The 72,089-nt window shown below is 44.0% G+C and overlaps 1 protein-coding gene and 1 long non-coding RNA gene across 2 annotated transcripts in view; one reads left to right on the top strand and one right to left on the bottom strand.

The window, feature by feature from the left end:
* ALK (ALK receptor tyrosine kinase) overlaps positions 1 to 6,643 on the bottom strand; it is a 405,981-nt gene extending 399,338 nt beyond the window's left edge. The window contains exon 1 of the mRNA XM_069955319.1: positions 6,614 to 6,643. The gene's annotated coding sequence lies outside the window, so the exon portion shown is untranslated. The remainder of the gene's footprint in view (positions 1 to 6,613) is intronic.
* An 11,823-nt stretch (positions 6,644 to 18,466) lies between these two features.
* Positions 18,467 to 44,763, top strand: LOC138774446 (uncharacterized). Its single transcript, XR_011360315.1, has 3 exons — positions 18,467 to 18,502; positions 23,695 to 23,744; positions 44,541 to 44,763. It is a non-coding gene; the product is annotated as an uncharacterized lncRNA (long non-coding RNA).
* The last annotated feature ends 27,326 nt before the right edge of the window (positions 44,764 to 72,089 follow it).

Here is a 72,089-nt window from a genome sequence, read left to right as displayed (position 1 = left end):
CAGCCGGCCTCCCGAAGATTGCATTGACAGAAGACGGGGGTCGACACGCGTCAGGTATGTATATAGCACCACACTTCCGGGTACACATGCGGGGGTGGGGGGACACGGGAAGGGGGCGATTCACAGACATAACATACATTACAAAGTTGTATAACTTTGTAATGTGTGTTATTCTGTGAATAATTGCCGAGCGCCGCACTACCCGTTTAACGATCCAGCTCATGTGCAGAGTTCAGACAAGTGATGATTAAGAGAAATCCTGCCTGGGGCATTTCTAATAGTGAAGAGGGTGGGGAGGAGGCATGGACAGGTGGTGCAAACCTAGGACACAGACAATCTAGGCCACGCCAATTTGACACAGGGCTGCAAGTTTAAAAGTTGCTTTTTAGATCAATACCTGCATCACCTGCCGAACGGACCGCAAGACAGATCTTGGATTAAAAGCAGATATCTGAAGGTACAAGTGGTTTTAGAGGGGGGGGCATATTGTGGGTACCGAGTCGCTTTAAGAGCTGCTGATTTCTTGGTCTTTGGTTTAAATGAGGCCATCAGTTCTAAGGGAGTTAATATCTAAGGGGCCCGCTCACGACATAATAACAGTGAGGTATTAACCCCTTATCACCGACCGTTCTTGGACGTGTTTCATTCTCACATCTGCTCAGGTCTAGGCATCTCTCCTCTCAGCCCAGTGTGTATTGATGGATAACACACATTATTTTACACCCAGCGATTTTACTAGCGCACGTACTTCAAGGTGTGAGGACAATGTCATGAGAGCTATCTGTCCAGCTGACTTTCCTGTGAAGAGGTTCTCAGGCATCAGATCACTTGTAGAAGTTCTTGAATGCTCTCAGATAGCCGCGATGCCGATCAATAATCCGTACGTGTCGGTTGAGCATCTGCTGGAGTTGGCTCCGGTGCCAGGCTCTGCTCTCTCGGGTGTTAAGTCACAACGCATTAAGGACGGGACTGCAAAGTCAATCAATGGCTTTTAGATTGCCAGCCGCCGCATGTTTATTGCTGAGCCCGGGAGGCATGCTTTACATATCGTAAGCTGCTATGATACTAGATATAGGAAATGCATCTCAATTGTTACATGGTCAAAAATTTTGATAAAATTAATTTGTAACAGGACATGACTGCCGCGGCCACTATCTCTCTTGGCTCCTAAACAAGCTACGCATGCCAAATAACATTTATCCAAGCCAACAGCTATAACTATAAAGACTTTGTTGTCTTTATTCCTTTGCTATAGTTCAATTAAAGGAAAAGTCTGGCCAAAATGAAAAATCCAGTGCAGGCAGGGGGTGAGGGCACATAATAATCTATACTTACCAGTTCATATGCCCCTGCAGCACTGTGTTACCAGCTCCATCATGACCTGACGGGAATAGCCCGCTCAGCCAGTCAGTGACTGCAGCAGTGTCACGCCCCAGTTACTGATTGGCTGAGCGGGCATTCCTGAGCAGGTTGTGATGTGGCAGGAGCGGGATCTGGGCGGTTAAGCTCCACCAGGATATCATGTGACTCATGTGAGTTATATACAGTATCAATTAAGATCTGAGAGCAGAGTGAATACATCCCACTCCCATCATTGCCTTACATAATAGTTTTGCTATACACGTATAGTGGTACAGGCGCCACAGTCAAGTCAATGAGAGATTTGTAATTCTGCCTAGAGGTTTCCTTTAAGTACAGACTATTCTAGCTCATCCTTGAGTTACGTCCATTGTTACTGTGCGACATATACTGTCTGTACGTTAGTAACATGTTTATGAGCTTTTGCGCGGCATGACATAGGTAAATGTGGTGCTCCCCGCACACGCGCTACAATTGTACAGTGATGAATTCTCTAATAAACCTTAGTTGCTGCCACCTGGAAACATGTTATGAGCGATGGCTTCATTACCGCACAATAAATGTCTCCAGAAAACTGGGGACCTGGAAAACAAATAAGAGCAATAAATGATCTCCCATTACGGCGGGTTAACGCCATATTCTCCAGCTTCAATGTCCCCTTAGGAGAGGGATTCATAGTATGACATAGTATACGTTCGGCAGTCATACGGTTACTCAGACCATTACCGCCCCGCGCTCCTACAATTAGACGTCAGTAATGAAACACGTATCCAAAACATCAAGGACAACAAACACAAGGTGCACAAGAATATCCAATGAGTTTACGTTGTAGACTGAAGAGAAAATCTAACACCTGGTGGCTCCAGACTGCGAAGACTAGACTTGCCTGGGCAGATATCTCATTTCCCGTCCTGCTAGATAATTTGCATATAAATGACATCACAGGATTGGCTCATTAAAGAAAACGAGGAAATTTATAAAAGTTTAAAACAAAGATTCAACCGATTTTACTGGTACTGTTCCAATACTATGGTAAATACTAATAGAAAAGTAAAATTCTTGCCAACTAAGGGACATTTAGAGAGTTCTGCTTATTTCTATTGCTCTTTTATTAAAGGGATTGTCTACTATTCCATGTTAAGGTCCATTGCATTCATAGTTGTATATCCAGGGGTGGGATCCAGCCAGGTTTCATTCTCTAAAGTCATAGCTGGTTTTCTGAACAGGGGAATGAAGCAGTGCCCTGATCCTATCCCATTGTCACTGTTGTTAGTGGGCATTGCTCGTTTTTATCTACTGCCCACCTATGTGCCATTTTAGATTTTTCTCCCTCTAAGACAGGGCTTACATTACGATTGTGCCTTCTAAAGCTTGGATACATCAGTAGCCTGTCCAAACTATGTGCTGACATATCTGTGAACTGCCATGGACCCCACTGACATCTATGGGCCAATTGTATTCATGTAATGACTATGTTTGGATCATTTACCACGTGTATACAACTTTTTATCCTTACTCAGAAGCAGAGTTTGAGAACTTGAAAATGTGGTTAATACTTAACTATGATAGGGCCATAGATGTACATGGGATCTGTGTACATCAACACTTGATTTCACAGGGTGCCGCTGTTTCTATGCCTTTGGACAGCACAAATGTGGTGTAAATACATCCAAAGAATATTGTACCCAAGGCAACCGCCCTGTGATCCCCCCTACATTACACCACCGCCCCTTCCACCATGAACCCTAAAAGCAATGACCTGACCAGCCTTGCACTTTAATATCTGTAATAGGGCCTCCACCTGCCATGTACAGAGGGGTCTTGGGGCCACTTAATTTACTTGGGCCCCTTAGTACAACGGTAGCTACACCCCTACTGCACTGATGGTTTGTTTAAGACTGGCTAAAGCCCCAATTACACGGGGTGACTGAGAGGAGCAAACGAGCGCTGTTAGCACTCGCTTGCTCCTCATTCCCCGCTCGCTGTTGCAGCTGTTACACGATCGGCAGTGGGAAGCTGTGCCCGGGGGGAGGGGGGGGGGGGTCCCCCGGTGATCGATAGATTGTTCGGGCAGCCCATAGAAGATAGCAGTGGTCTGTTGCCACTCCTATTCCACAGAGCGACAGCAGCAGACCGCTGCTATATTAGTCATTTGTCTTTCAACATGTTGACAGACAAACGCCTGCAACAATTAGCCGACATTGTTCATGCCTTCTATTACACAAGACGATTATCAGCCATAACGCCCGATATTGGCTGAATACGGCCGATAATCATTTCGTTTAATAGGGCCTTTAGGGTTAAAAAAAACACATTCACCATCCTGGAGAACAATCGCTCTACTCAAGCTGGCCTTACGTTTCAGATAGGTGTCGTCTATCTCTCCCAAACACACGGATGCTGGCTGAGCATACATGCATTCTACGGCTATGTTCACACGTTGTATGAGACCGGACCGGCCGGTCTCTGGCCGGATCATCTCGGCCGGTACTTAAGTACCGGCCGAGTGATCTTTCCGGCCGCGGAGCTCCGATTAGGGCGCATCAGCGTGCGCCCGCATCAGAGCTTCCCATAGCACACAGTGAAGCAAGCGACGGAGCCGCACGCTTCACTGTGTGCACTGACAGGGCTTTCTGCGGCCGGAATTCACTGAATTCCGGCCGCAGAAAACTGACCTGTCAGTTTTGTTTCAGCGCCGCATGGGATCCCGGCCAGAGCGTGTACGATGTGTGTACGCTCTGGCCGGGATCCCATTCAACACAAAGCTGTGTCACACACCGCAAAACTATGGCTGTAGTTCTGCGGCGAGAACTACGGCCATAGTTTTACGTAGTGTGAACATAGCCTAAATGGGGAGAAGGGAGAAATCTGGTAGACTTATCTCCCCAAGAACAAAAGGGTGGGTTAAAAAAGTCAGTAGACCCCCCTAAACTTTTGTCTCTGTTTTGATATGATCTGTTCTCCATTTCTTTCCTTTTTCCGGCCAGGTTCACAGTCTATAAACTAATCAATGTTTTTATTTTCTCTTTTGACCTGTTAACTTTTATTGTAGCCTGAAACTTGCTCATTTGACGTCTTATTTGCACCGGTAATGATCCAGAGACATAAACCCGCAATGTTTACATGTCCTCTTATTACCGCCACTTACGCAATCCCAAGTGGGCTCTGCCGTTCCGATAACGTCACGTCACTGGGGAACTTTACTGCTGTCAAAGCCAATTTGCAGGGGCTCGACTATGTCAAGTGTAATTCACTGCATTAAACAGAAGAAATTCCTGAGAGCCTCTGAAGGAACAGAAATCTTATCAGAACAATTTCTGGAGGCAATTAAGTGTGTACACAGTAAACATTGATGTGCTGAGGCGTCTGATGATCAGAGCTCGATAATAGCCAAGATGTGTACAGATAGTACGAGCCACTGTGCCGCCCTGTCCTCAGGTTATGATGAAGGAACAGATAGGAAGTTGGGCTCACAGAACTGAATAATAACTGTTAATAAGAGTGATAATGGCATCATGAGGATATAGACAACATAGAGGACTACAATATCCTGCGTAATGTATATTCTTTACCTGACCTGAAGGACTTTCTTCTTTAAGGGGAAGTATCACCCCTCAGCAAATTTGTGCCTTTACTGACCTCTAGTTGAGCCAAATTACATTTTTTTTTCTGGTGAAAGCCAACCTCTGGTGGAAGCTGATTGGAACAGTTCTAGATTAGTGCCACCAGTGTTTGGAAGATGTTCAATAAAAGTTATCCATTACTCTGCAAGAACTTTTAATTCCGGGTGTCTTGGTTTACCCTGCTCTCACAACATCAGGGGCTCCACCTACCACCAGCCCGGACACAGTTACTAAGAAGCAGGGTCAAGACTTTATACCTCCCCTGGACCCCCATTGTTGACAAGGAGCTGTGGGTTTATATGGGCCATCAAGTTGGCTACATTACTCTACTACGTGACATACAATGACCCAGCTAGCCAGAAGAAACATCACTGTAGGTTCATTACATCCTCCCCTTAAATATAACATCCGGATTGGAAATTTCCAAACGGTCTTCATTAAAATGAAAAAAAAAAAAAGGGTAAATAAATATCTGGCCTTGCTGCCCTGGATACATTTTGCCAATATAAGGCTGAAAAAGGAACAAATACTTTGTAAGAGTTGAGCTGCACTGTTTCAGGAATTAAGAATCTATGGATTTTAAATGTTGGGAGCGTGTCAAAAACTACAGGTAGAGATCGACCAAGAAAGGGATAGGGAGGACATAGACGGCCCTAAACTTGACCCTGCCCACTGTCGCTGCTTACTTGCCTCAGACAGCTCTAGGTCACTGCGGGCAACTGGACGGCGGTCCCTATCCTGCAGTAACATGGACAAGACAAACTAACATACAAGGGATAAGAAACAGACCTGGGTCAAAACCCAATAGGCAGTAAGGTACAAAATCAGGATCCAAGTGCATAGTCACATAACAGAGCCAGGGTCAGGAAAAACCAAAGTAGCAGACAAAAAGAAATCTGGCACACTTCCAAGGAAGACTAATAGCTGGCAAAGGGTTAACAGACTGAAGACGTATACATAGGTGGTCAGCGGTCCGTTCAGAATGTAATTGGAGCAAAGATCCAGAATCCAAAAAGAGTGAGTGGAGAAACCAGATGCCAATCACCTCAGAAAAACAGAGTATAACTGTGAAGTGGCCAGAAAGAACTCAGAAGAGGAGAGACAGGTGTAGCAAATGAATCAATCAGCTATGCAGAAAGAGTATGACAGTGTTCAGACAGAGCTCAGACAAATAAAAATAATACACAAAATAAGCACAAACTCATGCCCAAAAGCCCAGTCTCTGTCTTACCTTATGAACCTAAGGTCCCAAAAGGTACAGTCGTAAAACACCATTTTATGTCTTACAGAACTGTAAGAGCAAGAACAGGATTCTTTGAAGTCAAAGACCCCTTTTCAACTTCTTTCTTGTACCCCTTATTTGATAGCCTCTATAACAACTCTTGTTTTTAACCTGGCACCAGTAACATCTAAAATTATTTTAGCTCAATATCCAATATACTGATCCAACACATTCTCATTCAGTCAAATTGTCAAGAAAATGTTACATCTCAGATATCCAAAGTCATTGAGAGAAGATGCCTCATGTGAGAGGTGGACAACATGGTGGAACGCTAAAAAACATTTTCAATATTATAAACTAAAGTTTTCCTAAAATATATGAAGTCTGTCAATAAAAAAGTATTTCCTACCCCTTGTTGAGTTCTCAGAATAATCTCCGGGTGGACCAGCCAAGATTTTGTGCCTGGATAACTCCTCCGCATTGGTGACTCTCCACGTGTTGTTATTCTGAGCAGGAGACTGTTCCAGGTCACAGTGGGATTCGAAATTACAGTTGAAATCTAAGACATAAAAATGTAAAAAAAAACTAGTAAATTACACACATCTGCTACCACCTAGGTGTAGAATGAGTGAACGCATGAAGAATATTTTCAGAAACGAGTATTTTATTGATAACCTGGAGCCTCTCGATATAACTAAAAGTTCTTTATAAACACATTATGAAAAGTTTCTACAACTCACCTGTGGATTCCAAGGTTCTTCCTTACTGAACATCATTAACAGGCAGAGAAAGTAAGAGAGAGATGGAGATCTCCTACAATTATACTTATCTGTTCTTCTCTACATGCTACCAATGTCAGCGTTCATGAATTATTGTGATGTTATTGGAAATTTATGGGTGGTTTTCATCTGAACCACTAAAATGAAATCTTTAAAAGGAAATGTAGGCACTTCTTGAAGAAACCAAACATACACTCATTTGTTATCATTTATACTGTTTCCTACATACAAAATTACAGCTAATAAAACACTGCCTCTGTACACAAATAAAAAACTACTATAATACTGCCTCATATGTACGAGAATATAACTACTATAATACTGCTCCTATATACAAGAATATAACTGCTATAATACTGCCCCCTATGTACAAGAATACAACTGCTATAATACTGCCCCTATGTACAAGAATATAACTACTATAATACTGCTCCTATGTACAAGAATATAACTGCTATAATACTGCTCCTATATACAAGAATATAACTACTATAATACTGCCCCTATATACAAGAATATAACTACTATAATACTGCTCCTATATACAGGAATATAACTACTATAATACTGCCCCTATGTACAAGAATATAACTACTATAATACTGCTCCTATGTACAAGAATATAACTGCTATAATACTTCTCCTATATACAAGAATATAACTACTATAATACTGCCTCCTATATACAAGAATATAACTACCATAATATAGTTACATAGTTACATAGTTACATAGTTAATACGGTTGAAAAAAGACACATGTCCATCAAGTTCAACCAAGGAATACTGCTCCTATATACAAGAATATAACTACCATAATACTGCTCCTATATACAAGAATATAACTGCTATGGACAAGAATATCTGTCTGTACAGGTAGGAGATTATTATAACTGAACACGATTGCTCTTTGTCTTTCTTGTCATCTATTATTTCTTTTTGCTATTGTTTTGGGATTTACATTAGGATAAATAGTATGGACAAGGAAATAAAATTCAGTAAAGATCTATATATAATCTATTTTGTGTAATAACATTTAGAATTATGGGTCACTCTGGTCAGGGTCATGGCCCCTCGGTCAGCCGCTCGCAGCGTTAGAGTTGTACATTGTACTGGAATCCATTAGGCTCAGTGTTCTATTCCCAGTGATACTTGGAGGCTTTTAACCCCTGCATCTATGTACGATCACTGGTGCCTGAAATCATGTCCGGTCCTAAATACAGAACACCCGTCTGCTGCGCTGATTAATGATTCATATCTGTCTTGTGTTATTAAGCCTCCAGAGTTTCGGTTTTAATTATACTGATTATATAATGAATTTAGAAATAATTGCAGGGAGTTTGCTAGAAGTTATCCATTACCCGATAATGGCTGTTTGCAAAGGACATCGTATCAGGGAATTGGTTTACAGTTTACTTCAGGAGTTCTAGAAAGTTCTAGGGGAAATTGAAAAGCTAATTGAATTTCTTGTCAACTACTGCTATATCCCCCAGTCCTCTAGATGGCGCACAAGGAAATGGTTCCATGGGTAAGGAGAGCCTGAAATCTGTACATTCAATGGCTCAGGCCTTGCTGCTGAATTCTGATTTAAAGGGGATCTGTCAGCAATTTCGACATGCCTGTTTTAATAACTATAGGCCTTCCCCCTAAATTTTGAAGAATTTTTGCAGTCTGTTTGTGCTGCCCCTCTTAATCCTCTTCGAAACTTATTAAAAAAAAAATGAACACCTGTTACAATAAGAGTAAGCTCCATTCCTAGTTCTTCCCTTAAAAGGGTTATCAAGCGAAAATCTTTTTCTTTCAAATCAAATGATATCAGAAAGTTATATAGATTTGTAATTTACTTGTATTAAAAAATCTCAAGTCTTCCCATACTTATTAGCTGATATATGTCCAGCAGGAAGTGGTGTTTTATATTAAGTCTGACACAGTCCTCTCTGCTGACATCTCTGGCCGAGACAGGAACTCTGTCTTGGTTTTTTATGCATCCCCATAGAAAACCTCTCCTGCTCTGGAAAGTTCCGTTCTCGGCCAGAGATGTCAGCAGAGAGCACTGTGTCAGACTGAAAATAAAACACCACTTCCTGCAGGACATATAGCAGCTAATAAGTATGGGAAGGCTTGAGATTTTTTATTAGAAGTAAATTACAAATCTATATAACTTTCTGATATCAGTTGACTTGAAAGAAAAAGATTTTTGCTGGACAACCCCTTTAATCTATTCCTTTCCTGGTTCTATTGTAGCTTATAGTACAATTAAAACTGTGAATAATGTATAAATAAATTTGTGTGTATATTAAAAACTCTCCTTTTCCCCCCTCCCCCTTTAGCTGTCACTATCTGTAAGGCAGGACGGAAAAAGAAAGAGAGAGGGACAAAGAGGGGCGCTTATGGTGCAGTAATCAAAGGCTCTGGGAAATAAAATTCATATAGAAGGGCAACTAACCTTTAGGTGTTGTGCGAGCGATAGGCACAACACTTGTTCTTTTTACAAAGTTATCCTTTCCACAACTTTATTCTGCAGGTCAGTATAATTACATTGATATTAAAGTGATTGTTTTAACTATGCTCTACAAAAGTAATAAACTTTTTATCCATTTTACAGGTACAAGGATAGGGTTACGGCAGGGTGTAGTGGGTACTTTTAGATTGCTGGTCTATGGGTCTTCACCATCTTGGTGGGGCTGACAAGGTTTTACAGGGAGTGTACCCCTCTCTGTTTGACCACCTCTAATAGGTGGTCAGCTAGGATCTAAAGTGATTTATTCTTTCCAGTCTGACACAGTGCTCTCTGCTGCCACCTCTGTCCATGTCAGGAACTGTCTAGAGCAGGAGAAATTTTCTATGGGGATTTGCTTCTTTGCAGTGCCACCAAAGGAGAAATGAAATATTGCACAGTACTCATAGAAATCAATGTGCTGTCCATGGAATGTAGAGACATTGTTGGGTCCTCCAGATCCAGAGAGCCTCTTTCTAGCATACACAGATGAGTACAGTATATGTGATAACATCTATAACTGCCCTTTAAACATCAGTAATTGAAAATACACCAGTAATTATAGTGAGGACAATATGAGGGATTGATCGGTATTATTGTGGTGCATGATTTTGTGACATGTAGTGTAGATCATTACCAAACTTAGTATATTTTACCACTCCTCTTAGCCTTGCCTATTTTTCTAGATATTTTTCTTGCTGACTCTTTCCTATTGGTTGTAACTTTCGGATAATAAGAATTCAATGTCATTGAATGTTCAGAGCATTATTTTTAGGGCAACCTGACAAATACAACCATCCCCATCACCCAGAGGAAGACGACATATCCGCGGCCATAATGTGGGAGATTATGTTTAGTCGTATTTCTCAGCACTTGTCGGAACTTCTCCTCCTCTCCGGAGCCCCCCGGAGGACATTAAGCCGTCATCCTTCATGGACCCGCCGTAGATTTTGGATTTCATCTTTTACCATTTTAATTCATTATTTTTAATACTGTACATTTCTTTCTTTAGAAATCCAATCTGAAGGAATGAGCTTGTAAAATCGTCCCCGCTAACCGGTCGACATTCTGTGCAAATCACTAATGCTCCGATCAGGACATTATACCTCATTACCGGTGCCGGAGTTATATGGCACATACGTTCCCAGAACGCAGATAGGAGCCCCATAAACTTATTATATGAGCAGTAGAACTGGTTAGGAGGAATTCCCAGCAAAATTTTTTTTAAAGATTGGTAGTGGCATACATAGGAGAGAGAGTAGGAGAAAACAAAGATAAAAACGGAGGCCACCATGCAATGCTATTTCTATGGTTTGACCCAGTTAAGTTACTCTAAGGGAAGAATTGCCTCCCTCCCCTTAAAGGGGTTATTCGGTGTAGGCACATTTTTTACATCTTGCTGCTATATAATAAAACAGGACAAACATTATATGTTCGATGTTGCAGGTGTCCCCCACTGTCTGTAGCCGCCGTTACTTCCAAAAGGAGTTATTCTTGGGGGTGACAGCCAGCTCAGCCAATCACTAACTGATACGGGACAGCGCCACAGCCAGTGATTGGCCAAGCAGGCTGTCACTCCGCAGCAGGGGTCACCAGTGACATCATACAGGACACCAGGGGAGCGCGGAGAGGTAAGCATATAATGTTTGTTATGTTTTCTTATATGGCAGCAAGATATAAATAATGTGGGAACTTCCGATAACCCGTTTGAAGTAGATTAGACCACAAAACCATTCTAACGCTCTTGACCTGGAAACTGGCTGTCGCAGCCAAGTGGTATAGGTGGTCCATTTTATGTCAATTTAGCCTGTCTCCAAGGACTTTCTAAAATTGCACCTCCCCTGCATCTGGCTGGTTCAACTAGGACTCCGCAAAGAGGATTTTTTGAAAGTCCTTGTGGAGACTTTAGGAAATAGAAGAGTTGTCTGTCAAAAAAAAGTCAAACAGGGCAGAGTCACTGGTTTAGGTAACATGAAAGAGAGTCGATAATTGTGCAGCAAGAGCTATATATATATTTTTATACATATATGAGGTTAGCAATGAAGAACCTGGCATGTTCATAAATTACATGGAAGAAAATAGATTTTAATAGAATTGTGTAATGCCTGGTCTCTCCTGTGGAGGCGCTTGCTTACAGAGCCTATTAGACGACTTAATAATTGTGCAGCAAGGGCTGTATACATATGGTTAGCGATGTCTGTGAAGCCGTTGCCTTTAGTGTAAAATAATAACTTATATACATACTTATTAGAGATGAGCGAGTAGTGAAATATTCAACTTTCGAGAATTTGAATCGAATAGGCACCGATATTCGACTATTCGAACGAGTATTCGATCCCATTATAGTCTATGGGAAAAAAAATTTGCGGCAATTTATGGCAATGTTCACACATTTCGTTCGTATTTCTTGCGCAGTGTTACATACATGATTCCAATCTGCGTCGGCAGAGCGTCATGTTATTTACGTGTATCACGCGTAATGCTGTACGAACGTTACTGGAACAGTGTGTATGACGTGCCTTTTTCTGGGCTACTGGGACAATATGTATCACGTGCCTGTTACTGGGCTACTGAAACAGTATATATCAAGTGCCCTTAGTGGCCTACTGGAACAATATGTATAACGTGCCCTTAGTGGTGTTACACAGGGACACTATAAGTCACTTGTACACACAGGGTACTGGAATGAATACACCTGCTGATGCTGCGGTTATATCATCTATTTCTTAGAGAAGTGCTTTTGATTCAGAGATTACTTTTTCGCTTGATCTTAGCCCTGAAAAAGGTTGAAAGCTCATCTGCAGTCGAGAGGCGGGAGCCAAGTATTTAAGATTCGAGGTCATGTGGTTCAGCTATCCAATGAGGGTCCCTCACGGCCTCCCAGCATGGACATTGGATTAAAAAAAAAGCGGGCTTTCGAATGTTTCCCGCGTATTCGCCTCACTACTCGATTAAATTCGAATCTTTCGAATACTGCAATATTTGATCGAATACCTACTTGATCGAATCGTATTCGCTCATCTCTAATACTTATATAATAACCTTATAACCGGCCCAATGTTCCAGCAGTGGTTGGGGGCAGAGGGCAGGAGGTACAAGAACACTGGGGAAAGGGGACAGGTATGTATACAGTTTACTATTATTTTTACATATTCATCAGCATCGCTATTGATGCCGATGATTTATAGGCAGGATCAAAAGATTGTTTTCATTGACTGATCATTGTCTTTTGTACACGTAGCAATAATTTGGCAGATTATCGCTCCATGTAATAGGGCCCTTGCTGATGAATTTCTGCACCGACTAAAGGTGATGATCCCAGTTAAGTATAGGGGATCTTAATTACAAAAAGGACTGTACAAAGTGATGAACCTCCTACACCATTCGGTAATGCTCTTTCCTGGCCCCCGGCATTAGCGAGACCCTTAAATTCCTCCCACCACATCCGAGGCCAGAGAGGAGTAGAGCTGCGTATGTTTGGTTGTATTTAGTTGCAATGTATTTATCATGGCTGGAACTCTTCGCCCTCCAGCCAAGCAAAATTAACTCTCTGCGTTTTATGGAGTGCTCGGAGATTGCTCTCGCTGTGGAAGACATAATGTTTGATTTAAAAACTCAAAGATGAAGGCAGAGTTTTCGGGTGATAATGAGTCGGGCTGGATTATTATGAGGATGTATGGGAGCGGGGGATGGAGACATTAGCCGGATAACATGTTGCGTTTATTACTTTATATCTACAAAGTAATTTCTGAGTAAATGCATCTTATCGCCTCAATGTCCTCTCCATATTTACTTACTCTGTGACTTCTAAATATCTCCACAATCTGGATATCATATAACTGGTTCTCCCCTCTTACAATAAAGAAACTAGCAGAGATCAGTTGTACTGTAATATTTACTGCAGTGCAGTAAAGTGCGGCACTGGCTTAAAGGGGTATACAGCCGACTGTATACCCCTTAGTTTCTATGAAGGGTGACTGTATAACACTAAGGGGGAGATTTATGAAAGGATGTAAATATACACCTGGTGTAAACTGCCCACAGCAACCAATCACATCTCATTTTATTTTTTACCAGATCTGAAAGGTGAACTGTGATTGGTTGCTATGGGCAGTTTACACCAGGTGTATATTTACATCCTTTCATAAATCTCCCCCATAGTGTCTATTGATGGTGACAACCTACAACCCTAAGTATCTATGGAGGGTGATTGTACAACCCTAAGTATCTATGGAGGGCAACTGTACAACCCTACGTATCTATGGAGGGTGATTGTACAACCCTACGTATCTATGGAGGAAGACTGTACAACCCTAAGCATCTATGGAGGGTGACCTTATAACCCTAAGTATGTATGGAGGGTGACTGTACAACCCTAAGTATCTATGGAGGGCAACTGTTGAGCCCTAAGCATCTATGGAGGGCAACTGTACAACCCTACATATCATTGGAGGGTGACTGTACAACCCTAAGTATGTATGGAGGGTGCCTGTATAACCCTAAGTATCTATGGAGGGTGACTGTAAACCCTAAGTATCTATGGAGGGCAACTGTACAACCCTAAGTATCTATGGAGGGCAACTGTTGAGCCCTAAGCATCTATGGAGGGCAACTGTACAACCCTACATATCTATGGAGGGCGACTGTACAACCCTAAGTATCTATGGAGGGTGAGTGGACAACCTTAAAATTTATGGAGGGTGACTTTACATACCTAGTATCTACGGAGGGTGAGTGATTGTACAACCCTGACTATCGATGGAGGGTGACTGTACAATCCTAAGTATCTACATAGGGTGAGTGTACAACCAAAAACATTTATTGAGGGTGACTGTACAACTTTAACTATCTAAGAAGGGCGATTGTACAACCCTAAGCATCTATGGAGGGGGACAGTACATCCCTAAGCATCTATGGAGGGGGACAGTACATCCCTAAGCATCTATGTAGGGTGACAGTACAATCCTAAGTATCTATGGAGGGTGACTGTACAATCCTAAGTATCTATGGAGAGCGAATGTACAACCTTAAACATTTATGGAGGGTGATTGTACAACCCTAGGCATCTATGGAGGGCGACTGTACAATACTAAGCATGTATAGATGGCAATTATATAACTTTCAACCAGAGGAGAATATGCCACCCTCAGCATCAGATCAGCTATGACCAAGTCTATAAACTACAAATTCTCATCCCGTCGTCGTTTTTCTTGACATAAAACGAAAATGATTTATCCATCAATTTGGTTTTATAGGTAAACACCTCAGGATGTGATTATCAGCTTCAGTGAGAAAAACTTTCATTACTCCAGATACTCCGAACAAGTTCATCAACATTTTTACTACATTATCGCTTCCTGCGTTCCGTGCATTATTAAGGCGCGCACATCACTTCATCACAAGTAGACAGGCTGGAGGCACCAGATTCTGGTCCAGCATCTTAAACATTTAGCACAATAGATGAGAGTCCCAAATTCAGCTACAATAAGGCATGAGACAAGCACAGTAGAGCTCCTGGACACGCCTATATGTCTCCATGGTTACAGACTACAAACAAACCCATGTAGTCTGATGCCATATACTGTACAGCGGAATTCCCCAGCCCCATGTTTCCTAACCACCCAAAAAACTGCCTCCAAATATACAGAAATAACATGCACTACAGTATACATACATAACACACAGCAAAGAAACATATAAGAAAAAGAAACAATGCAGAGAGATCTATATGTATTAATGTCATCCAATAAAATGTTGATGGATCAGATCATTAACAGTAATTGAGATAAATCACTGGGCTATAAATCCTTCCTCTCACTATTCATCAAGATAGAATAAAAATCTGTTTTCGATGATAAGTGATGGGGGGGGGGGGTGATATATTGTCTGAGATTCATCATATCTACTATGACATAAGGGATGAATTAATAAATATGCAAATCCACAGAACATACACCATGATATACGATATAGTAGCAACATGGTCACTACAGTACATGTGGCCTCTGTCTCCCGCTCTATGTTCTCCCGAGAGCGGACACCATCCAGTACACTACACGGAAAGCTGTCCTCACTGTATCCACATATAATCCTGTAGTCCCACCATAATGATTCCCTCCAATCATGGGATTTGTATTGAGGATATATGTGTGTGCCATCTAAAAACTGATATCCCATATTGGTCTTGTTGGGCGTCCATAAACAATCATGGTCAGGTTGTGATCAGATCCAATATTTGGGATCATTATGATCATGTGACATCTATGGTACCATCCAAGTCTGATTATTGTGATTATTACACATAATCCCCCCCACCCCTCCACCCCAATATAGAATACAGTAAGAACCTCTTACCATGCTTGGGTCTGGCCCCATTGTATGAAAACACTTCCTTCATAATCCAGGAAATATTCCAGGTGTAGAAGTTGAGAGGATTGCTGGACGAGCTCTTCACATAGTGAAATCCTGAAACAGACGACAAGCGTGTCAGTGGAACATCTCCATATTATTATATAAAAATAGTGACAATTCTGCAACTTCAAATCTGAGATCTCCCAGCATTCATTGCTGGATCAGATTTTGTTTTGGTGATTTTTCAACTGCCACTAACTAACCATAGACGGCCCAGGAGGACCCCCAGGGCTGTGTGTTAGGTGGGTAAGAGTTGTTTATTATTTTTTCAGAATTATAAAAATAGTTATGAATGTCCGGAGTGTCCCTTTAAGACAAACAAGTTGATTTCTGTTGTGCTTTGGTCACTATGCCAATAGTTGATCTTTGTCATATATTTTATAGTCACTAGAAAGGGCAGTGGATCGATCCCAGTATTGCATAATGGACTACCCTTCTATCCTATAACATGATGTTTATTGCTGAAACTCACTGCAATGTCTCTTTGTGGCCTTTAGTAATTGTGATAACAGTGAGGAGAGGTCAGGGAGCTGTAGAGAGACAGGAAGGTAAGAAGGAGTAATAATACCCTGCAGGTGCCACTGACCAGACACTGTATAAACCACTGGCCACCAGGGACAGACACTGTATATACCACTGACCACCAGGGACTGGACATTGTATATTCCACTGACCACCAGGGACTGGACACTGTATATACCACTGACCACCAGGGACTGGACATTGTATACACCACTGACCACCAGGGACAGCCACTGTATACACCACTGACCACCAGGGACTGGACATTTTATATTCCACTGACCACCAGGGACTGGACACTGTATATACCACTGACCACCAGGGACTGGACATTGTATACACAATTGACCACCAGGGACTGGATACTGTATCACCAGGGACTGGATATTATATACCACTGATCGCCAGGCACTGGATATTGTATATACCACCGACCACCAAGGATTGGATATTGTATACAGAACTGACCACCTGGGACTGGATATTGTATACAGCACTGACCATCAGGGACTGGAATATATATATATATATATATATATATATATATATATATATATATATATATATATCAAATCCACATAGAACCCCCCCCCCCCCCAGTGTCAGACTGGAAAGAATACACCACTTCCTGCAGTACATACAGCAGCTGATAAGTACTGGAAGATTTAAGATTTTTTTTTAAATACAAGTTAATTACAAATCTATTTACCTTTTTTATACCAGTTGATTGGAATTTTTTTGGTTTTGCCACAGTACCCAATTAAACAGTATTAAATGTGCTGCTAAGCTCCCCGTATTGGTAGCTGGTATATTATGTATCTGTGTATATCATGCATCTTTAGAGCTTTGTGTAAAATAAACCTAAACCTAAGCTGTAAAGATAAAAAAAATCATCGGCAGAAGACGTTGAAGCTATTTATATATAGAAAGAAAGAAAGAAAGAAAGAAAGAAAGAAGTTTTATCTCCTCTATGGATCTGACTGTTGTATGCAGCATTATTATTATATGCCTAGTGGGCAATTCTAGGGTAAAATATTATAACTGCACCTCTCTAGTATATACAGTACTTATGGGCTCCTCCAGAGAGGGTCTGCATCCTACTCAATAAATATCATGGTTTATGGCCTATTTAATGGAGAATAAACCCTTCCTATAATTGGGCCGTATTTCTCCTCTAAGGCGAGCCGAGGTGCGTCCGGTGCCTGCGTCTGCTCCTCCCGGTGCCCCCAGAGCTTTGCTATACCATCTGCCTCACCACGGATTACTGAGATGTAAGGTTTATGGCCCCCATTGGCTCCAATGACCACAAATCAGTTTTACGACGCATTAATTGATTGTCAGAAAGTAATAATCCCGTTTTACGGGGGCTGCATTACTTACCACACAAATTATTGACACTTTATTACATTCATAAAGTCCTGGGGGGGAACCTTAAATCATGGTCTAAATATAGTAATGGGAGGTGAGGACTGGACTATACGTGACCACCCGGCTGAGCCACTGCTGCCTGACACTGAGGTGATGAACTGTGAGATATATAGGGCGGTCAATAAGAAAGCCTTTTACTGCCGCTGATCTCGGTGTGAGATCCTAGGCCCGGCATGATAAAAGTGTGAACCCATTAGCACTGTTCACACAGCATTTAAGTGTTCTCTGTATATCAGTCCTATGGATGATGTTCACAGCTTAACAAGTGATGACAGGAAGAAAATAAAATCTCCTTGTACTGAGAGACAGCGCTGAGGCTGCTCTTTACTTTTCTGAGACTTTGGGAGGAGATTTATCAAACATGGTGTAAAGTGAAACTGGCTCACCTGCCCATACCCCCAACCGTTTGGGGTTGTGTCCCACTACGACCCCAGCCTGCCCACAGTTCTCCCTGTCCCCCGCACTGGTCGCTGCTGCAGCCAGTAGCTGTCACAGTGACACTGACAGAGTAGGAGATACTGACTTCCTGCTCCGTTAACACAGTCGTGGCCGAAGGCGTCATTCTGCCTCCGGCCACAAGAGGCCACTCTCTCTTCCCCATAGCTCTGGTGCTCAGAGCAGAGAGAGGAGACAACAATATAGGACAGCTATACTGTAAGCAAGTGAGTATATTGATTTTATTTATTACATAGGGGACAGTAGCTGACTACCAAGGGGCTATAGCTACATGGAGAAGAATTCTAACGGGGCTCTGGCTACACATGGGGCTTCCTAACAGGGGTCTATGGCTACATGGGGCTTCCTAACAGGGGTCTATGGCTACATGGGGCCTAACAGGGGTCTATGGCTACACATGGGGCTTCCTAACAGGGGTCTATGGCTACTTGGGGGGCTTCCTAACAGGGGGCTATGGCTACATGGGGGGCTTCCTAACAGGGGGCTATGGCTACATGGGGGCTTCCTAACAGGGGGCTATGGCTACATGGGGGGGCTTCCTAACAGGGGTCTATGGCTACATGGGGGGCTTCCTAACAGGGGGCTATGGCTACATGGGGGGCTTCCTAGCAGGGGGCTATGGCTACACGAGGGGCTTCCTAACAGGGGGCTATGGCTACATGGGGGGCTTCCTAACAGGGGGCTATGGCTACATGGGGGGCTTCCTAACAAGGGGCTATGGCTGTATGGGGGGCTTCCTAACATGTGGTCTATGGCTACATTGGGGAACATCCTAACAGGGGACTATGGCTGTATAGGGGAGCATCCTAACAGGGAGCTATGGCTACATGGGGAGCATCCTAACAGGGGGCTATGGCTACATGGGGGAGCATACTAACAGGGGGCTATGGCTGTATGGGGGAGCATCCTAACAGGGGGCTATGCCTACATGGGGGAGCATCCTAACAGGGGGCTATGGCTACATGGGGGAGCATCCTAACAGGGGGCTATAGCTACATGAGGGAGCATTCTAACAGGGGGCTATAGCTACATGAGGGAGAATCCTAACAGGGGGCTATAGCTTCATGGGGGAGCATCCTAACAGGGGGCTATGGCTACATGGGGGGCTACCTACCAGGGGGGGAAAGCTACATGGGGAAGGGCGGCTTGGGGTTTCATAACAGGGGTCTATGGCTACATTGGGGGGGGGGCTTCCTAACAGGGAGCTATTGCTACATGGGGGAGCATCCTAAAAGGGGGCTATGGCTACATGGGGGGGCTTCCTAACAGGGGGCTATGGCTACATGGGGGAGCATCCTAACAGGGGGCTATGGCTACATGGGGGGGCTTACTAACAGGGGTCAATGGCTACATGGGGGGCTTCCTAACAGGGGTCTATGGCTACATGGGGGGCTTCCAAACAGGGGGCTATGGCTACATGGGTGAGCATCCTAACAGGGGGCTATGACTACATGGGTGAGCAGCATCCTAACAGCGGGCTATGGCTACATGGGGGAGCATCCTAACAGGGGACTATGGCTACAAGGGGGGACTCCTAACAGGGGGCTATGTCTACAAGGGGAAACTCCTAACAGGGGGCTATGGCTACATGGAGAGGGGGTGCTCCTACAAATGATGCCATGTCACATTGCCGTGAATGTCCCTCTTTCCTCACAGCAAAATTTGGGAGGTATGCAGTTGCCCCTGGCAACCAATCAGATTTCACCTCTCATTCCTCACAGATTCTTTGGAAAATGAAAGGTGGAATCTGATTGGTTGCTAGGGACAACTGAGCCAGTTTCACTTTACACCATGTTGGATAAATCTTCCTTTTTGTTTTTTAGACCTCTACAATGATCACTTATTATGTGTCCTTATGGCATCATATTATATCATTATTCTGTTTGATCTAATATGGTCCCAGGACCCCTATTATTGCTGTAATAGAAATCGTTATACAGTGTCCCACTGTGTGAATTTTTAGCACTACACGGTTGTTGGACAGATAACTCCTCAAATTCCACTTTATTGCTGTTGACATTAATGGCGTAGTTGACCAATTTTTTTTTCTTTCAAATTAACTGGTGCAAGAAAGTGCCAGAGATTTGTAATTTACTTCTATTAAAAATATCAAGTCTACCAGTACTCATCAGCTGCTTTAAGTCTTGCAGGAAGTGGTATTCATTCCACTCTGGAGAGCAGGAGAGGTTTTCTATGGGGATTTGCTACTGCTGTGGACAGTTCCTGTCATGGACAGAGGTGGCAGCAGAGAGCACTGTGTCAGACTGGAGAGAATATACCACTTCCTGCAGGACATACAGCAGCTGATAAGTACTGGAAGACTTTTGAAAGGAAAAAAAAATTGTGAACAACCCCTTTAACATAGTCTATGCCTGCTTATTATGCGATGCATATGGTGTATTCTGCCACCTAGCGGTCTTCAATAGCATGGCCAGATCATGAGTCTAGCATTAGTTAGAGATTTCACAGAGGGATAGGAAGCCCTAGAAGCTTCTGAAAACCCGCTACAGCCCTATAGGAACAGGGAAAACCTGTAGGAACCTCTTGAGACCATTGTTGTGGAACCACAAGGCCCAGCTCGCCTGCAGTGCCCCACACCGTAAAGTATGTTCCTGTGGGGCTGTCTAGACAAGCATACGGCCCTTGCATGGAGGTGTAATATGGCCGTGTGCCTCATATATTTTCTCCCAGGCTATTGTTACCTGTTCTTAGCCATTCTGATCCATTTAATTCCATCATACATTTCATTTAATTCTACTGTAAGTTTTGTGCCTTTCTCTCCTGATTATGTGGTGACCACCCCCGGTGTGGAGGAGGTACGGCCGGTCACTTGCCAGATGGTTAGGTGTGACGCCGGTTCTATGGTGGTTGGCCGAGATATAGCCTTGCCCAGTGATGGTAATCTGTTGTGACGCCAGTGCCAGTTGGGCACACAGGTATGGTGGCACACCTGCTTTTATTTCAATGGGCTGGCTATACCTTGTTCCCCTGGGCTGCGCGGTTGTGGGGTCCCTTGGGTACTTATCACTGTGGTCCGGAGTGGAGTAGTGACCCACCCGGACTATTGGTACTGCCACCCACAGAAAGGGGAGATGACCCAAGGAGTGTGTGTGTTGTGTCGGTGCTTGACGAGGAATCACAGAGTCTCTTTAGCATAATATAATCTTGTTTACTCTGAAGATACTTGATGCAGGCAGTAGATAATACACATGTGCCTTGATACAATACTTTACAATTCATAAGATACTTAATGCTTTAGGATCCAGATCTATACTCAGAGTAGAAAGAGTGGTACAGTCGTGCTGACTGAGTTGCATGATGTGAAGTAGAAGAGAAGATCATAAGAGTAGAGAGGAGGATGTAGAGAGAGTCCCAACCCAAAGTAGTACTGTGCTCTGCCGGAACTTCAGAGGTGGAAATAGAAGAATACTTGAGAAGAGAGACAGAATACTTGTGCCTGTGTTTTGACTCTTTAGTCTTTGCACCACCTATTGCCCCCCAGTGTCGAGTGACCCGTCCTAGAGGGTGACACAAGCCTCAGACCTTGTTACCTGGGATGAGTGGAATGTTGAGGGTTCCCTGCTTACACCCGTGCTGCAAGATACAGTTAATAAGCTTCTAGCAACTTTACTCTATCCGGATCAGTTCATTTACTTTCTATGGATACTGTCCTGCACTGTGTCTCTCCTTGTCCACAGCGTGGGTTAGGATGATCCCTGACTTGTCCTCTCTAGTGAAGGCTTAACACTGCATAGTGTTGAGTGGAGTTAATAGAGAAGAAACAATGTCTAGGTACATGTGTTCTGTGTCTAGACCACAACTTAGACTGGGGACCTGGCACGGGCCAGGGCTTAACTGGACCCCTGTAGAGAGCGTTCTGGCTTGTGTCCTTCCTCTACAGAATCTAAAGACAAAAAGACCCTACACTTCCTTCCCTTCTGACTTCCCTTCCACAGCGCATGTGAGGTGTGCTGTGAGTGAGTGAGGAGTGAGTATGTGAAAGTAAAGAGAGATGATAGGTGAGAAGAAGGAAGAACTCTCATTGGCGTACAGATAATAATATTTATTTGTATAACGCATCAGATTCCGCAGTGCTTATTTAAATATATAAATACATTACAGGTTATATATTACATTATACAATGAATAAATTAAAATACAGAATTAGAGACCTGCTCTTTAGAGCTTACAGGCTAGGATGACTGGGAGTAACACGAGAGGCAACAAGTGCTTTATTTGTCAATGTTCCAGTCATTGTACATAGAATCTCTAAGTGCCTGTAGGTGACTGGGCAAGCCATTTTCTGAAATCAGATAACAAGGACAGTGTAAATAGCACCAAAGAGGTTATAGAGAGGATGGAGAAGGGATAGCAGAGGGAGACGAGATTACGAAATGATATAAGCACGCCTGAAGAGATGAGTCTTCAGGGCACGCTTGAAACTGGGGATGTTGGAAATAGGTCTGAGGTCTTTGGGTAGGGAGTTCCAGAGAACTGGTGCAGCACGAGAGAAGTCTTGGAGGTGGGAATGAGAGGTTCTCTGATTATAGAAGAGGTTAGTGTAAGGTCATTAGCAGAACGCAGAGCATGGGAAGGATGCTAGGTGGAGATGAGGGAGGAGATGTATGGAGGGACAGAGTTGTGGAGAGCTTTATGGGTGAGGGTGAGGAGTTTGAACTGTGTTCTATATTAAATCGGTAACTAGTGCAGTGACTGGCACAGAGGGGGAGACATCAGTATAGCGGCTGGAGAGGAAGATGAGCCTGGCTGCTGTGTTCAGGATAGACTGGAGAGGGGAGAGCTTAGAGAAAGGAAGACCGATGTGACACACAAACAAACAATAACCCTTTGAGTACTACAGCTGTGCAATAACCGAGCATACACACTTGCAATAACGAAATCTTGTGGAGAAACTCTGGTACTACTACATTACCACTTACACTTGAAAGGACAGTTTTTTATGAAGAGTGTAACCAATAGCAACACCCGTGGTGGGACACCACATTTGCTATTTCCCCCTGTTGTTGTCAAATGTAATATAAAAATAAGTCATTTTGATATAGAACATTTGCCAATTTTGGGAAAGAATTTACCTTCCCCCACACCACCACAGTGTGCAGCCAGACTCTTCACAGCCACTTACTTGCATATTGTCCTGGAAACTATACGCCGATTACTACGCATTGTGCTCGGCAGTGTCGGTAATTTACTTCTCTCTATGGGGCCGATATAAGAGGCATCAGTAACTAAAACATGACAATATTTGGTCCCACATCCCTCACAGCCTATGGATTGTATGTTCAGCTGCCGGAGGAATGGATTAGTTAGAGAATGTGTCTTATTTCCTTGTCTGTAATGGATGAAATCATTTATAGAGTTTTTTATAAACTTTTTGCAGAGATGACCCACACAGCAATAACAGTATCACAAGTCACACAGTGCCGACAGGTAGGTAGATAAGTATGAGATACATTGATAGATACACAGATATAGATATTTGATGTATTTTCATTCTCTCTATTTCTCCTTGGTCGTAATTCACATTAATGACCCATGGCGTTCGGCAGTCTTATCTGCATTAGTCTAGGTCACTTTATCTCTAGACAATAACGAGCCGCTCTCTGCTTTATTAAGATGTTATCCATATGCAGATGAGGGCAGCGATGAGCCTTAATTTGCATGTCATTAGCTCAGGGAATGGAGTGTAGAATCATTTCTTGCAGTCATTCGGCTCCTGCCTGGTGCTGACCTCATCTCAATATCTGTTAATGGCATAACCCAGGCCTACCCATCCACAGCGCCTGCACAATCACTACATCAGTGTCCAGGTCTGCGGTGATACGGCTGAGGAGGGGCATAACTCACTCTGTAAATGGCACACTGCAGCCTTCTGGGTATTTACCCATGAACCCTGATGGCAATCGCTATGGCGGACACAGGACGCTAAGATTGTCATCCCACCTGCCCAGAGCGGCCTTGAGTCTCTATACAGCTACTGGTCTGGAGTCTCTATATAGGGGGATTCTATTCTGAGGTCTTTATGAAGGGGGTTTACAGTGGCCTGATCTGGAGTCTCTGTACAGGGGACCTGTTCAGGGGGTCTGTATACAGGGGGTTTAAACATAAGGGGTATGTATACTGCGGGTTCCAACCCCTCTGTACGCAGGCCTTATTTCCTACAGCACCAGAAATATACAGGGGCTGGATCCTTTCTGGATAAGTTAGGCTGAGAAGCGGGAGCGGGGGGAGGGGAGGGGGGAGAAGTACTTCACAGCCTCTCCAGAGAATGAAGACGTAAGATTTCCTGAGATTTTATAGTTAATGATGTTGATTAATTTAGTGTGTCCCATTATAATATAATATGATGTAATTGACTGGTTCCAGGATGTAAGAGCTGAAAAGTGCTAATTCTTCCTCATAACTATAGCTATAAAAATCACAAGTATCTGAATTCCTCATAACGGCATAAGGAGTAATATCTGGACAGTCCCCCATGTGTATAATATTACAGCTTATCATGAGGGGAGCACTTCTATCCATAATACTGATTGCTACTTATAGTATTTCAGTCTTTCCTTCCATTTATCCTTTTCTCCTTTCCTTCATTGCTTACTTTCTTCCTGCTGTCACTTCCTTCCTTCCTCTGTCCTCTCCTCCTTCCTCCTTTATTTCCTCCCTTCCTTCTCGCCTCCCTCCCTTCTTTTCTTACTCTACTTTTTCTCTCCTCAGCCCTCCATTCCTTCTCTCCTTCCTCTCTTCTTTCCCTCCTTCACTCCTTCCTTCTCTCCACACTCCCTTTCTTCTCTCTTCCCTTCCTTTCCTTCTTTCTTTTCTGCCTCCCTTCCTTCCTTTCACTCTCCCTTCCTTTTACCTTCTCGTCCCACCCTCCATCCTTTCTTCTCACCACAATCCCTCTCTTTCTTCTCTACTTCTTTCCTTTCCTTCTCTCTCCCTTCCTTCTTTTCTTCTTGTCCCCCTCCTTCCTTTCTTCTCACCACACTGCCTCTTTTCCTTCTCTCCTCCCTCCCTCCCTTCCTTCTCTCCTCCCTCCCTTCCTTCTCTCCTCCCTCCCTCCCTCCGTTCCTTCTCTCCTCCCTCCCTCCCTCCCTTCTCTCCTCCCTCCCTCCCTTCCCTCCTTCCCTCCTCTCTCCCTTCCTTCTCTCCTCCATCCCTTCCTTATCTCCTCCCTCCCTTCTCTCCTCCCTCCCTCCCTCCCTTCCTTCTCTCCTCCCTCCCTCCCTTCCTTCTCTCCTCCCTCCCTTCCCTCCTCTCTCCCTTCCTTCTCTCCTACCTCATCTCTTCCTTCTTTCCTCCCTCCCTTCCTTCTCATCTCCCTCCCTCCCTTCCTTCTCTCCTCCCTCCCTCCCTCCCTCCCTCCCTTCCTCCCTCCCTCCCTCCCTTCTCTCCTCCCTCCCTTCCCTCCTCTCTCCCTTCCTTCTATCCTACCTCATCTCTTCCTTCTTTCCTCCCTCCCTTCCTTCTCTCCTCCCTCCCTCCCTTCCTTCTCTCCTCCCTCCCTCCCTTCTCTCCTCCCTCCCTTCTCTCCTCCCTCCCTTCCCTCCTTTCCTCCTCTCTCCCTTCCTTCTCTCCTCCCTCCTATCCTTCTCTCCTCCCTCCCTCCCTTCTCTCCTCCCTCCCTCCCTTCTCTCCTTCCTCCCTCCCTCCCTTCCTTCGCACCTCCCTCCCTTCCCTCCTTCCCTCCTTCCCTCCCTTCCCTCCTCTCTCCCTTCCTTCTCTCCTACCTCATCTCTTCCTTCTTTCCTCCCTCCCTTCCTTCTCTCCTCCCTCCCTCCCTTCCTTCTCTCCTCCCTCCCTTCCTTCTCTTCTCCCTCCCTCCCTTCTCTCCTCCCTCCCTCCCTTCTCTCCTCCCTCCCTTCCCTCCTTCCCTCCCTTCCCTCCTCTCTCCCTTCCTTCTCTCCTACCTCATCTCTTCCTTCTTTCCTCCCTCCCTTCCTTCTCTCCTCCCTCCCTTCCTTCTCTCCTCCCTCCCTTCCCTCCTCTCTCCCTTCCTTCTCTCCTACCTCATCTCTTCCTTCTTTCCTCCCTCCCTTCCTTATCTCCTCCCTCCCTCCCTACCTTCCTTCTCTCCTCCCTCCATTCCCTCCTTTCCTCCCTTCCCTCCTCTCTCCCTTCCTTCTCTCCTACCTCATCTCTTCCTTCTTTCCTCCCTCCCTCCCTTCTCTCCTCCCTCCCTTCTCTCCTCCCTCCCTTTCTTCTCTCCTCCCTCCCTTCTCTCCTCCCTCCCTCCCTTCCTTCTCTCCTCCCTCCATTCCCTCCTCCCCTCCCTTCCCTCCTCTCTCCCTTCCTTCTCTCCTACCTCATCTCTTCCTTCTTTCCTCCCTCCCTTCTCTCCTCCCTCCCTCCCTTTCTTCTCTCCTTCCTCCCTTCTTTCCTCCCTCCCTCCCTTCCTTCTCTCCTCCCTCCCTCCCTTCTCTCCTCCCTCACCCCTTCCTCCCTCCCTCTCTTCCTTCACTGCTTCCTTCTTTCCTCCCTCCCTTTCTTCAAAAATGTCTTTCATTCAAAACTCCTTACCAGGGGCATAGCTAGGACTTCAGCCTAAGGGGGGGTGAGTGAGTCTCAGTGGGCCCCCAACTAATTGTTACCTATAGTGAACTGCAGCGGATGGCAATGCTCTCCGAATAATAAAGGGTATATTCTGCTATATTACTTATAATGAATAGGAAATGAGAACAGTGTAAAAGACTTTCTACAGTTCACATATAAAACTGTGTAAAAATTAAAGGGGTTATCTAGAAATGGAAAAAAATACAGTAGCTGTCTAGAAAAAAAAAAAAGAGCTGCGACACTCCAAAATGTACTTGTTTCAGACCACTGTTTCAAAATAGACCATGTTAAATGGTCTGAAATGTCACACCTATCTATAACTTTACCATCCATCCATCCTTCTATCTTTTTATCACATATTTATCTGTCTAATATCTATCAGACAGCATGAGGACTACACCATATCTGATGGGCCTAGCATGGGTCACATACACTAGCTAAATACTACAGCAAATTTTAGGATGTATTATAATACTTTTATATATATATATATATATATATATATATATATATATATATATATATAATGTTAACATAAGACAAATATATAAACAATACTTCAAGACTATAACTACTACCATCATCACAACATAATGACTAATACCACTATACCAGGGGTGTCAAACTCCCAGCTCCAGCTGTTTTAAAACTACAATTTTGATCAAGCTTGGACAGACAAAGCTTTAGCCGTTCAGGCATGATGGTAACTGTAGTTTTGCAACAGCTGGGATGGAGGGCTGCAGTTTATCACCTGTGCTCTATACAGCCATTGAATAAAGTCCATTATATAAACAAAATATTACTAATAATACCACATATATAAAATAAATAATACTTTCATACTATGACCACTACCCTCACCATACGGTGACTGGATAATACCATTATACTGTGACTGAATAAAATCCACTATATAAAGACCAATATTCTTCCTAATCACTGACCATATAGAGGTAGAGCCAGCTGTATACAGATTCTGCATATCCTATAAGTGATTATAGTGCAGTTACATCCAGTGACTCAAAGGACATCGTGAAGACTTCTCCTGAAGATGTCTTGACACTGCCAGACAAATATTTTGGGCTCCTCGCTAAAGCACCATCTCTGTGTATTGCTCCTCACTGTTGCCCACTTTATGCCCCCATGTAGTATTTAGACCTAGGCTTAGCCCTCATATATTACGCAGGCTCCCCCTTTGTCGTCATATAGTAAAAAGGCCACCATCTATACCCTCATATAGTAGATTACCCCCCCCCCCGCACCTCTATACAGAAGATAGACCCCCTGTGCCCCCCATATAGTAACCATGCCCCTCTTTGCCCTTATAGTAGTTCAGCCTTTTCTGCCTTTTCTCCATATAGTAGTTAGGCCTTCTGTGCCCCAATATAGTAATTATGTGCCTCTTTTTACATGTAGTAGTAGTTAGGGCTCTCTGTTCTCCCATATAGAAGTTGGTGTCCCCTCTGTGCATCTATATAGTATTACCCCACCCCCAAAAAGTAGTATCCTCCATTTAGGCATCCCCCTCCAGCACCATCTCCCATATAGGTAATCCCCCAGTATGTATTCCCCATGCAGACACCCCCCTCCTCCAGCAGTAAAGTCCCACAGAGTGGCATTGTCCCTGCGCGGCTGCAACATTGTAGTCTTCTGGAGTCACCTCTCCCTGCTCTGCGAGCTCTTGAGTGATGTCACTTGTGTGCAGCAGCTCTAAGCGCGGGAGTTGCCCTCTCTTTGATTGGAAGGGGGGGGGCAGTCAATGCTCTCTTCAATTACCCAGCCGCACTTAATTGTACGTGCTTTTTAGGAAAGTATACAGTTAAATAGTCAGGCACAGCACCCAGGAGCCAAGTGGGCCCCCTAGGTACAGGGGGCCTGCACTTACTGGGAGCTGACCAGAGGCCCATTAAAGCCAATAGAAATTTGTTAAAGGGGTTGGCCACTTTATAGTAAAATAGGTCAGTACAAAGTATTAGTAAGTGTACTCAATGTATATACTGACAGCAGCTCCCTGTGTACCTCATAGAGCTAAAATCAGACTCCCCTTCACCAGACTGGGCTGCCCTGCTCTGTTTTGTTTCAGTCCATAAAATGGCCGACATGGAGGAGCATGTGACCATGCCCTGTCCACTGTGTCCTCCATAGACATATACAGGCTCAGTGGTGGACACTGGGGGGCGGGGAATGGTCACATGCTCCTCCATGTAAGCCATAGGTCTCCAAATTGCGGGCCTCCAGCTGTTGCAAAACCACAATTCCCATCATGCCTGGACAGCTAAAACTTTGGATTTGGCTGTCTTCCTTCGTGCCTTTCCTTCCTTTAATGTTCATTTCCTTTTGTCCTTATTTACATGATTTTCTCTCTTTCTTCCTTTAATACTACTCACTCTTTTTTTTCCTACTTCTTTCTTAGTTTTTTTCCTCATTCTTCTCTCACCCTTTCCTATATTCCACTATTTCCTATTTTTTTTTTTCTTTCTTTCTTTACTTCCTCTCTTTCTTTCCTTTCTTCCTTCCATCCAAAACTGAATACATCCACTATATAAAGTTGAGTGAAGAGATAATGGTCAGATTTCACTCATTTCACATATTTCAGCCTCTAATACGGAGGAACTACAGCTCTTTAGTGGGATTTCTCCTCTCCTTTGTGTTCACTGTTCCCATCAGAGGCCACATCAAGTTTTCCCAGTACAGACTGGAATAAGAAATGTTTTATGTTTCTATGATAACACTGAACTGTCAGAGAACAGCAGGAGGTAGGAATCTCTGTTGTGGGAAAAGTTCACCCTGGTCTTGTAGTGGTAAAAGGAAACTTCCTGCGGGTAATGGTCCGTCAACCTTCAAGTCCATGTATATAAATCATATTGGTGAGTGAAGAGCCTGTGGCGTCCACTACATGGAAGGAACTGATACAGATCATGTATCAACCCGAGCCGCCATATGAAAACCGATCATGTTATTCTGTGTGAGTTATGTCTCCATCATGCAGCTGGACTGGAACATGTAGGATTGATGATGGAAGCCATTCAAGGCCATTTTGTCATGTACTGTGTAGAGAACCGTAGAAGAGGCTTCTCAAGTCTGAGACAGAGAATTGTGTGATATTGGTGTACAACATCAGAACAATTGGGTCACACTAAGAATCTTCTTATGCTGATTGTCCCCTTTATAAGATCCCAATCTTGTCATGGGTTGGACCTCCAATGGCCATTAGAAGCACAGCAATTTGTGCGAGTTTAGATTCCACCATTCTGCAGACAGTACTGCCGTACATGTTTCTTTACAGAGATCTGGATCCCTAGGACTGGGCCATGTTTCTCCACAAGGATTTGGGTCTATCTGACCGACCATGTTTCTCTACAGAGATCTAGTCCCATCTGACTGGCCATGCTTCTCCACGTAGATCTGGATCTATCTGACCAGGCCATATTTCTCTATAGAGATCTGGATCCATCTGACTGGCCATATTTCTCTATAGAGATCTGGATCCATATGACTGGCCATGTTATTCACACAGAGATCTGGATCCCTCTGACTGGCCATGTTTCTCCACATAGATCTGGATCTATCTGACCAGCCATTTTTCCCTATAGAGATCTGGATCCATCTGGGCGCCCATACTGTATATCTCCACTGAGATCTAGATTCATTTGACTAGGTCACGTTTCTTTATAGAGATCTGCATCAACATGACTGCCATGTTTCTCCACAGAGATCTCGATAATCTGACTGGGCCATTCAGACCTGGCTCCATATATATATTGGTCCTTAAGTGCGAAAGTCCAATGTCAGCCCTGTCAGGCCTAATCCTCACAGAGCATATTGGCTCCTCCAGCCCACAATACCTGACATCAGCTTGAGTTTTGCTGGTGACTCCTGCCTTGGCTCCTCATTTTCAGGTAATCCAAGTAATATATATGTTTTTGTGTTCTCGCTCGCCGTCGGTTTGCAGGATGTCACTTTCCAGCTGATGGGGTCAATGTCTGCTCTGAGCCCACGGCTAACAGCTTCCCGGGTTGACTGCGTCCCCTCCTGCCAGAGGTTATTTCCTCATTGTATTTACTGTCCACACATGACTCCTAATCCTGAAACCCCGACCTGCCCCATGACCCTCATCCGCCTGCTCTCGCTCTGACATTTGTATACGACTGGTGGGGCTTAGACTCGTCTCCTGAAGCACAGCCACCTGGCCTCACCCCATGTGTGATGGACGCATACTGCTCAGCTACACAGGAAGACGGAGGACTGTATCAGCTGCACAACAGGAAACCTCCATAGAATATGCAAGAATTATCATTTGTCCTATCATATTGTCCTAGTATTATCATTGCCAATACTAATCAACTCCCATGATTCTTCATCACTATCATCATCATCACTTCTTACCAATGTCATTATTATTATCCTTTATTATCATTACTATCTATCATCGTCAGAACTATAATAATTCACTATCATTTATCATTATCACTCTTTATCATCACCTTTATAATTCATCATGATCATCAATACTCCCCATGATCTTCATCATCGATCATCATTTATTCCTTCTCATCATCATTGTCAATTAGTGTCATCATCACTATCATCATTCGTTATCATCATCATCACCACCACCACAACTATTATCACTCATTATTGTTTATGGACATCATCATCATTATTCATCATCATCATATACTAAGCTACTATCAATGTTGTCATCATCACCACAAATATTATCAGAAATGTCATCGTTATTATGTTCCTCATACTCATCATTATCATCAAATATAACATTATTGCTGTAGTCTCCCAGCACAGGTGTGCCACTAAGTTTTTATTGCACCTAGGTAAAGTAACTCATTCCAGGTTCCCACCGTGGCATATGGTTTAATGTATTCTGCGATTTCCCCACAAGATGTCACTACTATGTTTTTTGTATGCCCAATGTTATGCACAGCTAAAGGAATGCACTGGGTTAATTGTTTGTCACATGTTATTCTTGTGTCCAATCACAGGTGCAGGCTTGTTTCAATCATTTTTCTACCTATCCTCTTTCTTCCCTCTTTGCACTACACAGCCCCACCAATCACAAGGAGGTTTAGTTGCCCCCATTAATAAAGGTTAGTTCCTGGTGGGAGGGTCTTTAGGTAAGTTCAGTGGAGAGCGCAACACAGAGACACTTCCTGCTGCAGTGAAGTCAGGGCCTGGTTCCAGCCAGGACCCTTGTCAGGGACTAAAGAGACTCGAACAGATCTCCTTATCCAAGCAACGTCAGCTAGCATGCAGTGCTAGACCATTCAGGGGCAAAGGAAGTCCTCTAAAGATAACCTTGTCCATGCCAGGGATACTCTCAACAAGATACAGGGCAGTATACCTGAGTATGGTACTGACCCCAGCAGGATAAAGCCTACTTGCCTATGTATCCTGCTGTAAGCACGGCTCTTCTGAAAAGTTTCGGAAAGTCGGCTTTATCCAGCGCATGGACCTGGGACGTCGTACTAACCTAATAGGACGGGTACTCCGACACTGTAGGGCATAAGGTGGTCAGATCAAGTCAGAGATCTATACGTGAATGAAAGTATCTTCTTCTTTCAACTACGCTATCCCAGCAGAGTACACAGCTACCTTGGACAGGACCCTCAAGACGCTCCTCTACTCTCACCTCTACAGTTACTACATCTACCTCTTGTCTGCACCTGCAGTTACCAAAGCTTTATTTTGGTGTATTGCACTGAAGAACTTAAGTAAACGGACGTTATTCTGGTTTAGCTACTGGACTCATTCTGCACCTATACACCAGGTTACACTTGGGTTAGCCAAACCTGCGGAAGCAGTGCCTGTCTGACCCGGGGTGGGTACCAACACCACTCCAGGCTACCGTGACAGGTGTCCAAGTGACCCTACACCCACCTAGCAGCCACAACACCGCCACAGTTACCCCAGCCAACAGCACCCCTACTGCTTCACCGCATTACCAAAATATTACCAGGAACATTATCATCATCCTTATCACACTGCATTCAGCATTCCACATTCCCTTGTGACCCTACAATACCCGACATTCCTATACTACACAGCCAAACCTTTGCTGACTGTTCACACACAGACTCAGCAGGAGACACAGGAAACTAGGAAGTGAAGCAATCCTGGAGCTGAATTCTAAATGCAGCTCTGGATGTAAATGGAGTTTGATACATTGTGTAACTTATGAAGCAAATGTAACCAGTTACAATTTGTGTTATAGCTGAGTAACTTGGAGCTTAATTCTGTATTGTAGACATTTCTGTAAACCAGAGCTCTAATTTTATACACAGTGAGTAAGAAGCAAGAGTTGACAGGATCTACTGAACAGCCCCCCACCCCCCACCCCCTGGGTCTGAGGTGTTAATTATTTTAATTTTCAGCTTTATATTGAGATCTGGTTGAGAATACATCAACCAGAACGCTTGGCCCTCCGACACCTTGTTGACTACTGTAAACTACATTTCCCAGAATTCCCTATGTATGTATCCAACTCTTATAACACTGTAGCACTGCAGAACACATCCACTCATTGTCCGTTATTAAGGACAAAGCCAATTATTATGCAATGTCATGTGATGGCTAGATTTCTGTAATTGTACTTTGTGAAGGCGCTCCTTATTTTTCCATAGAATATACTGTATTTTTTTCATATTATACTATTTTTTTAATGCTCCTATAATTTTTTTTTTATTTTCCACATAGGGAGCTCTATGGGGGCAGTATCATTTTTTGCTTACAATTGCTGTGTTCTGACTCCTATAACTTTTTTTTCCACCTAGGGAGTCTATGGGGGTAGTATCATTTTTTTGCGCTGAGATCCGACATTTTTATCAGTATCATTTTAATGCAGATGGGATCTTTTTGATCACTTTTTATTGTTTTTTTTGGGATATGATGGGATGGTAGCCTAAGTGGTTAAGACAGGTTCCAAATATTCCGGTTCCTTTTCTGTACTAGCCTCCAGTAGGTGCTCTTTCTAGCATATTGGGGGTTGTAGTTTTGCAGCAGCTAGAGTATCAAAGATTTGAGATTTATCGCATGATGTCACCGATATAACATGTCATCGTACCCGGCTGTTCAATCTCCCCTCAACTAAATCCAGTCATATAAGAGACCATTTTCCTGGAGGAAGCATGAAGAGTCCATTATTACCTCATTGGTGACCTGGGGTTAGTTGGCGAATTGGTGGGAAGACGCGGACATGGCGTTAAATACACACACACCACAATAGCTGCCATGTTCTGCTCTTTCCCTCATGGGGATAAATAGGAGTAATTTACTGTCCCCATCTCCAGTGATTGCAGATAATCGAGTCCAATGCTGCCGCTCAGCTAAGCCTGGCGCAGGGGCCCTCAGTGTTGGCGCAGCAGGTGGACTAATATTTTTCCTCCATCACATCGAGCCAACAAGCCATTACTATGGATTAGATTAATAATCAGCTATCATATCAGTCGCCATTAAATATAGGCCACCGGGCCCTTATATTCACTAAGCTTTCCATTTACTCCTCCACATATCTCATAGATACATGGGGACTGTATTCATGTCTATACCAAACATGTCATAGATACATGGGGCTGTATACTTGTCTATAGCACATATGTTATAGATACATGGGGCTCCAGCTACAGCTCCACAAGAATGGAACATCAACTGGACCTGCAGATCTAGAAGAAGAGAATATCCACTGAGCCCTGAACTAGCAGCTCCACAAGCAGGGAACATCCATTAAGATCTGACCTGCAGTTCAACAAGAAGGGAACAGCTCCACAAGCAGGGACACCCACTGAACTCTGACCTGCAGCTTCACAAGCGGGAAACATCTACTCAGCTCTGAACCTGCAGCATCACAAGCAGGAAACACCCACTGAGCCCTGACCTGTAGCTCCACAAGCACGTCTTGAAAATATAGAAAACAAAACAGAAACTGTCCAACAACAAAAAGCATCTTGAACCTCTTAAAATAAATCTGCCCCTGTTCTATCTCCTATCTATCTTTTTTTATATCTATCTTTCTATCTATCTGTATATCTAAGGGAAAGATTACCACCACAACACAAGAAAAGTTGCAATCAGAGTGCAGTGCTGTCTCCTGTCTATACGTGTTCCTGGAATAAACACTCCGGTTCGGTTGCAGCTTTCTATGTAATCTTTCCCTCGAATGGACCATTGACCCCCTGAACAAGGTTCTATTCCCACTTGCACCCAGAATTGGACACATACATGTAATAAAACCTTTTTAAAGTCTCAAAAAAGTAAAAAAAAAAAAACAACAAAAAACAAAACAGTCACTTCTCCACTACATAGAAACTTCCATTGTATATCATCGCTACGGAACACATAATCATCAGTTTTCTGCATTATGTGTCAATACACTGGCTCCATTGATTTCACTTTTGCTATCTTTGGGCCGTTGTGTTTGGGACGCGTTGTTATAGTTGTGATCCCCCTTTTAGATGTGACAGATGAATAATACCTTTGTTATTTGTGCACCGCGTGCAGTTAACATGAAGCATTTTCAGTATTCTGCCCATTATCCGACCCCTGGTATCTCAGCTGTTGAGTAATGGCCGCGCCGAGATGTTGTCATACTGTAATTAATGCGTCACAATGAAACAATTACTGGAAGAACAGGCCATTTCGGATAAGTGCATAGGTCTGCCTCATTTAATTAGGCAATGGAAAATCAAGCAAGATTGCCTTCAGCCCAATCAATAACAATAAAACCCATCGTCTGTGGAAGGTTTAAGGATTTCGCTCTAGTTCAGCTCTTTAGAATAGGTTTCGGTTTATTGTCCATGTAGAGCAAAATGTTCTGCCCAAAATTGGAATAAAGAAGTAAATGAGGAGATAGATCGATGATGAATAGATAAAGTTTTACTAAACACAAACATATCACATAGGGGGAGATTTATCAAAGGGTGTAAAATTTAGACTGGTGCAAACTGCCCACAGCAACCAATCACAGCTCCTCTTTCCTTTCACCAGAGCTGGAAGCTGAGCTGTGATTGGCTGCTGTGGCCAGTTTGCACCAGTCTAAATTTTACACCCTTTGATAAATCCCCCATAGAGTATTAATGGTCCCATGTAGAAGTGGGGAGATACATCAGAGTAAACACTGAACATACAGTATACTCTATATCCCTTCACTGCCATAACTGTAAACCATTTCCACAACTATAATATAAGGAACAGCTTTGTACAGGGACAATGACTCAGGAGTGAAAAACACAAAACTTCTCATCAAGTTATCACCCCTCTTACCAACCCCACCTTGTTACTGTTATTTCTTGTACAGCCTAGGGGGAAGAGCACAGGAACTTTTCTTCATGTTATCACCCCATTACCTTCATAGCCTGTTACGGTCATCTCTCTCCATGTACAGGGCAGAGTAACTCTATGGTGATGGATACAGGAACTTCTCATTAAAGGGGTTATCCAGCGCTACAAAAACATGGCCACCTTCCCCCCTCTCTTGTCTCCAGATTGGGTGTGGTTTCAAACTCAGTTCCATTGAAGTAAATGGAGCTTAATTGCAAACCGCACCTGAACTGGAGACAAGAGAGGGGGAAAAGTGGCCGTGTTTTTGTAGCGCTGAATAACCCCTTTAAGTTATCACCCCTCTTACCAATCACACCCTGTTACTGTCTCTCCACCTGTACAGCCTAGAGAAAACGACACAGGAACTTTTCTTCATGTTATTGTGGTGTCCCACCACAGGTGTTTCCAGTATGGGCACCTGTCGCAAAAGTCCGGTACTACAAAGTAAAGTGGTAATGAAGGTGCCTTCTCAGGTTTCTACTTCTACTTAAGATGCAGTGCTTAACACTAAAGAGAGGACAAGTCAGAGAACGCCTCAACCCACACCGTGAACATCTCTAAAAGTGCATGACAGTATACTAGACAGAGAAACTGATCCGGATAGAGCAAAGCAGCCAAGGGCCTACGTACTCTATCTTGCAGCACAGGTGACACCGGAAAACTTTGGACACTTTACTCAACTCAGGTAACCAGGACTGGGGCTTGTGTCACCCTCGTAAAACGGGTACCCTGACACTGCAGGACATAAGGTGGTTATAGTGACAAAGGTTAAAACACTGGCACAAGTATTCTTCTTCTTTCAAGTATTTCTTCTTCAAGTATCTCTTCTACTAAAGTTTCGGCAGAGCACACTACTAAACTGGGTTGGGGCTTTCCTGACAAAACCCTCTACTCTCCTGACAAACTGCTCTCTACTCTTCTGAACTCTACTCTGCACTCAGTACTAAGCACTTTGGCAACTCAGTACAGATCCAGTGAAAGAAAGTCTGTATCAGCCATGTATTATTCTACTATCCTGTATTATCAGAGACTTGTCAGTAAAGATCAGTTTAATTATTCAACTGGGATTCAGTAATAATTGCACACTACACTAGAGTACCCTTGGGTCACATTCCCCTTTATGTGGGTGGCGGTACCGACAGTCCGGGTGGGTCATATCTCCACTCCAGACCACCGTTATATGAGCCCAAGTGACCTATCACAACCCGGCAGGTCACCGACCATTGTGGAGCAATATAGCCAGCCACACACTAAAGCAGGTATACCATCACACCTATGTGCTGAACTAGCACTGGCGTCACAACAGAACTATAACCGGCTGAGCTATACACCACTGACCAACCACCATAAAAGTGGCGTCACCCGGAAGAACTTAACAGGTGACCGGTTGCAGAGCGATACCACTTTATCAATTCCATTACCTTCACAGCCTGTTACTGTCATCTCTCTCCCTGCACAGGGCTGAGTAACTCTATGGTGATGGATAAAGATGAGCGAATTTAAAGTACATACAGAGCGAATCACTTTGTTGGTTCGTTATTCTGCTTATCAGCCTACTGCTTTGGATGTCCATGCTGCTCCGTGCTGCTCCACCCCTGGTGCCCGGAAAAGTTGGAACCAGTCCTGCGAGAAGTTTCTCAGGACTGGATCCAGCTTTTCTAGGCAGACAGGGTGGAGCAGCATGGACTTAAAAGGCAGCAGGTTGATAAGCAGATTGCTGAACCAACAAAGCGATTCGCTCAACTCTAGTAATGGATACAGCAACTAAGTTACCACCCCTCTTACCAATCACACCTTGTTCAGGGAACTGCGCCTCTGCAGTTAGGAACACAAAAGAGATGTCAGCAGAGAGCAGTGTCAGACTGAAAATAAAACATTTCCTGCAGGACATACATCAGCTGATAAGTATGGGAAGACTTGAGATTTTTTAATAGAAGTAAATTACAAATCTATATAACTTTTTCATATCAGTTGATCTGAAACAAAAAGATTTTCGCTGGACAACCCCTTTAAAGCGACTCTGTACCCACAATCTGTCCCCCCCAAACCACTTGTACCTTCAGATAGCTGCTTTTAATCCAAGACCTGTCCTGGGGTCCGTTCGGCAGGTGATGAAGTTATTCTCCTAAAAACAACTTTTAATCCTGTAGTGCTAACTAGCTGTCTAACGGCCGGGGCTTGCATTTGTATATGCATTAGGCTGGCACCACCTCTCCGTCCTTCCTCCCCTCCCTCCTCAGCATTAGGAATGCTCCAGGAACATTTACTGCTGTTTGAGCTTTGCACAGGTGTATTAACCATCCAGCCCATGTTCATTATGCACACAGGTGGGGAATAAGAAGCAATCTGCCTAGAGCATTTCTAATGATGAGGAGGGACAGAGAGGTCGTGCCAGCCTAATGCATATACAAATGTAAGCCCCGGCCGTTAGACACAGCGCTGTAGGATTAAAAGTTATTTTTAGCACAATAACTGCATCCCCTGCCGAATGGACTCCAGGACAGATCTTAGATTAAAAGCAACTATCCGAAGGTACAAGTGGTTTGGGGGGGGGGGGTCAGATTGTGGGTACAGAGTCGCTTTAATCTCTTTACTTTCATAGCCTGTTAGGGCGCCCCTACATTTAATACTATACGCACTGGCAGTGGGTTTAGGTGACAGTACAATGTGTCTGGGGACCTCTCCATTGACAGATAGTGTTGGGGTGATGGATTTTTACTGTCTGGCCCTTTTTCTTTTTGGAGAAGTCCATAGGGAACACATGAGCACACAGTCATGCTGACCATTCCTGCGTATAGCGGACTGGGAGAGACAACTGTCATCCAAACAACTGCACAGCTGACAGTTACTGATGGTGTACTCTCCCCTTGTAGAGGGTCTAGTAACCCTCTTACCAATCACATCATATTACTGTCATCTCTGCTCATGTACAACCTAGCGAGAAGAACACTGGAACTGCATCTTATCACCCCCTTACCTTCACAGCCTGTTACTGTCATCTTCCCCCCTGTACATGATCCAGAGATTCCCTAATTGTCTTGTTTTCTCTAGAAAAGGGGTAAGAAATGTTCCTATCTGTTCACTTCCAGTACTGAAACTGATAACTCCATAATTTATGCTTCCTGTCATCTGGATCCCTGAAATTTTTAGCCTCTCCAGTTATAATGATTTTGTATTTTTTTTTTTTAAATCTTTTGTTATTTAGCATTTAGCGTTATACTTTGAAGCAAAATTGCACCAAAGCGCCTATAGGTTTTTCATTTTATGAATCAGAGCTGGCTGTGTAGTCTGGGGATGTATGTTATATACTTTTATATTATTTACACCAGGCAGTAAGTAATGCAGGGAATATTTTTATTACTTTATTACATAAAGGATCTTTTTCCATTTCCTTTATCTTTTGCAGTAGTTCACATATTCTGCGGGTTCACACACACATAGACACCAGTATACAACCTACCCTATGATTTATCTATATGTGACTGTCATTGACTTTATAGACCTGAGGGAGTATAAATGGTATTACACTTCAGAGACCCTCTGAGCATTTATATAACTGTATATAAGTGGTGATATATCTAATCCTGCTCAGAAATATGACCTGTTCCAGCAGACTGCTTCATGTAGGATATTTTCACTGGCGAATATGAGCCACTGTGGATAATATAGCATCGCTATGGAAGGTATGTCAATGGGAAAGGAAGAGGAAAAAAAACAATAAGTGAAAAATAATCATCATAAAAATATTATAAACTGAATTCCCCGCCTGTGTAACGGGAAAACAAAGGAATGCCAGAGGACTGCACCGGGCCAGGTGAGTATGCAAAGTGTGGGGGGCCCATACAGGAGGCCTGTATAGTTTTTTGTTATGTAACAGCAATATATATATATATATATATATATATATATATATATATATATATATATCATTACCACAAAGTTAATACTATACAATTAGGGTTGAATAAAGAATTATAATGTCTGCTGCCTCTTATACACTCACAGAGGTCACACACCCCTGAAACTGGACAATGGACTCTTCCAGATGTGAGGTCATCAGTGCACTCAGCCAATCAGATATCTCCCTCTCCACAGCTCCTCCACCATGTGCTGGCTCACTGACACATCAAGGCCACATTCACACATTTGTAGCTGTCCGCATTAGCACAAGCCCATTCATTCAGAATAGGTATTATTCAGAATAATAATAAGCGTATGTATGAAAGGGCCTAAAAAAGCTGCAGCTTCGTCTCCCTCCTCCCACCTCTGTAAGTACTATATAATACTATGCATAGCTGCACACTGCATAAACTACTGGTGACAGAGGAGGCTCATGAACATTTGCAGAGATCCTTCAGGCAGGGAAATGAGGACTACAAGATTCTGTATTGTAAGGTGACATTTTCCCATGATATGATTTATTACTGTACCACAATATCGCCATATATCAATGTCGGATTATGGAAAGGTTTGTAGATAGAAAGAACATTTCCATAGATCCTATGTTAAAGTGAAGAGATCAGTGGATGAGCTCACAGCATGTAATAATATACAGCAGTATCTCCATGGTACTATGCCCTCTCACCTCCACCCCAAGTGTTATCACTGGTGACCATGATATGTCCACGAAAAATAAATGGAAAATATAGCAAAATGTTCTGTGACAGATATAGGAAAGAAGGAAAAAGATTATAAAAAGGAATTATAATGGGTGTAGATGTGTATACTTGGTCTTTACATTTACAAGTGAGTTTTCTGTGCGCCAAATTTATCAAAATGGAGCATGGACTTACATAGATATGAGATCACTGAGAAGCTAACAGACGTAGCCCTTTGGTCCAGACTGGGAAGGATTTGCGTCAGTATTAGTGACTTTTGAATAAGGCTAGGTCCACACTGCACTTTTGCAATCTGTTTTTTTTTCTGTTTTATGTAAAAAATGGATGCATTTGTGTGCATCAGTTTTGATCTGTTTTTCCAGTGACTTCCATTATAAAAAAGGATAAAAAACGGATAAAAACACATCTGTTTTTTTAGTGTCCAAAAAAATGTGGTGTTTGTGTATGCTAAAAAAAGCAGGTGCATTTTGATTCTTTTTTTTTAGAATGGTATCAAAATAGATGCACACAAAATGCATCAGTTATTTCATCCATTTAATGGGAAAAAAAGAGATAAAAAAGGGATGAGATAACGGATGCAGAAACGCAGTGTGAACCCAGGCTAAAAGTCGCTATTACTAAATGTGCTGTCAACTCAGAACTGGACCTATTAGTCACGCTTACCTGAGCATAGACGCGAAGAGGTATAACCTGTAAGTTGCACATTTTTTTGCGATCGCTCCATTGTGGCTTCTACATAACAATGTCCTCTATTATATAAATAACTTCCATACAGCGCAACAAAAATGCTATACAATGCTAACACCACAGTACACTGCAAAAATAATATATCAGGCCTAAATAGTAAATACTGTACCACCGCCCTACGAACTGCTATATACTAACATAAAGTCATCACATAATAGTGCCGCCCTATGTATCACTAATGCCTCAATGCAGTCATCATCCATTCTCCATGCAGGTTCTGCCATAAACAGGGGCAGGTGCATAAATAATGAATCCCCCCCATGTGTTTATCCGGACCAGCTGGTATACATTCCCTCTTTACAGAAAAACAAAACTTTACTTGGAGTTATAATACAAAAGTAGAAAGTTTCTACTGAATATCTTAGAATAGGTTCTAGGCATTAAAGAGAGGCTGTTAAATCTGCGGCCGCACTAGCCGTCCCCGTATTATCTGTCAAGGGAACATTTTAGAGGCGCGGTGTATACCAATTGCTTTCCCAGCTGGAGCGTTAATGAATACAGACAAGTCCAGGGCGTTAATACCTCCGTCTAGCAATGAAGCTGGCACAGGTGGCAGCACGGGGGACACAAGTGCCAAACACACTATGTATAGCTGCCAAGTCTGAGCCTAAACAAGTGCATTTCATTTAAAGGAGTACATTTTTTCCTAAAATGTCTCATAATTTTTCAAAATGTCAAAGAAAAAAATACTCCACATCAAGGAGGAAATTGCAGAACTGGGAGATGTAGGGCTTTATGCATAGGGTGCTATTACACGGGCCGACTAAAGCCTGATCGTTTTATTAAATGAGCACCGATCTGCTAGATTGGCCCTTGTTTATTGGACCTATTAGACGGCCCGATAATCGGGCAGTAAGGGCTGCATGGCTGGGGACCACTGCAGCCTGTGATTGGCTGACTGGCCTGTCAGCTTACAGGTTGCTCAGACGCTGCAGCCAACAGGATCAATAAGCTGCGGAGCAAAGAAGAGAAGACCAGGAGCAGGGAGAGGGTGTCAGGTGTTTGTTAGCCGACAGCTGCGCACCCCTATTACATGTAGCGATACGTGGTCAGCGTCCAACAATTTTAGGTCCAAACCTGTCTCTATTACACGGAGTGATAATTATCGCTCCATGTAATAGGGCCCATTGACTTAAAGGGGAAGTCCGGCACGAGGCAGGAAATAATTTTTGGCAGGGGGTGGGGTAAACATAATGAAGAAGGTATATTTACCCATCTCAGTGCCTGTGAAACACCACGACCTGCTCCTGGACCCTGCTGACAGTCTGCATATCTCCTCTGCTACGTCACAACCCAGCTGATGAATTACCCGCTTTAATACCACACTCATACCACACTCAGAGTAATTTTTCCAAGAATGACTTTGATGCACTGAACTCTCTCCTGCAGGCCAAAAATTGTATTGTGAAACCAGCGGACAAGGGCCATCGTCGTAACCTTGATAGGTACATGCGGGAGGTGCACCGCCATTTGGCCGATGGTAATACATACAAACAGATAAGCCATGATCCCTTAAATGGGATACGTAAGAAAATACAAGATATACTGAGGCTGGTGTACTTGATACTTCGTTTGCAGATTATTTGGTAAATAAGAATCCTATCACACCGGTACTTTATATTTTGCCAAAAGTACATAAACGGTTGGGCGATCCACCAGGACGTCCAATCCTTGCATTAACTAATTCTGTTTTGAGCCCTCTAGCTATTGTTTTGGAAAAAATCTTGACCCCCTTGACGAAACAAGCCAAGTCATTTCCGATTTCTTGTCGAAGTTGCGTAACCTGGGTCCTGTCACTGATGATTGTTGGCTTGTGACAATCGACGTGGAGAGTTTTTACACGTTGATCGTCCATGATAAAGGGAATCAAGCTGTCCAAGATCTTGTATCGAACAGCAGCGATTCTCCAGTACAATGTGAATTCTTCATAGAGTTTTTAAATTTGGTGCTACATGAGAATGACTTTTTATTTGGCGATGTTTTCTACATCCAACAGCAAGGCTTGGCGATGGGGTCCAATGTGGCCCCTCCCTATGCAAATACTTACATGGCGGCATTTGAGGAAAGGTTTGTGTACACACATCCTCTGTTCCGCAAACACGTCCGATTTTGGTATCGATTTATCGATGATATCATTTGCATATGGGAGGGGCCACTGGACACCCTTCTTACGTTCCATTCTTACATCAATGGAGTGTGGGAGGAGTTAGAATTTACTATGCATTATGATCAACACAGAGTGGACTTCTTAGATACATCTGTCGTTAAGACAGCTGGTGGCAGGCTTCACACAGACCTGTATCGTAAAGATACTGACCGGAATAGCATTCTACATTTTTCAAGTGGTCATCCACACACAACCAAGAAGTCCATTCCACTCTTCCAATGTGATAGGGTCAGGAGGATTGTGTCAGATGCCGTCACATGTAATGAGAGGGTTGAAGAGATGAAAGAGCGTTAGAGAGGTTACCCGAAAAAGCTGTTATCAGCAGTGGATACCCCTAGGATAGCTCGTAGCAGAGATTTCTCCCCTCGCATACCTTTTGTGAGGAAATTCCACCCTCTTAATCATGTGATAATGAAATGTCCATGTGGTCTCATGTATATCGGGGAGACCACACAAAAGATTAGAGACTGAATAGTACAACATAAATCCACTATTTGTCTGGAAAATTTATTGTTAACGGTCCCTCATCACTTCCACAAGTTTAATCATCAGATTTCTCAGTTGCAGTTCCAAATATTAGAGCAGGTCAGGGTACCACGGAGGGGAGGTGATATCAAACAGCTTTTGAGACGGCATGAAGCCTATTGGATTCACTCCCTACGCACCATGGAACTGCTCGGCTTGAATAGGGAGTATGAGATAACCCATATATAGTTATTGAATACATATGATAACTAGTTTGGCACACGTTTTTTTTACCGTTTGATGCATTATTCAGCCTCATTCATACCTTGTTTATTTACATTTCTCTTTTAGGCACAAGAAAATGTCGAAACTGGATAATTATCATTCTCATATAAGAAGACTAAGTACTATACATCATTAATATTTGTTTCACTATAGCCTATTCATGCATTGAATGTATTTAATTTGTTTTGTGTTTTGTTATGATGTCATCTGATTGTGGATCACGTGTTTTCCTTTGTTGTGACTATGACCATTTATTTTATGCTGTTGAGAAAGACCGGAGGGTCGCAACGCGTGCAGTGTTTGTAATTATGTTACAATAAAATTTGGAAGAAGTATTCTAAAAGAACGAGGGCCGGGATCCATTCATTCATTGAATACCCCGCTTAGCCAGTCAGTGACTGAGGCTAAAGCCCGCCCTTTGGCGGCATTTCAGTCGGGTCGTGACGTACCCCAAAGCTGGGAGAAAGTGCCATCCAGTGGGATTTCCTAGTCTTGTGATACAGCGCAGTGTGGGCACAAGGTCCAAATACTTTCTTTAATATGCTCCCCCCACCCCTGCCCAAAATGAAATTTTCCCTCTGCACCAGACTTCTCCTTTAACAATAGTCATTCAATGCCAATCTGCTGCCTCTACAGCCAGAAAGAAAATATCTCATTTTAAAGGGATGGTAAAGCTTTAATCTCCAAGTTATGAAAAAGATATTATACTGAGAAAGCAGAGAATAGGGAGAAATGAACTTAGTCAGTAACTATAGATGTATCCAATGTCAATGTCAGGAACAAATGGGAAAATATCTGAATACCCCAGCAAATATCTGAATACCCCAGCATCGTATAAGCCATGTCGGTAACATGGCCGCCATCTTTGGATATTGGATGAAGAATAGGTTTTTCCAATGGGAAAGGTGGTCATACATAAAAAAAAAAAAGTCATCAACACAGACAGTGTTAATCATCCAGTAACGATTGGATCCGACAGCTTTAGCTCTGTGTTCAGCACCAGGGACAACACATTGAATAGCTGTGCATCACAGGGAATGTTCCCAAGATGTTGCAATGAGTTTTAGGATGAGTTTTAAAACCAGTACCCCATAGTTGTTTATGCTACTATATAATAACAATAATAAAGTTATCGCTATATGATTTTCCTTGTAATCCCTCCCGGCTCCGGTCTTGATATCTGTTCACTATGTCCATACAAATGATGCGGCTTCCTCTGCGCTCGGTCCTTCTTCCTATTTATCTTCCTCTGTACATTGAATCTCTCTTTAGACTGAATTATTCTGTTCTGCTGACCTTCCATTAAACCAATAATCACAAGATCCACTTGAAACTGAATTATGGCGCGAGCGTCTCAGGCTGCCTGTTAATAATTAAAGGCACGCACCCGGACGGCATATCAACAATCCCCGGAATAACACGCGGCACCGCGCCACCGCCGACGCCACTGATGTGATTGCATTCCAGTAATGTCCTTGATCTTATCACCGGCAGAATAATGTTTCTTCAGACTCCTATTGATTATGTTGCATATTTACAAGATAGATATGACGGGCCGGCTCACCCCGCACTTCTATACATTTTTAATTCAAAAATTGAAGCAAATAACAACAAAAAAAATATTTTTAAATCACTGACTGTTGTTATTATCATGAGAACGGTGGGACTCATTATACAGATGTAGCGGCCGTGCAACACCGAACATCAACTTTTTATTTCCTGCCTTAGCATTCTTATATTGCATAATTAAAGGCGTTGTCCATGTTTCAAAATTAGCTTCTCAATTGTCTACAGGTTGTTTGTGGTATTACAGCTTGGCCCCTATTACTGAGCTGTAATAGCAAATAGTTTGGCGCATTGTAAAGATCAGAGAAATAAAAGCAAATTTCCACCTTTTTAGATACTGTTGGAGATGAGTGAATTCATACTGCAAATATTTAAATAATTTTTATTTTTATTTTTTTTTAGATTTCAGCAAATCCAAAACTTATGGGGTTTGTCTTCAATTAATTGTTCTTCATGTCAACTGTTGTTTTGGTTATTGGATGAAGGATCACATGACCTTGGGCGGCTACCTGGTGGGCTTCTCTTTAATGCCAACCAGTTGCCATCTGATTACCCATAGTCATAGTCATATATGTTGTCACTTTAACATTGCTGATGCTGCCTTGGTGCTTGGATACAGTGCTTGGATACAGTCTTTGGAGAACCCACAATGATATACATGACTTTTCAGACCAATCAAAGCTTTTTATTCAGTGTGGAAGAAATCTAACCACCGAATCAGAACCAAAAAGAATTTGGGGAAATCTGCTCATCTGTAGATACAGTGTAGTCTAGCTGGGGTGTAAAGCTGTCATTAACAGTATGGCAAACTGCTGTAATTCCTGGTATTTAAAAAAACTAAACATTTTTTTACCTTCAAAATTCAAAGTTTTGCCAAAGTTTAAGTATTTATTTTAAGTTTTCCAATAATTAAACCTATTTTAATTGTTTTATGAAATAATATGAATAGGTAAATATAATTATTTTAGTAGCTTTCTGTGTATTTAGGGCTTTCCCTCTGCTTCTGATGCAAACTATCTGCTTTTCTATCTTTATTTTCAAACTTCCTGTCTAGTGTAACAGACTTCCTGGTACTATTGTACACTCTAGCTGGGAATTCAGCCAACTCTATCTTCCTCCCACTACACGTTCATAACTATAATCCTACTCACTACAGTGAACCTTCCACATAGTAGGATGAAGATAGAGTTGGCTGAAATTCCAAATTCCGCATACAGCAGGAACAGAAAGTCTCTTAGAGAATGAACACCACAGAGAAAGACTGCAGAAAGTTAGTGAAATGTTCTATCTCTGCTTTGTCTGTGGCAAGGCCTTGGAGTAGTAAGATGTGCAAGAATAGGGAGAGCTATGTGGGCTGATACTGTGCATCTATCCTATGCTTTTGGGTCCCATCACTCTCATCATGCCCACTGGGTGAACTCTTCCTGCTCTGAGGCTGTGGCTGAGCTCAACACCATGAGGATCTTTTTTGAGGATGTGGAGGTTTCCTATAGGATCTGGAAATGTTGCACTTGCATGTGAGCCCTAGACAATAAGATGCAGGTACTATAAATGGCATATGGGGGCGCTGTTACACATTTTGTTCTGAGTCTCTGCCCCCTATTGCCATATATTCTTAATTGTACAGGATCCCCCAGGCCGTCGGAGTGACAAAGAAATCTGTGTCTTAGGCCTCATTCCCATGTTTACTAGTTTTTCAGGACCATATACCGGTATTATGTCCGCAATCGTCTTCCACAAGCCATAGTGCGTCCATAATCCATTTTCTTTTGTGAATCCACAAAAAATGGCAAGGTGATAATTAAAACAGAAGTCTGGCAAAACATTTCATTACAGTATTGTATTGCCCTCCAAAAGTCATACAAATTACCAATATACACTTATTACGGGAAATGCTTATACAGTGCTTTTTTCCCTGCACTTACTACTGCATCAAGGCTTCACTTCCTGGATAAAATGGTGATGTCACTTGCTGGATAACATGGGGATGTCACTTCCTGGACAAAATGGTGATGTCACTTCCTGCATAAAATGCTGATGTTACTTCCTGGATAACATAGTGATGTTACAACCCGACTCACAGAGCTGTGTGGGCTGTGGCTGCTGGAGAGGATGATGGCAGAGGGATTCTCAGTGTCCCTCCAGTGCCCTGTGTCCCTCAGTTTCCCCCTGCCATCCTCCTCTCCAGCAGCCACAGCCCGCACAGCTCTGGGAGTCGGGGCGTGACATCACCATGTTATCCAGGAAGTGACATCACCATGTTATCCAGGAAGTGACATCACCATGTTATCCAGGAAGTGACATCACCATGTTATCCAGGAAGTGACATCACCATGTTATCCAGGAAGCGACATCACCATGTTATCCAGGAAGTGACATCACCATGTTATCCAGGAAGCGACATCACCATTTTATCCAGGAAGTGAAGCCTTGATGCAGTAGTTAGTGCAGGGAAAAAAAGCACTTTATAAGCATTTCCTGGAACAAGTGTATTTTGGTAATTTGTATAACTTTTGGGGGGCAATACAATACTTTAATGAAATTTTTCACCTGACTTCTCCTTTAAATGAAGGTGATCTGTATTTTTAGTAAATGTTACAGATTCTTTTTTAGTAAAAATAACAGGTCTGCAAAAGTTACTGACACTTCCATAGACTTCTATGGATGAATCTATATCCGTATTGCGAATCCATAAAACTATGGGCAGTGTGAATTTGTCTATAACTGTCAGCAATTACGGATGCATTTATGGAACATACTGTATGACTAGGTCCTTAGTCTTCAGCCATCTCTGGGGTTTTGGATATTTTGTTAAATAAATTGAATTTCTTGCAGGTAGAACACAACGAGCACAAAGCCAAAAGCTGACTTTGGGAGAAGGAATTGCTTTCTGGTCACGTCGTATTGTGTGCGTTTGTGGATATTCGGCTGAGATTTATGCAGCAAATCTGGGTATTACAATGACATTACTCTGTTGTATACTTTACTTTTGGATGGTTACCAGCTGGGTGAACTAAATTAAAACAATAAAAAAGTCGGACCCTTCCTGTGAGATCATATTTTATGCTCCAAATATACACTTCAAGTTACCAAAACAATCTCTAGATCTCCTCTATCAGTGCAAAACAAGTTTTACTGCATTACTTTCCCCTCCTTAAGGTGCCCATAAACCTCAAAGGCGAAGAAATTAACAGCTTTGACATTATCATTTGGACTAAAGTTTGTGCAACATGAACAGCTGTAACAAACACTGGAAAAAAATGGCCGATTGCTTCCCTGCTTCCCTCGATGGGCTCAGGGTTATACAATATTGGGACCCAAAGGTCCAGAAGAAGACAACACATATAAAGGGGCTTCAAAGCAATCACTCGTCTCTATGGTCTATTATTGGCTAATTCAAAAATATCCTATTAGATCTTAAAGCTGCTATACACATCAGAGAAAGGTCAGCCCAACCCGATAATTTCAGTAGCAATGGACGACTGTCTAATGTGTACTGGGCCCCAAATATTCAGTACCAATATAGAATTATCCCACATTGTACTGGCTTCAGTATGTTTTTGCTCCTATGAAAAGAAGTTGTGTGTATTTCTTACATTATCAGTGTGTATTGTCTCCAGCCCTTGGCTCCTCCCTCCCTCTCTCCTGAGACAACACCTCCTCTGCTGTCTCAGTAGATATGGCTGGATATTGTCTCTAACTCCCACCTCCTGAGTGATATCATGACCTCTAACCAGCTCCAGCTATATCACAATCTCCCTTTCATATACACATATACAAATATATCTTTATTGAAAAGAATAAGGTGTGTTTACAATATACTGCCTTGTGCTGAACAATGCCACAGGCAGAGAAGCAGGCAGGAAATGAATTCACCATTGTGTAATGCTCTACTGTATATTAAATGTGTTTTGCAGCAACTTTTGGTGGGGAACTGGCATGATTCTTGTTGAAGGAAAGCTGAGGCTGCGTAATGTACCATGGGAATTGTAAAGCTAACTGCTCAACCAGGCAGGACAATGATATCTGACATAAAGGAGGGGACTACAGACTTTAAAAAAGTATTATAGCTACCTTAGTGGTTGTTAAGGTTTGTTAGAGGTGGCAGAGAGGGCAATGCAAATACAGTATCCTAGAACACTATGGGGGACATTTATTAAGTCCGGCGTTTTTTACGCCGGACTTATAAATGTCCCCGCATCTCCGGCGCTACAGAGATTTATGTGAAGGCGGACTGCCTCTACATAAATCCGTAGGTTTTCGGCGTATCTTTTAGTGTTAAAAATGATAAATCGCGCGGACTTTGAGTCCGCAGCCCCCCCCCCGCCCGTTTCGCCCCCTCCACCCCCCCCCCCCCGGCGTACTCAGGGGAAAGGGGCGATTTGCGAATACATGTCTCCCTATGTATTTTTGATGGATATTCAGTTTTGTTAATGCCGTTTCCAGTTTTCATCCTCAAAACAGTCAGTTGCCCGGCATGGCTTCTTTTACGAGAGGGAATTTGCAGTGTTCCAGCCCCAGGGGACTATAATAACATCTTGTATACCTCCTCGGAAGTGTCCTGACCCTCAGAGAGGTTCCCCCAGGCCAGCAAATCCACTATGGTCGCTGTGACATATTACTTTGCACCACAAGTGGTCCTTTTCCCCAACGTCAGGGACACTCTTGCCGGGTCACGGCACAAAACACCCGGCAGCAAACTCTATATAAGTGAAAAGACGCCATTTGTGCCATCAGTATCATGTACAGTTTACATAGAGCATAGTATGTGGGGGTGGGGCTTAGATAGGACATATGTTTATTTGGATGATAGTAACACATGCTGTTCTAGAGTTGATTCATTGTAATCCTATTGTTTCGACCTCACTTCTTCACTCTCATCCCTGGTAAATGGTGTTCCAGCATACCCTGAGCCATCTTTGAGCCCTTCTTGTTCGGCATCTGTTTTATCCCATATGTCTCAGTTCTCCGACTTCTATATTTCGCTATCAGGAAACAAAGAGAAAAAAAAATGAAAAAGTTCTAAAATAAAAGTAGCGGCGGAGCGGTTTTATGAGAAGATTTGTGGAGGTCTGCGTAGCACCATGTATAATGAACATTCATGAAGGGATTATTTGAAGTCTGAAGATTTATAGTGCATCTAAAAAAAAATGGCGAGCCTTACAGCTAAGATTCCTTAATACCCAGCTCGCTGCACTCGCAAGGAATGATAAACACGCAACAAAGCCGAGCGAGCCCCGGACTCCGGGTCTGAACAGCCGCATGTGCCTGAGTTATTAACTATCCACATCAACAAAGGATTGCAAGCTCCCAGGGTGGCCCAAACCTGCTCAGAACCCGATCGCTGCTCATATAGGGTTAAACCAAGGTAAAGTGACAAGGAATGGAGGCAAAATACAAAACAGGTAAAGAAAGTGAAAAGTGAGGTACGGTATATAAGGAACAATGGCCTGCTGAGATCATAGTGTTAGACCTTATCCAAGATGGCAGCCTGTAGTCTGTTTTCCAAAGTTGGTCATACAAGTGCGATAGCAGTGGTGGCATCCACATCCACCATCTACGTTATTAGCACTGTGATCTAATGTTTTTTGGGTTAAATCTAGGGATGAGTGAACCTCGAGCACACTCTGGTCCATTCGAACCGGGCAAGAGGCGTTTGATTACTGGTGGCTGCAGAAGTTGGATGCAGCCCATGGGAGTCCTAGAAAACATTGATACAGACTAAGGCCATGTTCACATGGCGTAAGAGACTAGCCGGTGACCCGGCCGGGTCACGGAACAGCCGGTCTCTGCAAAGTTCCTCCCGGCCGGTACTGCAGGACCAGCCTGATGATCCGGACGTGTTGTTATGATGCGGGCACATCAGCGCGCGCCCGCATCAGAATCCTGATAGCACACAATAAAGCAAGCGGCCGGAGCCGCTCGCTTTATTGTGTGAACTGACATGGGTTTCTACGGCTGCAATTCACTGAATTGCGGCCGCAGAAATCTGACATGTCAGTTCTTTGCGGCGCCGCGAGGCATCCCGGCCGGAGCGTATACTATGTGTATACACTCCGTCCGGGATCCCATAAAAGAACATGGGGTGTGTTCACCCGTACACGTTGTGTGAACATAGCTTAAGTCTGTCTCCATGTTTTCCATAAGTGAAACAGATTGGTAAACTCAGGGAGACCAGGCAAAGACAACACTGCCGGCTGCTAGTGAAAGCGCTCAATGCAGTGAACTTCTAGGTGCATTGCCCCCTGGGAAACATGAATCTGCAAAAGAGGAGCCTCATTGAAGAATCTCATGGTGATTTTGGTGGTTTCCTAACAGGAGCTGCCCAGGGCCGGCCTTAGGGTAGATGGCGCCCTGTGCAAAATTTCTTTCGGCGCCCCCCCCCCCCCCCCCTTAATGCCCCCTAAGAGTGACATAGACTAAATCTCACAGCCTCCCACCCCTCCAGACAACCCCCACAATCAAACCAGGCTGAGGCTGAAGGATTAAGATATGATAGACTAAATCCTACTACAACGAGGGCCACCCCTAACCCCCAGCACCCTAAACCACCCGACTCCCGATAAAGGTGCTTACCAGCACACAGGGGGACAGGTGTCTCCGCGGCCGGCCGTGGCCTTCCTGATTAGCGCTCCTGCAGACAATTGTACACAGGGGCTTAGCTATGGGTTCAGCCTAGGGAAGGGGTGAGCGAGTCTGTGTGGGCCCCCAATTGATTATGTTACCCATAGGGAACATAAGCAGGTTACAATATCTATCTATCTACTATCTATCTATCTGGGTGACCTCCATTATACTGACTACTATACAAGATGCTGGAAAGCTGGGTGACCTCCATTATACTGACTACTATACAAGATGCTGGAAAGCTGAGTGACCTCCATCATACTGAGTATAAGATGCTGGAAAGCTGGGTGACCACCATCATACTGACTACTATACAAGATGCTGGAAAGCTGGGTGACCTCCATTATACTGACTACTATACAACATACAGGGAAAGCTGGGTGACCTCCATTATACTGAGTACAAGATACTGGGAAAGCTGGGTGACCTCCATTATACTAACATACAGGATGCTGGGAAAGCTGGGTGACCGCCATATACTGACTACAAGATGCCGGGAAAGCTGGGTGACAGTAATCATACTGAGTTCAAGATACTGGGAAAGCTGGGTGACCTCCATTATACTGACATACAGGATGCTGGGAAAGCTGGGTGACCTCCATTACACTGACATACAAGATGCTGGGAAAGCTGTGTGACCTCATAAATCATTGCTAAATAAATCATTGACAATCACAAATGCCATATAATGTTAGTAGCCCAGCAAAGACTCCTTCCAGCCAGCAGTATAGTGCAGTAGTATCAGTGCTGAGTACAGGCTGCTGCTGATCACTAGCCTGTTCCCAGCACACTGAGGGATGAGGCTGCTGCTATCTCCCTCCTGCATCTCCCCCCCTCCCTTACTTGCTGCCCCTCAGCAGGATGATGAAGGCTCTGTGCACTCAGTGTCCCACTCGCAGTCGGCACCGGGGGCGGGGCTTGTCGACAGAGGCGGAGCTTACCGGGATATACCCGGAACATTCATTTGCCGAGTCCCTGGCCCGGGGAGCGCCTTCCTACTGGCTGCAGATCAAGCGTAGAAATAGGAATCTCTAAGCTAGATGTGCTGTGTGTCTGCAGGAGCGCCTCAAAGCACCCAGGCAGCCAGCTGGGGGGCGCTCCGGCAGACACACAGCACATGTAACTTAGAGATTCCTGTCACGGCCGCGGCGGCGGCCCGTGTTCCGGGCCGCCGCCGCGGCCTCCTCCTGCCCCATGCAGCCGCCGGGGTCCTTGTGCTGGGACCCGGCGCTGCTGCTAGTTCGGCCCCTGGGGGCGCCTAACCTCTCCTCCGCTCCTGTCTCCGTCTGTGCCGGCGCGCGCGACCCCGCCTCCTAGGGCACGCGCGCGCCGGCTGTCTCAGATTTAAAGGGCCAGTCCGCCCCTAATTGGTAGTTGCACCCAATCACTTCCTATAAATCCCAGCGTGCCCTGTCCCTCACGTTGGAGCCTCTACATGCTTCCCATAGCGTTTGGCCCAGCCCCCTGTTGTTCCTGACCTTAGTCCCTGTTCCTTGTTCCTTGTTCCTGTCTCCAGTCCTTGTCCCTAGTCCTTGCCCGCTGCCTTCCCGTTGTTCCTGATTCCTATCCGCTACCTGGTCCCTAGTCCTTGTTCCTGGTTCCTGCTCCCCTGTTACACCACTGCTCCTGTGTTCAGCCTGTCACCTGCGGTTACGCCTACAGACCTCTGCCAGCACCATCTCCTGCCTACTGCTCCTGCCACGCCTCGCCTGCCGTCGCTAGCAACCAAGCCAGGGGTAGCGACCTGGGGGTCGCCTGCCGCAGCAAGTCCGTCCCGCCTTGCGGCGGGCTCTGGTGAAAACCAGCGGCCCCTTAGACTCCGCTCCCTGGTGAGGTTAGTGCCATCGCTGGTGACGGTCCAGTGGATCCACTACTCCAGGCGTTACAATTCCTTTGTCTAAGTTATATGTGCAGCTCTCTGTCTGCCAGAGCGCCCGCTAGCTGGCCAGGAGTGATGCGCCCTGTGCAATTGCACAGGTCGCACACCCCAAAGGCCAGCCCTGGGGCTGCCCCTTGGCTGGGTCCTTCCCGGAGGGATATCTGGCTAGTCCTGTGTTTTGAGACTCTTCAATGAGGCTCCACGGGCTCCTCTTTTGCATATCCATGTTTTCCAGGCAACCTGTAAGCTGCGGGCTTCGGGCGGACACTAGCATACTCAAAGATGGCTCATCTCCAATCCTTCTAGAGTGACACTACAATGAAACGGGCAGAAGATCAGAAAGGGAATGAATACAGCAGGTGCTGCAAACTTACTGGGCAAAAGTCTAATATACAAAGTTCTGGGCAGAGAACTGGCAGGAGTGCTGGGGGAGGGAGATAGGCAGGGTGGGAGGATTGTGATCAACAGCTGAGAGAAAGCAATGCATTCTGGAAAATGTAGTACTGAGCAACTGTTCAACCAGGAAGCACAGAACTAACACCTTTTTAGTGATTTTGGTGATTTCAGACCTGAAAAGACAGGGGAGCAAGGCTATATACTTTGAGTTACATTATGTTGGAGTACCCCTTTAAGTGTCTACAATGGAACCCCAGATTAGTTGAGTGCCGTTTCCTATCCAATCTGTCGGCACCCATTCCATCTATTTACATACTGTAATGTAATACACCTCCTTCTACTTCCTTCCTGTGATTTTCCTCACAAAAGCCTTTATCTCGGCCGCACAGCATCGCTCATTTTTATTACCTTTTGATACTGAACTCCTACATTTATGGAAATGTATACAAAGCGTATATCAGCGCTCCCGGCCTAGCCCCCCCCCCCTCCTCCGCTCCGGCCCCTCTCTTCTCTCTGCTCATGTTCGTCTTCCAGTGTTTTCCTCCCTGACGCTGATTTATCTGCATGTTTGTCCAATGGTCTCTGCACACAACAAAGGCAGAGGAATGAAGAATAAATTACTGGGTAGGAAACACGAATGCAATAAGGTAAAAAAAAAACTGCTAAAACATGCTGAGGGGGTCGGTTTTTTCTCAACATTCTCATAGTGAAGAATATTTTCTCTATATACTTTAGACCGGTGATTCACAACCTGATGCTCTCAAGCTGTTGCAAAACTACAATTCCCAGCATGTCCTGATAGGTTTGCTGGGAGCTGTAGTTTTGTAATAACTAAAGCATCAGGTTGGGAATCACTGTTTAAAGGGCGTATCCAGTGTGGAAAAAAACATGGCCACTTTCTTCCAAAGACAGCACCACTCTTGTCTCCAGTTTGGGTGCAGGTTTTGCAACTTGGTTCCAACAAAGTGAATAGAGCTTAATTGCAAACTGCACCTGAACTGGAGACAAGAGCGGCGCTGTCTCTGGAGGAAAGTGGCCATGTTTTTCTAACGTTGGATAACCCCTTTAAGACATTGGCTCCACAGTGACATACAGTATACTGTAGGTATGAAAAAGGATGAACACCGATTAAGTGACCTCATAAATGTATCTCCAGAATCAATCATCTGACTGCCCACTGATTTTATTCTCAAAATTGACAGTACTTATAAGCTGCTGTCAGGAACTGTCCAGAGCAGTAGCAAATCCCCATAGAAAACCTCTCCTGCCCTGGACAGTTCCTGACATGGACAGAGGTGGCAGCAGAGAGCACTGGGTCAAAGAGGGGGGAGTTCCTGGGAACACATACACATTGCAGAGAGAGAAGAGGGGGAGTGCCTGGGAACACATACACATTGCAGAGAGAGAGAGAAAGAAAGAGGAGGGGGTGGGGGTGCCTGGGAACACATACACATTGGAGAGAGAGAGAGTAGGGGGAGTGCCTGGGAACACATACACATTGCAGAGAGAGAGAGGGGGAGTGCCTGGGAACACATACACATTGCAGAGAGAGAGAGAAAGAAAGAGGAGGGGGGGGGGGGCCTGGGAACACATACACATTGTAGAGAGAGAGAGAGAGTAGGGGGTGCCTGGAAACAAATACATATTGCAGAGAGAGAAGAGGGGGAGTTCCTGGGAACACATACACATTGCAGAGAGAGAGAGAAAGAAAGAGGAGGGGGGGGGGGGCCTGGGAACACATACACATTGTAGAGAGAGAGAGAGAGAGAGTAGGGGGTGCCTGGAAACAAATACATATTGCAGAGAGAGAAGAGGGGGAGTTCCTGGGAACACATACACATTGCAGAGAGAGACAGAGAGAGAGAGAGAAGAGGGGGAGTTCCTGGGAAAACATACACATTGCAGAGAGAGAAGAGGGGGAGTGCCTGGGAACACATACACCTTGCAGAGAGATAAGAGGGGGAGTGCCTGGGAACACATACACATTGCAGAGAGAGAGAGAGAGAGAGAGAGAGAGAGAGAGAGAGAGAGGGGGGGGGGGGGGGGAGTTCTTGGGAAACATACACATTGCAGAGAGAGAGGCACACAGACAGAGAGGGGGGTGTGCCTGGGAACACATACACATTGTAAAGAGAGAGAGGAGGGGGAGTGCCTGGGAACACATACACATTGCAGAGAGAGAGAGGAGTGCCTGGGAACACATATACATTGCAGAGACAGAGGGGGAGTGCCTGGAAACACATATACATTGCAGAGAGAGAGAGAGAGAAGAGGGGGAGTGCCTGGGAACACATACACATTGTAAAGAGAGAGAGAGGAGGAGGAGTGCCTGGAAACACATACACATTGTAGAGAGAGATAGAGAGAGAGAGAGAGAGAGAGAGAGAGAGAGGAGGGGGAGTGCCTGGGAACACATACACATTGCAGAGAGAGAGAGAGAGAGAGAGAGAGAGAGGGGTGGGGGAGTGCTTGGGAAACATACACATTGCAGAGAGACACACACAGAAAGAGAGGGGGGGTGCCTGGGAACACATACACATTGTAAAGAGAGAGAGGAGGGGGAGTGCCTGGGAACACATACACATTGCAGAGAGAGAGAGGAGTGCCTGGGAACACATATACATTGCAGAGACAGAGAGAGACAGGGGGAGTGCCTGGGAACACATATACATTGCAGAGAGAGAGAGAGAAGAGGGGGAGTGCCTGCGAACACATACACATTGTAAAGAGAGAGAGGAGGGGGAGTGCCTGGAAACACATACACATTGTAGAGAGAGAGAGAGAGGAGGGGGAGTGCCTGGGAACACATACACATCGCAGAGAGAGAGACAGAGGGGGGGGGGGGGGGGGAACACATACACATTGTAGAGAGAGAGAGAGAGAGAGAGGAGGGGGAGTGCCTGGGAACACATACACATTGTAGAGAGAGAGAGAGAGAGAGAGCGCAGGGGGTGCCTGGAAACACATACACATTGCAGAGAGAGAAGAGAGGGAGTTCCTGGGAACACATACACATTGCAGAGAGAGAGGAGGGGGAGTGCCTGGGAACACATACACATTGTAGAAAGAGAGAGAGAGAGAGGGGGGAGTGCCTGGGATTACATACACATTGCAGAGAGAGAGGAGGGGGAGTGCCTGGGAACACATACACATTGCAGAGAGAGAGAGAGAGAGAGAGAGAGAGAGAGAGAGAGAGAGAGAGAGAGGAGTGCCTGGGAACACATATACATTGCAGAGACAGAGAGAGAGGGGGAATGCCTGGGAACACATATACATTGCAGAGAGAGAGAGAGAAGAGGGGGAGTTCCTGGGAACACATATATATTGCAGAGAGAAGAGGGGAAGTGTCTGGGAACACATATACATTGCAGAGAGAGAGGAAGGGGAGTGCCTCGGTACACATATACATTGCAGAGAGAGAGGGGGAGTGCATGGGAACACATATACATTGCAGAGAGAGAGGAGGGGGAGTGCCTGGGAACACATATACATTGCAGAGAGAAGAGGGGAAGTGTCTGGGAACACATATACATTGCAGAGAGAGAGGAAGGGGAGTGCCTCGGTACACATATACATTGCAGAGAGAGAGGGGGAGTGCATGGGAACACATATACATTGCAGAGAGAGAGGAGGGGGAGTGCCTGGGAACACATATACATTGCAGAGAGAGAGAGGGGGAGTGCCTGGAAACACATATACATTGCAGAGAGAGAGAGAGAAAGAGAGAGAGGAGGGGGAGTGCCTGGGAACACATATACATTGCAGAGAGAGAGAGGGGGAGTGCCTGGGAACACATATACATTGCAGAGAGAGAGAGAGGGGGAGTGCCTGGAAACACATATACATTGCAGAGAAAGAGAGAGCTTCTCACAGAGACAGACACGGTAGCTTATCCTGAAATCACCTGAAACAGCAGATATTTTGATGGAAAGAGATCAAAATCCCCCAATTTACAAACCCACAAACACGTCATCTCCCCAGAGTCCTATCTGCACCCCCCTCTGTTATGTTATGTTTTGGCTCTGACCTCCTTTCTTACCATGGCTGTTGTCTTTTCGGGATAAAGAGACAGCCAAGGTGAATGTCATCAGCTGTCTAAGGAGTCGAGATCAACCTTCACCCTCATAACAGCTGCCAGGGCCTTGACTGCTTCTCAGATGGCCGACCCGGGGCGATCAGCCATCGAAATATTCTAACATCAGAAAGGGAAATGTCATTAGTTGCCTTTGGCATTTCGTTTTTCTTATTTACATTTTGTTTTATTATTATTATTATTGTTATTGCTTTTCTACCAGGAGATTACGTAACTTTGTAAGACAACCCCCATCAAGAAGCAGTCTCGACGCAGGTAAAAAGATCAAAACTCTGTGTCCTAAGGGTAAGGTCTTCCATGTTCCTTCTGTATTTATTTTGCTCTGTGATCCTTTCATCCTTGTATTTACTCTGTGATGCCGCTTACAAGTAATGGAAACAGAAAATAGACAGTTTCAGCTTCTATCGGTAAATGTCTGCTACAACCAATAGAAGAGTATGGGAAAATAATCAAAAAGAAAAACATCAATTAACTTCATGTGAAGTCCTAGCAACAAGACAGAAGCTTTAAGTGGTTGCATTTAAGTGACTGGGGCTAAGCTGCAATACTCGTTGCAGCCTCTGGACGAGGGAGGCGCTGTGTCTGCAGAATTACTATTCTATGGAAATGTATCTGGATTTCCTGATGAGAAATCGTCATAAATTTACCGAACGTGTGAAGAGGGTCTTAAAGGGGTTATCCGGCGAAAATCTTTTTCTTTCAAATGAACTGGTTTAAGAAAGTTATATAGATTTGTAATTTACTTCTATTTAAAAACTTCACTCTTCCCATACTGTATGTCCTGCAGGAAATTTTGTTTTCTTATCTCTCTGATACAGAGCTCTCTGCTGACATCTCTGTTCGAGACAGGAACTGTCTAGAGCAGGAGAGGTTTTTCTATGGGGATTTGCTAGTGCTCTGGACAGTTCCTGACATAGACAGAGGTGGCAGCAGAGAGCACTGTGTCAGACTGGAAAGAATACACCACTTCCTGCAGGACGTACAGCAGCTGATAAGTAATGGTAGACTTGAGATTTTTAAACAGAAGTAAATTAGTAATCTATATAACTTTCTGAAACCAGTTTATCTGAAAGAAAAAGATTTTCGCTGGAGTACCCCTTTAAGGGGAATAGCTAGAATGTTCTACCGAGAGCAGGACCTCAGGGGTAGAGCCTTGTGTCATGTTCCATTCCCTCTGATCTGGCAGTAGGCAAAACACAATGTATCAGTTTATACTAGAAGCTTCTTTTACCTAATTATCACTAAAATGTTATCACATGTTAACATATAAGGGGAGATTTATCAAAGGGTGTAAAATTTAGACTGGTGCAAACTGCCCACAACAACCAATCACAGCTCAGCTTTCAGCTCTGGTGAAAGGAAAGCTGAGCAGTGATTGGCTGCTGTGGGCAGTTTGCACCAGTCTAAATTTTACACCCTTTGATAAATCTTCCCCATAGGGAGCATGGCCAAACAGGCCAGGACACCACTTTCTTAAGGGGTCCCATCCATCACAGTAAGGCTGGGTTCATACTGCGTTTTTCCTATTCGTTTAATGTATGCATTTTATGGGGGAAAAAACAGATTAAAAAAAACTATGCAATTGTGTGCCATCCTTTTGGATCTGTTTTTCCATTGACTTCAATTCTAAAAAAATTGCTAAAAAATAGGGATGGTCCGAAACTGCCAAGGTTCGGGTTCGTATAAATCTGATTCCCGCTGTCTGGCCTCTCCGTGCAGCGGGTGGATACAGCGGGAGGACCGCCTGGAAAACTGGGATACAGTCTATGGCTATGGCTGTATCCCAGTTTTCCAGGTGGTCCTCCCGCTGTATCCACCCTCTCCACGGAGAGGGCAGACAGCGGGAATCATTGCCGAGCGTTCGGGTTCGTACGAACCCGAACTGAACTCGGTTCTGACCATCCCTACTAAAAAACTATCCGTTTTTTTTTTACATACACAAAAATAGTGTCGACTAAGTTTCTTTATCCTCATAAATATACGATTGTTAAAATTCTAAAGTTAAATTTGTCAAGAGTGTATGTTAATTTCTGAAGATTTATGGTATATGGTATGGTATTTATGGTTCTTCTGTGGGTCTAGGGACCCATTTGTGATACATGGTGGGTTATGGGCCCATCTGTGGGTATGTGGTATGTGGCAGGTTATGGACCCATTTGCTGGTCTGTAGGGTTATGGGCCCATCTGCGGTTATGGGCTCATCTGTGGTATATAGTAGGTTATGGGCCCATCTGCGGGTCTGTGGTATATAGTGAGTTATTGACTCATCCGCAGGTCTGTGGTATATAGTGAGTTATTGACTCATCCGCAGGTCTGTGGTATATAGGGAGTTATTGACTCATCCGCAGGTCTGTGGTATATAGTGAGTTATTGACTCATCCGCAGGTCTGTGGTATATAGTAAGTTATGAGCCCATCTGCGAGTTGGGGGCATACGGCAGGTTATGGGCCTATATGATAGTCTGCGTATTTAGTGCGTTATGTGCTCATTTGTGGTTCTGTGGTATATGGCAGGTTATGGCCTTATATGTGGTTCTGTGGTATATGGCAGGTTATGGCCTTATATGTGGGTTTGTGGTATATGGCAGGTTATGGTCTTATATGTGGGTCTGTGGTATATGGCAGGTTATGGCCTTATATGTGGGTCTATGGTATATGGCAGGTTATGGCCTTATATGTGGGTCTATGGTATATGGCAGGTTATGGCCTTATATGTGGGTCTATGGTATATGGCAGGTTATGGGCCTATAAGATGGTCTGTGACAGGTTATGGACCCATTTGCGGATCTGTGATACATGGTGGGTTATGGGCCCATCTGTGGGTCTGTGGTATGTGGCAGGTTATGGACCCATTTGCTGGTCTGTGGGTTATGGGCCCATCTGTGGGTCAGTGGTATATAGCAGGTTATGGGCTCATCTGTTGTATATAGTGGGTTATGGGCTCATCTGTGGGTCTGTTGTATATAGTGGGTTATGGGCTCATCTGTGGGTCTGTGGTATATAGAGGGTTATGAGCCCATCTCACTCAATATATATACACAGTATAGGAAAAGTCTGGATCAGGGGCGAATCAGGAGGTACTGGGCCCCATAGCAAAAAATTTTAAGGGGCCCCCTCCCCTACGCACAAAACAAAGCACTGCATATATATATATATATATATATATATATATATATATAACCCTTGCACTGGTGCACTGATAACCCCTGACCTCTGCCTGGAGCTCTGCACATTTTCCTTTCCTACTTGATTGCCAGCTGGAGAACAGAGGTCAGAGGTTATTAGTGCAGTGAAGCAGAGATCTCTGTCTTCTGCTTGTTAACACTTTTTTTGTGTTGCAGCATGTAAGTAAACATTGGGTCACTTAGGGTGGTATTACATGGGCCGAGCAGGGCCCCATAATACCTGTAAACGAGCGCCGATCTGCTAGATCGTCGCTCGTTTACAGGGCCTATTATACGGCCCGATAATCGTTTAGCAAGAGCTGCAAGGACATCGTTACCGATGTCCTTGCAGCCCTTGCTAAACTGGCATACATTACCCATCCACGTTCCAGGGCTGCTCCTGCCGTCCGTTTCTCCCGTGGTCCCGCGCGCGCTCCAGCTTCACATCGGCCTGTCAGCTGATAGGCCGCTCAACCAATCACCGGTCGGGACGGCCGCGGCCTATCAGCTGACAGGCCGATGTGAAGTTAGGGCGCGTGCGGGACCCCGGGAGAAGCGGGCGGCAGGAGCAGCCCTGGAACGTGGATGGGTAATGTTTATCGTTAGTCGCCGCTCGTGCACCGCTATTACACGCAGCGGTGCGCGGTCGGCGCCCGACAAAAATAGGTTCTAACCTATATCAACGATCAGCCGATGATCGTTGTCATCGGCTGATCGTTGCATTTATTACACGGAGCAATAATCGGCCGAATCGGGCCAATTCGGTCGATTATCGTTCCGTGTAATAGGGCCCTTACACACTGCAGTCCTTTAGGGGGTTAAATAGAAGGACACACGCTCTTAACTTCTCCCCCGGCCCCCCCTCCTGCACGGGCCCCATAGCAACTGCCTACCCTGCCTCTATGGTAGCTACGCCACTGGTCTGGATATAGCCAAATCCCCGTGCTCAGTATGCAGGCCGGGCAGCTGATCCTGCACCAGGCACAACACCAAAAACTCTCTGTTAACATTCAAGGCACAAGTTCGTACTTGGCTGATCCTCGCAGTGGATTTTTCTTTAGGAAATTTATAATACACAGAATTATCTAGAGATTACGTTCTCTGTTCTATTCTTGCGTGACACTTTTCCCAGTCTGAGTTTTTATTTGTGGAGCCAAATAATACATGACAAGTGACTGGGGTGTGAATACTTTATCATACAAGTCTATGATGTTATTCTCACCCCCTGGGATGTGTTACATCTATGTGATTATCTGTAGATGAGTACAGGGCGTATACATACAATGGCTGCAGGAGGGCTGCCGTCTGCCTGGACATTGTCCTGTGGATAAGAGAAAGACTTCAGCTATACAATAGTCCCCAACCTATGGCTCCCTGACTGTTACGGGACTTTCACTGCCAGTATGTTCTAGACTCTCTGGAAGGCACATGCTGGGTGTTGTAGTTTCTTACTAGATATACTGTATATCTATTTATTTACTTTCTAGATCAATGGATTTAAGAGAGAGAGAGGGTGGGGAGATAATTAGATAGATAGATAGATAGATATATGAAATATATATGAAATAAATTGGTTTCTTACTGAACACAACTAGAGTGACGTGGAAGTACCTTCATATCTACACAGAGCCTGTGGTCACGGCGATCTGCTGGCACCAAACCCCCCCCCCCCCCCCCCCACACTATATCACTTAAGCAAGATAGATAGATAGATAGATAGATAGATAGATAGATAGATAGATAGATAATAAATAGATAGGAGATAGATAGATAGATAGATAGATAGATAGATAGATAGATAGATAGAAAGGAGATAGATAGATAGATAGATAGATAGATAGATAGATAGATGATAGATAGATGATAGATAGATAGATAGATAGATAGATAGATAGATAGATAGATGATAGATAGATAGATAGATAGATAGATAATAGATAGGAGATAGATAGATAGATAGATAGATAGATAGATAGATAGATAGATAGATAGATAGATAGGCGATAGTTTTTTTTCCAGCTGTTTCTGTATTTATTATTTGTAAAAAAAAAAAAAAACCTTCTGAGCTGCACAATACAGATTTCCTTATTGTACAAATCTCCAGAACATTCTTCTTGCAGGAGATAATTGTCGTGCACCAGATACAGCGGTGGAGACGTATGACACAATTACGGTGGAGGGCGGGGGAGCAGCATGCAGCTTCATGTTTGCAGATTTCATGGTTTGATGCATCTCACACCAATGTCTCGTTGGAGCAGACGACCCCCATGTGACCTGCTTCATATTAAAAATTTTCAAGGGGGGATTCATTGTGTAAGATTGTGTAAGTAATGGATAACCCCTTTAAGAATTTGTGTAACTCTTAAAGGTGGTTATGCCAAACAATGGTAAACAGTGCAGTCACTAAAGTGTAATACTATACAGTGACAGGTTGGGGAACACAATAAAGTAATATCACACAAAATCAAAAAAGTCCAAATAAAACGATTGTGATGTATAAATAATACTGGCATAAAGTGCTTATATTAGAATATACAGTACTCCCAAAATGTCCCAAATGCCCAAATAATACAATACTACAGCCTTCTAGTCCATAAATAATACTGCCATATAATGTAGGGTATACATACTACCATAAATGGCCAAATAACAAAGCTGTATAGCACTTCAATATTATAGCATTATAGTCCATAAATAATTCAGCCATATAATCTATACATACCCCATAAATGGCCGAATAACACAGCTGTATACCAGTTCAATACTACAGCCTTCTAGTCCATAAATAATACAGCAATAGGCTATGTTCACACAACGTATATTTTTGTAAAATCACAGCCGTGATTATTATGAGAATATGCGTTGCATTGTTGTCTATGGGATCCCGGCTGGAGCATATACACATAGTATATGCTCTGGCCGGGATCCCTAGCGGCGCCGCAAACAACTGACATGTCAGTTTTCTGCGGCCACTATTCAATGAATAGTGGCTGCAGAAAACTGACATGTCAGTTGTTTGTAGAAAACCATGTCAGCGCACGTTATGGAGCGAGTGGCTCCGGCCGCACGCTCAATAGTGTGCTGTGGGGAGTTCTGATGCGGGTGCGCACAGATACGCCCGCATCAGAACTCTGCGGCCATAAAGATCATCCGGCTGGTACTGCAGTACCGTCCGGAATGATCTTCTCAGAGACCGTCCGTTCTGTGACCCGGCCTGGCTCACGGAACGGCCGGTCTCTTACGACATGTGAACATAGCCATATAATGTATACATACCACTATAAATGGCCGATGAAAACACAGATGAATAGCACTAATACAACAATTTAAAAAAAAGATCTATTTTTACATGCTTTTGGAGCTTCAAGGAAACTGTCAGCAATGTGCTGTTGACTGATCTGTTTTCTTATTATGTGTCTGATAATTTGAGCTCTGATTGGCTCATGCGCAGTTTAATAGGTCTTCTCATTTGTTGACATTTGTGATCACCAGCCAGCCTGCTTGTTGATGGTAACCAGAGAGCAACAAATTGAAGTTTTGTTCCAAGGACGTCCCATCGAGTAGTAAGTTGTGCTCCTTGTTCTGAGTCTTGCCATTATATCACGGACCCGCAGGCGATCTTTATCCAGAATCACATGCAGCAGCCATTCTTATGAAACATTTGGTCAATCTCTTCCAGATAGGAAAGGGAATGAACGTTCTTTGCTTCCTCCAGAACAAGCCTGTGATTGTGTTCTGGAGAGACAGCTTTATTGTGGCAGTTAAATGGCCTCGCAGCAGAAAGTGTCTGTGTGTTCCCTCCTGTTATTACGCCCATAAAGAAAGGTTTTTTCTGCCTTTGTTTTTTGAGCCTGAGATAATGTCGTCTGCCGGCAGCGAGGTGCAGCAACAGCACAAAAGTAAAATACATTTATAAGGCCTGACAAGCCGGGAACACAGGACACGACTGGTGTTCTCCACCAAGGACTAAAAAGGGGTCCTGGAAAATAAGTTGATCCCTGACCTTTAGCAATCAGCGAACGATAACAGTAAGGTTTAATTTCTTTACAGCGCCACCACAGGAAAAATCAAGTTTTTTTTTTTATAATGAAAGTCAATGGAAAAATGGATCAAAACGGATGCACACAAATGCATTCGTTTTTTTCCATCTGTTTTATTGCAAAAACGGATTGCAAAAATTTAGTGTGGACCCAGCCTAAACTGAGACTAAATAAATCCATTACTGCTGCTTCCCACCTCAGGAAAAAGACCACATTTTAGGCTTCGTGTCCGCAATTGTCGCCTGTGATCTGCAAAAAAATCACCAGTAGTGCATCCGTAATCCGTATTTTTTTTGGATCCGTAAAAAGTAGAAAAATGAGAGTTAAAAAGGTGGAAATGATCAAAACGATACTCATCCGCAATGTTAGCACATGTTACATGTTACGGCTGTTACTTGCTCCCACAGACCTCTAGCCTGTCAGTAATTTTTGCGGCACAGATTAGTAAAATGACTTCTGGCGGGGGTCCCGCTACCGCTCCCGCCGCTCACCACGGGCACAGGGAGAGGTAAGTGCCTACTTGTCATCAATTTCCCCCCTCCCCCTGCAGGCTGCCGGCTTTTAGCAATCGCTGGACTTCTCCTTTAAGAACCCTGGACTATCCAGAAGTGTTGTCAGGGGGACTCGAGAACAGAGTTGCTACCAGTACCATTTTGCACATATTATTTTTTGCACTTCTCCTTTCTATAACAGGTATACATATGGATGACAATATTCCGTGGATCCTAGTTGCGGCTATTGTTCCTTCAGATTTCTGATCGGGTAGTAGACACAGGTTCATGGTTATTACAGCTGTCTCCTGGCAGGCAGGCAGACAGGACTAGAGGAGGTGATGTAGCGACAAGTGTGCCTCCCCAGGGACTGCGGCTTTGCACTTATTTAATGATTTACAGTAGGTGTGCGTGGTGTCTCCGCTACCAGCCTGGCCTTGTGCACACCTCCAGCTGCAGGGGGCACAGGTCTGATCACTCTCTTATGGAAAGCGCCTTCTACTTTGTGGATTCCCTCCAGCTGCTCCCCTCTGCCAGAGCTGTCAGCTTCTGTTTGCCATCCTACAGTGTGCTCATGCAGAGACGCTGTGCAATGTGATGCACTAAAGCTGATGAACCAAACAAAACTGGCTCTGGCTGCCTTCATCTGCTGGGAAAACTGGCGGTATTGGTCTTTATTTGGTTCTTAAAGTAGAATCAGCACTTCCAGGGATATCTTATCATAGAGACATGTCTTCAAGTACTTATCAGCTGCTGTATGTGCTGCTGGTGTATTCTTTCCAGTTTGACACTCTCTGCTCTCTGCTGCCACCTCTGTCCATGTCAGGAATTGTCCAGAGCAGTAGCAAATCCCCATACAAAACCTCTCTTGCTCTGGACAGTTCCTGACATGGACAGAGGTGGCAGCAGAGAGCTCTGTGTCAGACTGGAAAGAATACAACACTTCCTAAACACAAGTCATTTACAAATCTGCATAACTTTCCAGCACCATTTTGTGACCTTTTTCTGTACATAAAAGAAAAGAAATTGCAATGTGGAAACTGTCAGCAAGTTGCTGTTGACAGATTTATCATTCTTATTATGTACATACTGGTATCCTTATATTCCTGCAGATAAGCTCATAAAGGAGTATTCCTATCTGACAAAACTATTCCCTATTCATGGGGATCCCCTGTGATCTTGAGAATGAGGACCCCAGTGTAGAGCAGTAGGTCGTTCTCTCCTTTTATCCTCTATGGAAGCTGAACAGCAAGTCTATTACTTGGAGAATTAATAAAGTGGAGGCACACATACTCTGATCTAACAGGAAACTGGGGTCCCATGTGGTGTCCCACCACAGGTGTTGCTAGTTTGTACACCCCTCACAAAATCCTGTACTCAAAGTCAAGTGGTAAAGAAGTTAGGCATAGGTTTTGCCACTAGATGTCTACACTATTTATCTACGTACTTGTATATTGCACAGCTGTAGCAAGTAAGGATTTACTGTTTATTTGTGATGTGTGCACCAATGAGAGCTCTTCCTCTTCTCCACCTATCTCTATCCTTTTCTTTTCTTTGCACTTTCTTCTCCACTACTCACAGGAGTTATCACATACCATGTAGGAAGTTGTCACATGGGGAGAGAAAGTGCACACCTACACTTAGTGAGTCTTATTCAAGTCTTGGTAGAGAAAGGACGCAAGACAAGACGGTCTGTAGTTCAGCTGGGCCCTGGCTCAGCAAGGTCCTCTGTCAGGGACAAGAGAACAAGTGCAATGTAGTCTATCCTGGAGCGTAGTAGTGGACGGACACACATGGGAAACACAGAGACTCTTTACTTAAAAGCAACACTTCTCCTAACTATGCAGTGCTAAACCACTCAAGAGAGGACAAGTCAGAGATCACCCCAACCCACGCAGTTGTTTCCTAAAACAAGAGAAACTGATCTGGATAGAGCAAAGTTGCTAGAAACCTACGTACTCTATCTCACAGCTCAAGTGTAACCAGATAATTTTAGCCACCTTGCTAAACTCAAATAACAAGGACTGGGGCTTGTGTCACCTTGTTAGGACAGGTCACCCGACACTGCAGGGCAATAGGTGGCATCACAACAGAGGTTGAAACACGGGCACAAGTATTCTCAAGTATTCTACTTCTTCTTCTTCTAAAGTTCTGGCAGAGCACAGTACTAAATTGGGTTGGGACTCTCGAGACAAACTCCTCTCCTCTCAACTACTCTGAACTCTCTACTCTTCTTCGCACGCAACTAGGTAAACTCTACTATTCTACCTCTGAAGATTTTGTTGAGTCAAGTCAGAAGTCTATTGTCAGTCAGTGTATTAAGTGTTCCTTCAGTAAAGAAGATTTTTGTAATGGTAACAGGACTCAGTGGTTATTAGTCAAGCACCTACACAGGAGTTAGACCGTCCTAGAGTCAAAATCCCCTTTCTGTGGGTGGCAGTACAAACAGTTTGGGTGGGTCCTAACTCCACTCCGGACCAACGTGATAAGAGATAAGCAATTTACCTCTATTTGAAGTCTTCCAGTACTTATCAGCTGCTGTATGTCCTGCAGGAAGTGGTATTCTTTCCAGTCTGGAGAGCAGGAGAGGTTTCCAATGGGGATTTGCAACTGCTTTGGACAGTTTCTGACATGAACAGAGGTGGCAACAGGGAGCACTGTGTCAGACTAGAAAGAATACATCACTTCCTGCAGGACATACAGCTGCTGATAAGTACTGGAAAACTACCTCTTTAAGCCATTGTTCACATTATTGAACTTTTTATAAACTTTTTTTTTCTCTAACAACACAAATTATTCCTAATTTTCCGCCATCAAAATAATTTCAGAGCTTTTTCGCAGTTGACAATTGCTTTTTGACAATTTCTCTTTGACGGCACAAGAACAAAAAAAAAAATTGGGGAAGTAAATGCAAGTCAGACAGTACATTGATGAATGTGCAAGGTACAATAGAACCGCTCCATTACACGCTCAGCGCTATGTCCCCCTCCTCCAGTCAATAGGGGCCGTCAAGAATCTGTTCTTCCCCGGCTGTCATTACGGCGCTCCTCCTATCAATACTCAGATCGTGGCCCCTTTTATTTGTCAGGATGATGAAGCCGGCAAGAGTAGTGGATTTATAATCAGTGAATAGAGACGAGCCTGCGCCATCATCTGATTCTCATTATTTGCATCGTCGATGTACCAGGAAAGCTCTGTGATCGGTGAATGGAGTCGCAGCATCATTTATACATTTACTGTGTATCTGATTTTTTTCTCCCATTCATATGAATCCAGATTTATGACCTAATGCAATGAACATCAGTATATTGCTCCCATCTCACTCAAAAGGGTCTAGAAGGATGAGATATAGGGAGCTGTTTGATGGAGTCTTCATATGGTTTAGCAGCCATAGTGCCTGTCTAGGACATAACTAGAGGAAAGCATTAATAACAAATGGGCAAACTGGACTCGGCCTTACCCTCTGGGAGCAATGTTATAAGCGGCAGTCCAGAGCTTACAACTGTCCTGGACTCCCATCAAAATGAAAGGAGTCCCTGCACAACTATGCATCATGGAAACTACTAAGGGAGTAGGGACTGTAATCATATGCTGTATACCTGGCTGCTTAGCTCCTCTACTGCCTGTGGTTCGGACCTGAACTGGCACTTTCAGCTGCCGCACTCATGTGACCTCTTTATTTGCTAGTGATGACATCAGTAAATGTTATAGAGGTCACTTGAGTGATGAAGCTAGACCACAGCCAAGAGCAACTCAAAAAAAATTGGCCTTCAATACTTTTTTTTTTTGTTGTTGTTGTTGTTCAAATTTGATTATTTCGAAATTGATTCTCTTATCACTACTTATTCTCTTTCACTGACTAACGCTCTGTTCAAAATAGAGTCATGGGTTCTGTACTAGATCCCATAGATTCAACAGACAACAAAAACATGGCTGCTTTCTTGCAAAAACAGCACTGCTCTCCTCTCCACAGTCTGGGTGTGGGGTTTGCTGCTCAGTTCCATTGAAGTGAAAGGAGCTGTATTGTATTACCAAACATAACCTAAGGATACAGGGGGCGCTGTTTTTGCAAGATAACAGTGTTTGCTTTTAATATAATCCTCTTAGATTTGCTCACGTTTGCATTGATAATGAAGTCATACTCATGTGCTGTATCTATTGTCAAGAAATCTATCTAGAGCCCCTGCTCTTCTATCAGATCTTGGCACAAGGGTGAGGGAAGCATATTCAAAAAGTTAGGGAATGTTTCCTATGTACTGGGGAAGCATTTTTCTATGCTCCCCCTGTGAGTCACTGGATGTATCTTCACTGTAATTGTGGTGTCCCACCACAGATGTTCTTTTTTCTTGTACACCTGTCGCAAAAGTTCCTTACTCCAGGTTAAGTAGTGATGTAGAGCATTTTAAAGTTTCACCACTAGATGTCAGTCTTTTATTTGTAACTGGGATGGCTCGGAAACTTAGCTTAACCCAGATAACCAAGGCTGGGGCTTGTAGTACCCTTTTAGGACGAGTCACTCGACTCTGTAGGGCAGAAGGTGGTCAGACTTTTGTCTATACACGGGTACAAGTAAACTTCTCACTCCCAAGTATTCTCTCAAGTTCCGGCAGAGTACATTGCTATATTGTGTTGGGACTCCTTTGAAAAACTCCTCTCCTCTACGCTACTCCCATCTCTTCAAGCATCACTACAACTACCTCTACTCTACTTCTTCAAGCATCTCCTCAGCACAAACGAGTTCAAGTATAAAAGTCTGTGTAAACATTTATTTATTTGCTGTCAAAGTGTTTTGTACTACCAAGACACTGTACAGTAAAACTGTTCTATTTTTACATCACTGGGACTCTGCGTACCAGCCCCTATACACACTAACCGCACACCTTGGGTTATTTTTCCCCTTTCTGTGGGTGGCAGTACTGAGAGTCCGAGTGGGTCAATTGCCACTCAGGACTACCGTGACAAGAGCTCTAGGGACCCACCACAAGCCCGGCAGGCCACCGACCATTTTACAGAGTACAGCCAGCCACAACATATAGCAGGTACCAACGTGTGTGTGTGTGTGTGTGGGGGGGGGGGGGGGGGGGTACTGGTCTTTGTAGTAGGTTTTAATTTGTAATGGTATGTTGGTATTAGTCACTATGTGGTGATAATGTTGGTGGTCATGGTGTGGCGATAATGTGTTTTTTTTAATATACTGGTATTATTGGTTTGGTTTACTGAATTTTAGTACTGGTATGGTGGTATTAGTAACTGTGTGGTGAAGAGGCCACATTTTCTGCTCCAAAAAAATCTGCAGCATATGGCGCTACTCTATGATTGTATGAACAGCGTAGGAAATGTGTGTTGGGTGTGGCTAGGGG

The sequence above is a fragment of the Dendropsophus ebraccatus genome, chromosome 15 (assembly GCF_027789765.1).
Source record: "Dendropsophus ebraccatus isolate aDenEbr1 chromosome 15, aDenEbr1.pat, whole genome shotgun sequence".
Taxonomy (NCBI): Eukaryota; Metazoa; Chordata; class Amphibia; order Anura; family Hylidae; genus Dendropsophus; species Dendropsophus ebraccatus.
Note: the sequence above shows the minus strand (reverse complement) of the source record. Positions and strands in the feature narration are given on the sequence as shown.